The following is a 60,948-nucleotide window of genomic DNA, read 5'->3' on the forward strand; positions in this document are numbered from 1 at the left end:
AAAAATGCAACTTAATAAACAAAAAGCAAAAAAATATTTTCTCCAAAGCTTATATAAAAATAGCACATTTGTGCTTTAACGGATTAAATTCATGCTTAGATCGTAAATATGATAATATAAAAAAAATCAATGAAAGAACCAATACAAGTAAAGTTGTTTATACAAAAACTAATTTTTGTATCGACATTGTCGCTGATAGTTTCTATATACAAAGCCATAGCCATATATGGAATTTACCTGAATAATAATAATAATAATAATAATAACAATAATAATAATAATAATAATAAATAATAGGTATAGTACCCCCCAAAAAAATTTTTTTACCTTATTGAGACCCATTTGTTACGCTATTTATCTCCAATTCAGTGGCAATCAATTACTTTTAAGCTGAAAATGTATTATACATACATCATTCGCGTACAAAGTCAGTCACTATTATACACTAAACAGCCTTTCCTCACCAAGCTCACAAATCTTACACTCGAAAAGAATTTAGATGTGCTAATAGTTGCTAATTATAAGCTTTAAGCTTTTACATGCTCTATAATATCATAATAACTACACATTATTTCACTGATAGCTTCTAAAATTACATAAAAGCTTAGTGCAAGACTTTTCTAAAGTGAATAGCCGTTCACAACTAAATGAAAATACTACCAGTAAGTTCTTCGTCATATCAACCACAGAATCAAAATTAGTAATATTAAATTAGTAAAATATAAGTGTATTTTAAAAATGTAATACTGTACTGCAGAAAAGCAATCTAAACTATTGGATATTTATGTGATAAATAAGTCAAATCGTTGTTAGATTTTTGCTTTTTGGATGATGAGTTTGTGGATCAATTGACAAGCATGATTATAAATATTTAAAATTATTTCATTAAAACGTCCAAGGTATTTTAACCTTGTCAACATTCAAAACTTCGTCATCATTAAACGTTATTCATAATTAATAAAAAATATGCTCATTGTAAATAGTAATCAACTATCTATTCGTTCGTATTCTTTCACTTTATAAATAGAATTATTCACACTGGCTTATGTTATAAATTCCTGAAGATGATACAGTAATCCCTCGATTAGTGCGTCATTTTTTTCGATACCCAAATTCGATTAGTGCCCCTCTAAAATTCGATTAGTGCACCTAGATACATCTTAAAAATAAATGTTACAGATTTTAAAAATTTTCTATCTATACATTTTTATGGCTAACTATTTTAAAAAAATCACTCACCAGAATAAAATAATTTAGTTACCGATTTAAAACATTTTTTAAAGTTATTTTTAATGGCATACTATACTATTTACATGTACACTATGTATACTATGTTCCAAATTTTTACCGCCCAAAATTTATGTCGTCTGCTATAGTATGCCCACAGATTCGAGACCTTTCGACACTTCTGCGCATGTCAGAAAAAGGAGAATCGAAATAATATGGTAATCAATCCGTCTTCTGGGATGAGTTGTTTATTATTACACGTCGGAAAATTAACTTCTCTTTTATGGTCATTGTAGTTTTTAAAGTGGTAACTATTTTGCTTATATAACAGTTGGGAAATTTTATCTATAAAACACGTGATTTCACGTGTTGGCGACCAAATCGTACATCCTTCATTTCTTTCTCCCCCTCAATGATAACGTCCAAGAGTTAATTAAATCTCATTCTGAAGAATTGAGCGATTCCGATCTGCTAAATTTAGATGCACAGCGGAAAGATCCCGAAGAATATGAAGAAAATTTAACCATTGATAGTCAGCCAAAAGAGATTTCACAGAAACAATTTGAAAATATTTTTCGTACAATCGAAGTTTTTAAGCAGCAATGCTTGGAGGCTGACCCTGATGAAGAGAGAAGCAGTAAAATTTGCAGAAGAGTAGAAGAGGCAATAGGACCACACCGTCGGTTGTATGAAAAAAAGAAACAAAATGCCCGCCAAACTATGTTAGCTCAATTCTTTGTTAAGAATCAGAATAATCAATTTATATTCTGAATATGTTTTGTTGTCTTTCAGCTTCACGGTTTTCCTTTAACATACATACCGTAATTCTTTTATAAAAAAATTAAGGGTCAAAAAAGAAGTTTTAGGAACGAATTATACTTTTTCCCATAGGTTATTCTATTCGATTAGTGCATTTTCGATTAGTGCACCTGTTTTAAAGAACGCATTAGGCGCACTAATCGAGGGATTGCTGTATATAATACATAGCAAAATAAAAATAAAATAAAATAAAATATGAGCTATCGTGCTGTAATTAGAAGTAACATAAGTGTTCGAAAGCGATACAACTGCTGTTTCTAATATACATATTATCATCCACTTAATCTCCTACACCAAAAATTCATCAAAATCCACAAATCAATCTAAAACAGAAAAATACGCGACACTGTTTTGTACACTGCGCTTTGACATGGTGTTATAAGGCAGTTCTGTTGCTATTGGTTTCACCAGTAAACATCGTTTATCGTAAGCTTTGTTTGATTTCTACAGTTCAGATATGCTCATTCTTATAACTCATCTATGGCTTTTGAATTTAATGAATGTGATGGTCTTTCATAGGAAATCGAACAATGTGAACTCTCTCTCTCTCTCTCTCATTTATATGGGTGCATCATTCATAATGCAGTATGTTGTAAACTGTCGAATCTGTTTTTGCACTTTCTTGGTTTCTTATTGGAAGCAAAAAAAAAGTCAATTTTCGCAAGTTAGTTTTGAAAAGAATTGTTGACATTACTCTTGCATCTAATTTGGCAAAAATGCATAGCTATGTTCAGATTAGTCATACAACAGACGCTATTCAAAAATATGAAGCAATGTTTCGTTTCTGCAATACTGTTATTGAAAACAAAAAAAAAAAAAACGAATTTTAATGAAATCATTTATTTGCTCAATAAATTTCAAGATAAATTTATACTGAAGTAAGTTACGATGCATTTTATTTTTATATTTTAAATCAAAAATAACAATTTATAAAATATTACATATTCGAAGTTATTATTATTATTATTATTATTATTATTATTATTTATTTATTTATTTATTTATTTATTTATTTGTTTATTTATTTATTTAGAGAGCCTCCGTAACTCAGTCAGTATAGGCGAAGCTCTTTGGTCGGAAAGACGTGGGTTCGATTCGCGTCCAAGACGTGAGGAACCTTTGTCTGGTCTTTCGACTAAAGGTGAGTTAGCCGATCTCATACGGGGTTGGGGGGTTCGTACCCCAGAACAGAAAACACACTTCTACAGTCATTAAAATTGTTTTCCCTCCCCAATGCCAGACTGAGACAAGCCGGTTGGGATTTCTCGCAGTCCGCATAATCATAGCGGATCCTGCACTAAGTTGGATAAAAAGAGGAAGATTTATTTATTTTTGTTGTTATTATCCGCCTGATATCAAGAGACTAAAGCCTACATAGGGTGGCAACTACTGCGTTACTACTACCATACATGTTTTAAGTTGGATTTATGTTTGCGATAGGAAAATTATAGAATCTGGAGAAAAACCTACTTCTCAATTCGAGACTGACTAACTTTTACCAAACTCTTTGTTAACTGATTGTTACCAAACTTGATTCTTGATCCAGTTGACTCCAGATTTATTACGAAACTTACTTCTAGGAATAATTTTAGTTATTACATTATACAAAACATCCTTCAGTTATCCATTTTGCATTAGTGTTGGTTTTATTCGGTGATGTTAAGATAATACTCCTTAACTCTCTTATCAGGTCTGGAGAGTTAGCGTTCTTGAAATTCTATTCGTTAATCTAGGGTCAATACTATAATTACCGTTATGCACTTCGATACCAAGAATGTCCTGATTAAGCCACGACTCAGAAATCTTCACAATATGTTACTTAATTTCTCCAGGTTAATAATTTATGCTACATTAGTTTATCCTTCATGCTTTGTTCGTTAGTATATAGGAACGTAATGATATTCAAAGTACACTTTTTTCTACCATTAATACGAACTCCATTATTACTCGAAATAAAACGAACTTCAATTATTACTTGAAATACCTTTCACCACCTACTTCTAGTCGTTCGTCATAATTTCCATTTAAATCTTTGACAAACATTATAAATTTTATACCCTTTTAAAACACACATTTGACGTCGAACTTTTAAGGTGAAAACCTCCTTTTTAAAATACATGACTTCTAAAGAATTTTGGAGATGTATTTCCATTATAATCCTGTGTTGATTATAATGAGATGCGATTCTTAGAGATCATCCTTAAGTAATGTCACAGTTGTGGGGAATTAGGAAGTGTTACAAAGGAGCAGAGTGTCTAGAATAATATTACATTACAAATTCGAAGGATTTTCGCAGAAAATTTGACATTTTACAGATTAGAAACAAATCAGATCATTAAAAACCTAAAAAAATTGCTGAATAATTCATAAATATCACTTTTACAAATGAGAAAAAATCGCTAAATTAGGGCTGAAACTCGCATTGAAATTGTAGTGCCTTACAGACTTAAATTAATGCTATATGGGCATCCTTAAAATTGTTTCTTCTTCCTTTTCTTTCATAGCAGCTTTCACATCTGTCCATTACAAGGTTTCAGAATATCAGATCCCCTTCCACATGTCACATCACAAATTAAAAAATGTAAAAAAGTTGCCTTTAAAATTTTCAGATAAATTTCCTTATATTTTTGAAAGTCAGTAATTAAGTAATTGCCGTGATTATCGACGTTTAAGAAACTAGATTTTGTTTCAGTAGTTTCTTTTAGGTTCTTAATTATTTCTGAGCTTTTTAAAATCTGTTATGTTTCTATTCTGTAAAATTTCAAATTTTCAGCGAAAATCCTTTGAATTCGTAATGTAATATTATTCTAGACACTCTGTTCCTTTGTAACACTTCCTAATTCCCCACGAGTATAACATTACTTAAGAATGATCTGTAAGAATCGCAACTCGATAATCAACACAGGATTATAATGGAAATACATCTCCAAAATTCTTTAGAAGTCGTTTAGTTTAAAAAGGAGTTTCTCACCTTAAAAGTTCAATTCAAAATGTAATCAGCTAAGTAATTTTCGATATTTTTTATTTCACCTGAGTTACAGTTTTGAAACGTTTGCTAATATAATTATAAATTATTATTTTTTATAAATGTGTATCCTAAAACTTTACTAATTAGTAACTATTATCGAACTCCAAAAGCTTTTTTTTTTCATCGTGATTACCACTATTGACGATTACTGACCAGCAGTATTCATCAGTTATTACATTTGAATAACTTCTACACACACACACACACACACACACACACACTGAATTAGAAACTTAGAAACTCTTATACATACAAACGTAAGTTTGTATAAGAGTTTCTAAGTTTCTAAGTACACTTACGCAATGCATTAGCAAAATACTTGGTCATATGCGTCACCACGTGTGCTAGACAACTATTTAAGAATGCTGCTGGTCAGTAATCGTCATAGTGGTGATCACAATAAAAAAAAAAAAGATCCTTCGGAGTTCGATAAAGAGCTTATTGTGGGTGCCTGTCCGACTGGAGCCATGATTTCGAAAACAGCAGAGTTGACTGATTTGTCAAAATGTGCGATATCCCCCCTAGTGTTTAATCAGTGGAAAAATAACCCACATTGCTTGTCTAAAAGGCGTGATCCTAAGACAGTCTGTGAGGAACGAGAAGGCTTGTAAGCGCAAACAGAACTTATTGTGTTCAGCAACTGACTGAAGCATTTAATAAAGACTGTTCCCTACCTATAGCTCACCGAATTATGCGCAGGGAATTGAAGAAAATCGCTGCCTATACGGAAACCACTGATTTCTGGAAGTTTCAATAGAATCATTAAGAATTAAGATCTGAAATATTATATTACTTATAATAAAATTTTAGATCTATTTTGCGAAGTTAAGTAGTTTAAATCAACAGTCGAATAATGCGAGTGACTGAGCAGAAACAGAAGCAATATATGCAGACGTCATCTGTTTTTTACGTTTCACATGGATAATTGTAATCAGCAAGTGTATTTGAGGCGTGAAGTAAATTAAAACTACTTTCGCATACAGAACTGAATGGTTTTCTTTCTTAAAAATTGGATTTTTCTATCGGAAAAAAAATCAAATTCAAACTTAGATGAGAGTTCATTTCAACCTTCATGTCGAAAACCATTGAAAATGCCATTCCTTCCTTGAGCAGCCATCCTTAAATTAGAAATTTAAGCATCTTCATCGATCTCTGAAAACAAACTTCTACTTGTGGCGACTTGTACTTATAATTTCTAATTTAATTTAGAAATTATTTTTTTTTAATTTAGAAATTAATTCTTCCATAGTTAATGGCATTTGCTAATACGAGTTCAAAAAAGGACTTCACGCTGTCTACAGAAAACACATGCTAGAGTTAAATGGAAAAATTAGATATAAATTATCATCCTTTAAGTTGTAATAAACATCTGTCATTGAAGTCTGTTTTTTGTATTGTATAAAACTGTCGGCAAGACAGTGAGTGATAAATTGAGTGAATATTGCAAGCGTTAGCGAGTAAATGTTTCCGATGTCGACTTAAATAGAACGCATCTGTTCATTTCAGGACAAAAGACCCGTACATGTGCGCAAAAAAAAAACAAAGCGTTTGGTAGAACTCTGATACACGCAATGGATAATTGGTTAGATCGAGGTTGTTTAGTCACGATACACAATGGAAGTGCGCTTGAAATGAGTTTTGAAGTTACCTTATTAACACTAACCTGTATTCAATAAACAGTGTCAAAAAAATTTAAATACACCGTCGGAAACACCTATTTTTTTTGCAATTTTTGTTATTTTTCTCTTATTCACTGCTTTATGGTGTATGACAGTTACCTAGTACTTATTAATATTCTGCCTGTGCTTCTCGAGATAAGGAGATTTGCTGAAGTAATGCTAGCGAGTAGAGTTTTTACCAAAACATGCTTCGTGATATTAATGGCAAACACAGGGCTGTAGTTCTGTAGTAGCTTGTACTTTACGACAGGTAATGTCGTACTACAGCCCTTGTAGTAATCAGCTAGAGCCTCCGTGGCTCAGTCGATATAGACGAAACCCTTTCATCGAAAAGACCTGGGTTCGATTCCCCTCTATGACATGAGGAACTTTATCTGGTCTCTTTCGACTAAAGGTGAGTTAGCCGGGCTCATGCGGAGGTAGAGAGGGGGGGGTTGCTTTCACCCGGAAACTCGGGTTTTTCATCTCTTCGAACAAGCAAACCGGCCTATGAACCCACACGGATCTACTCATAAATACATACTTAATCGCCCATTAGGAGAACTCAACCAGTCCTGAGGAACGGAGGAATCCCCATACGAATAAATAAAAGTAATCAACTAAGAAATTTTCGATATTTTTATTTCACCTTAGTTTCATTGAAGCGTTTGCTAATATAATTATAAATTAATTTGTTTTTATAAATGTGTATCATAAAACTTTACTAATTTGCAACTATTATTATTATGATGATTTTACAGAAATTCCATACAGTTTTCTGAAACTGCCTTCAGAGAAATGCTTCAAAACAGATCTTACGATAAGTTGGAAAGGCCTGCTATTTCTACAGGTATGTACATATTTTGTGTGTGTGTGTGTGTGTGTGTGTGTGTGTGTGTGTGTGTGTGTGTGTGTGTGTGTGTGTGTGTGTGTGTGTGTGTGTGTGTGTGTGTGTGTGTGTGTGTGTGTGTGTGTGTGTGTGTGTGTGTGTGTGTGTGTGTGTGTGTGTGTGTGTGTGTTGCGTTTTCCTCCCAATAGTAACCCTACCAGGAGGTAATTTATTCCTACATGCTCTATTGCATTACAATACTTATATTACATGTAGCTTACAAGTACTGATTAACATTTCTATTTATATTTTTGTATCAATTTTCATATTTACATTTAGAATTTTATATATACATATATGAACACTATACAGTATAATTCACATAATAACGGTATTTATGTTAAATCACAGGAACTGGAAATTGATTTTATTAGCAAATTTAGTTAATTCTATGTAATAGTTTTCGACAAGTCTCTGTCTTGACACTAGCCACTTGTCTCCGGAAGTGATGACGTGTTGTATTAGGGGCATCCGGATGGAGTCCAATAGCTGACAGTCATAAAGTATTTGGTCAACAGTCTGTTGAAGGTGTGGACTGCAAATACACGATGGTGATTCCAGGATATGGAATCTGTGAAGGTAGTGTCTTAGTTTTCCGTGTCCCGTTAGTAGCGTGGTTAAACCTGGAGAAATTGCGTGTCTTTTCAGCCGGAGTCTGTTTCTGACTAGGAAAGAATTCTTTTGTTGTTGATCCGTTTTTTCATGTTTTCCATTCTTCTTCATGTCTAGGCGTTTCTCTTCTGCAAGTGTTTTTATTGCAGATTTCGAGAATTTCTCGTAACTTGTTTCTAGCTGCTTCTTTAGCCAACCGATCCGCTCTTTCGTTTCCTGCTATTCCAGTATGCGCTTTCACCCATATATTCATATATAAGAGATAATTCTTGTATTTTCAGGCAGATCGGTGTTAGAGCTGCAATAACGCAAGCTGCCTCGAAAGATATTGTCCTGTATCCTTTGATTATGCGTATGGCTATAAGGCGTTGAACTCTGTTTAGTTTTTGTCGGTTTATCTTTGATTTTAGTGTATGTTTCCAGGCAAGTGCAGAATAAGATATCAGTGGTAGTATAGTCTGATATATATATATATATATATATAGTTTTCAGCGCTCGTTGGCCTAATCCTCACTTAATCCTTGCCGACTTAGGTTTACTATTTGTAAGCTTTTTTCGGCAACATATGAGATGTGCTTATTCAAGGTGAATTTTTCGTCTATTGTTACTCCTAGGTATTTTAGCTCACTGGCTACCTCGAGAACTTCTCTGTTTAGGAAGACTGTTACAGGTTGTTTTGATTTTTTTCGTGAGATGTGGAGCACTTTAGACTAGGTGCTATGGTCACTTTCTTCTCGCATGCCCACTCTGTAATTTTAAAGAGTTCTTCGTTGGCCGTTACTTCTAACTGTAAACTGTCGCGTCCCCGAATCATTATCATCGCATCATCGGCGAAGGCTATGAATTTTGTTTCAGTGGTGACAGGGAGTCTTAAAAGCTAGTCGTACTGGATGTTCCAGAAACCTGGCCCACAGCAGGAACCTTGCGGACATCCTCGTTTGACTTTTTTCGTTACAGTTGTGTTTTTTTAGTGTCATGATTGCTCTTCTGTCTGAAAAATAATTTTTTGTAAGGTTGAGTAAGTTTTTAGGGCATTTAAAATATATTAATTGATTGATTATGGCTGGCCACCAAGCAGCATCGAAGGCTCCTTGAACATTGAGTGAGATCAGTAATACGTCTTTTTTTTTTTTGCTGTAGACTGTGTTCTGGGAACTCTTTCTCTTCCATAATTGCGTCTACTGTTCTGGACTGAGGTTTGAATGCGTATTGATTGCTGCTTAATAAGTTTCTTGAGTAGACGTGGGGCATTATTCGGTTTAATAGGAGTTTTTCTAGTACCTTACAGGCAACGTTTATGAGGCTGATTGGTCTGTATTTGTTAACCCCTTAACATACAAAGACGTCTGTGACATGTCTTTTGTTTATTGCACCGAAATTGTTTTTGAATTTTGGTTTCATATATAAATACAACCGAATATAGACGCTAGACAATCTTGTTCCTATTTCCTTTCAGCCGAGAAAAGTTGCCAACGGCGTGTATCGGCTATTTCGTTTGCGTTTGCAAAATTCATCATTATTTTTCAAATAATGATGATTTGATCCAGCAAATCACCCTCGCCCAACAAATTGTCAGAAAAACGACCGCTTTCTGATTTTTAATTGGTACGTTAAGGGGTTAATTTCGTCGGATGTTTCTTTTCCTGGTTTGATTATATGTATAATTTTTGAGTGTTTCCATATTGAAGGAAATCGTCCTCTTTTTTGGCATTTGTTGTAAACTGTTGTTATGAATTCAGGGAATTCGAGAAACGCTGTTAAGAGTATGTCGCTGCTTATTCCGTCTTCTCCAGAAGTTTTTCTTGGATCCATTGATCTTGATATTGACTCGATTTCATTAGTTGCAAATGAGACGTCGTCAAGAATGTCTATATCTATTTCCATGCTTTGTCTGCACGTTTTGTGGGTTTCTTCATCTATTGATTCATTGTCATCGGGAATAAACTTCTCTATCATAATAGCTGCAGTTTCTGCTAAGTTTTTAGTGTAGGTGCCGTCTGTTTTCTTGATAGTTGATAGTATAGGTGTTGCTTGTTCTTGCTTGCTGCTAATTTATATATGCAATCCCAAGGATTCGATACGGTTGAAACTGTACAAAATTTTTTCCATGATTCTGTTTTCACGTGTGTGTGTGTGTGTGTGTGTGTGTGTGTGTGTGTGTGTGTGTGTGTGTGTGTGTGTGTGTGTGTGTGTGTGTGTGTGTGTGTGTGTGTGTGTGTGTGTGTGTGTGTGTGTGTGTGTGTGTGTGTGTGTGTGTGTGTGTGTGTGTGTGTGTGTGTGTGTGTGTTGACGATCAATGGCTGTGATAGTACAGAAATACCAACATGTTTGACTGAAATGCCACGAGTGAAATGACTCTGGCTTTATATAAACCTAACTAACGTTGTGATTAAGACAGTTGTTTCTGTCTGCATTTGTCTACTATGTTTGTCAATGGCATGCAGTTTGAACTTTTTTAAAGGTTCTTTGCATCCTGAATCTAGAGCCTGTTGGTTGGAGAACGGATATCCTAGGTATTCAGCCAATCTTCAAGCTGTGGGTTCGAATTCACCATGGACTTGTTTGTGAATGTTAAGGTGGTAGGTGAATTTCATAGTCCGGTGTGAGCCCACCACCCTGCTAAAAATAGTTCTATATTTGGTCTCTAGAGTAATGTTTCTGGAATACCTAACCATTAGCTCATTTGTGGTATTAATACAAATGTACTGTACTTAAAGAACAAAGGTTGGAGGATAACAATAGTATCTCACTATAGGACTGAAACATTGGATTAAGGAAGCCCGACCTTGTAGTATTGAGAGGAGATGAGTTAGTCGTTATCGAAGTAGACGATATGAGCGCCGGGAGAACCCTCAGTACCCACTATCGTGAAAAGCTGCCTACTGTGTTGAAAACAAACCGTGCGGCTACTCGAAGAAGACCACATCCTATCAAACTTTACCTCTGCAAATGTATATTTTAAAGATATACGAGTATAGTGGCAGGAAAGTAATACAGAACTGTTTTGGACTCTCTCTCTCTCTCTCTCTCTCTCTCTCTCTCGGGCTGATTTCAATATACTCTGTTTGCGTGACTTGCAGGACATGCTCGCGGCATGAAGGACTTACCAGAGAATGACTTCTCGAACCCACAGGTCTGGAGTTGGACAGCTCTGGATACTGCTGAAGCTTAGACCTTTTCTGGTCCTCCATATGGGACCATAGGATGCAGCACTATTTTCAGTGCGAAGTTAGGAAAATAAAATATACAGTGTTTCGTGGATGGTATTGACATAACAACGTGGCAGCTTTTACCAACTTGGGCTACCTAATTTTAATGTACGATTTATTTTATTTATTCTTTATACAAAAAAGTGAACCGCTTTGGTGGCAAATTAGAGCGTGAGGGAGTGAATGAGAGTGAAAGTTTAAAAGAGTATCCGGTTAAACACTGGATACGCTTTTAAACTTTTTTTCTACAGTCCATTCTAAGAAACGAAAGTGCTTATTTTCGTATGGTCGCAATTAGTTTAAAGTCGGTATTATTCCTACCCTAGTCTGGAAATCTAAATTTGTTATCCGTGCGAATAGACGTTTTATATTTCAGTTATTAGTGGAATCAGATATGCCTGACGCTTATCTTGAACTGTTGTGCATAATAATCTATTAATGAACAACATTTTAGCCTTTTACATAATTCTGTTATCTAATGTAGCAAGTACTGTGTTTTCCTCTTATGATAATAAAATTTGTCTTTGTAATATAATAATAGAGATTTTCCTGTTTTGCGATGTTTGCAACATCACTTTTAAGTGCTATTCTTCCGCGATACTGAATCTCCGTAGTAGCTAAGTCGGTTAATGATGCTCTTTGTTTGGAAAAAGAAAGGTTTGAATCCCTCAAAATAGGAGAACTGGCTAGAAGAAAACATGCAAGTAACAGACATAATAAAACAGCCTTAACTACTTTGGCGGTAATTCCAAACCGCCCATATGGATACTCTAAAATAACATTAGCTTGGTTAATAATAAGTATTTCCAATTCTATAGTTGTGAATGTTTCGTGTTATGAAGACTTATTCTAGTCTTACATATGCAAAGTGTATACTAGATCCAACATTATTTCAAAGCCGAATGCTTGTATAAACTATGAAAGTTTCATAAGAATACTATATAAGAAATAATAAGTTCATATAAGAAAGAGCCAAAATGAAGCCTTTTGGCTCTTTCTTTAGTAATTACTTTTACGTACGGACCGAGAGTTCATTTACGAAAAAGACATTTCTCTGACATTTCGATTTCCTTAGTATTGAAAGAGAATTTTGGCTTTCTTAAGGTTTCTGCCTTGTCTCTGAAGAGAACCAACCAGTTCGAAACAGCTGTCAGGCTAGTGAAATCATTATCAAATGCACTAATAAAAGACGCTTGGGATGGTAGCACTTCTTTTCTGTAATCTCTCCCATGAAAGTTTTGACTCACTGATAGATTGAAGCTCACCATCAGTGATGACTAAAGGAGTTCTGTCCACTCACTTTGGGAATAAAAATTATTATAGAGGAGTTATTATTATTTATTTATTTAGGATCAATTTACACACTACTTAATCATTACAATGCTTATATATTGAGTCATTGAAGAGTTGCCGCATATTCTTATGTAACTCTAATCAGCAAGAATCCTTTCACTTATTGCCAGCGTCAATTAAAACTATTTCGAGGTAGTTGTAATTCGTTGAGTAACTCGAACTGTTCCACATTTTTGTACTTTGAAAATATCTCTTCTGAAAAACATGACAAACTGCTAAAATCCGATTTTTACAAAAAAAAAAAAGTTTCGTAAGTATTGCTTCCTACATATGCATACTAACAACCATAAAAAGTTAGACTTTTTTTTATTCATTTTTTTATAAAATATATTATACTCACAAGAAATTATAATATTATTGTTCAAATCCTTACCTAGGTATAAACAAAGTTTGCACCCTTCCTATGATGCACAACATACACGTGAGTAAGGAAGTGTACTTTGCATTGTGAGATCTAAGGCAATTGATCTGAAGGTCAAGATTTGTTTTTAATGTCAGCAGCATGTGGGAGAATGGGAGAATTTCCGATAATAAAAGACTACATCGGTAACAAGTTTCGGTTTCTGTAGCCAGTGGGTCAGCTCATATTACAGTTTCTTTTTCTGAATAGCTGTGAAAGACCGATTATGAATGTCTTTAGGTTGAAGAGAATTTTCATCTCCTGGTTTAAGTGCTAGATTTACAATCTTTGGTTCATTTGATTGTTATAAGAGTATTTTGAAAAAGAAAAAAAATCATTTGCTAACACATTATTATTGAATATTTTCAAAAATTAAAGATATCTTAAGGCTGATACCCCCTGCTTTGAATTGCAGATATGGAATTTATCAATCCAATTCAGACCTCCATCAAGCAAAGTGATAATATTAAACTGAATTGCTTTCCGTCAAATTACTATATGTATTATTACTGCATGAGTTTGCTATAGCAGAAAACCAGTTTTCGGTTTATTTACTCTTCCTCCAGCTGTATTCTAATCACATCACCATCAGAAAGATTCTGATGGTGATGTGATTAGGAGGTTGTTTTTTTTAGATTAAAAGGCATTAGTATTTATATATGTAACCAAGAATGAAATGTATTCTGAATGAAAACATTAGAGATGAAAAAATAGGCTGTTTTCTGTCATTTTTCAAGAATCAGCAAACGTTCCAGGCGGTGATTTCAAATTTATTTCCATACAATGGATTACACTCCTTAATTTTTGGTAAACAACATTTGTTTTAAAGATTGAACAAGATTAGCGACTAATCCATGTAGTTTATGCTCGGACAGGATAATACATGCTATTAAAAGCCTTACAGTCTTATATAGCAGCTTTTTTCGGAATTTCTGCAGAGTAAAGATCTCTTTCTTTTGCATTTATTTCCTGCAATGGAGATGTATTGTTTTCTTGCCTCTTAATTGGTTTTCTCATTTTACCTATTTTAATGAACTTTCTCTTATTAAAGAAGAAAAAAGCACGAAGAGACGATATGATAGGTCGGAAGCACTTTTTTTTTCTCTTACTGAAACCACTTTGAATCCCATTACAGTAGCAATGAAGTTTTGCTGTCATTTGAAAACTGAACATTACCGAATAGCGATCTTGTTTTCCTCTAGTTATCCGCAATCAGCTTTCCTTTCTCGCCCAAGAAACAAGAAACCATGAATAATTGTTGGACTGTTTTGAATTTACAGCCAAAGTAGATAAGGCTGCGTAGGACTATTTTGAGTGATGAAAAACCCGAGTTTCTAGGGGGAACACGCTAAATGAAAACATTTGGGAATCGACAAAGAATTTGCTGCTAGCTTAAAATTACTTGCTTAGGCAATGCATTTTATTTCTCCCTCAAAGCAGACATTCAAGTCAAAGAACAAATGCAGTTTCTATCATGTGCAAGTAGCTTGTATCTCTAGTTTACCTGTTTTACTTCCTGATGAATAACAGTCTTTAGAAGCACAGAAAGTTTGTTTTTATGTTTTACGTAATGAACCCTCTTCGGGTTTGTGATTTCATAATAATGTACCATCATTCCTGTGCTTTAAAACATTCGACGTCGCGTCATACTTTCTCATTCTATACGAAACTTCTGCTAATGATGTTTATCGCTCAGTTGATGTTTTTTTTAGTTGTTGTTCAAAATATACCAAATTTAGAACTAGAAAGTTAATGAGCACTATTTGAATAACAAACCAACGCTTTATTTTAGGAGGGTTGTTTGTTCATTGGTGTTTCCATGCGTGAATTACATGGCCATTAAAATTTAACTAGTGAATATTTCATTGTATTTAAAATTTACTCCAAAACGAAATTGTTACACATTTCGGAAGTAAAACGAACTGGGAATTTAAAGAAGTAAATTAGTATTTTATACATTTTTAAAGCTCATGTATATTTTGAGGAACAGACAGTTTCGAGTGGAAAAAGGGGTGAAACAGGTTTATATATAGTGTCGCTCTATCTTTTTAATATTTATAGTGAGTATCTTATGGTAGAATGGCCAACATAAAAAAAAAAACGACTCAGCTGGAATTAAGATTGGTAGCAGAAAAATAAATACTGTAATTTAAGATATGCAGATGATATAACCCTCACAGCAGAAACTAAGGAAGTTCTGGAGCAGTTGGTTCTATTGGTTAATAGGGAAAACAACAAAGCCGAGCTTAATTTAAACAAACAAAAGCGATGGCTTATGGCAATTGGGATGAATTTATGATATAGGGAGATAAAATAGAGACGTTGAAAGTTATGATTTACTGGAGTCCAGAATAAGAAATAGTTGTAAATGTGAAGAGGAAATTTAAGGATAGCCATGAGGGAAAAAAAAAAAAAGCTGTTAAATCTGACAAAAGTTATGAAACATAGAAGTGTAACGCCACGAAAGTTAGAACTGTCAAAGCAATGGCATTTCCATTAATGATCTACGGATGTGAAAGCTGGATTATGAAGAAGAAAGACAGAAAGCGATTTGATTCATTTGAATTATGGGTGTGGAGGAGACTATTAAGAATCTCATGGATTGCATGGATATCTATTAAGAAAGTTTTAGAGAGTAGACAGAATGCTCCATGGAGGCAATGATCGCTAAACAGGAGTTAACGTATTTTGGGCATATAATGCGAGCAGATGAATCATTGGAAAAAGCAATTATGGTGAAGAAGATTGAGGGCATGAGAAGGTGATGAAGACCACAAAAGAGTTGAATGGACAACATAAGGGAATTTCCGATTGCTGAAAGAAAAGACGAGGCCGAGTTGGATGGAGAGCCTTTGTTCACAAGATCACCAAGAGCAAAAACGATTGAATAGCACATAACAACAACAACAACGACGACATATTTTAGGGTTTTAAATCCTCCCGTTCTTCCTGGTTATATTTTTTATTTGTCAACTTTCGAGAGTATCGATCGAGAGAACATACTACTCAGATGTAAGGGTAATTACATAGTTGTAGTAGAAAAAATAATGAAGAAAAACAAAATGAAAAATAAGTTCCAGGAGAATACAGGGAAAAGGCTCCATGTAGTTAGTGGATTGACAGAGATTTCATGGACAAGTTGGGGCGCACAAAGTCATCACCACATGTGTTAATGTTCATTAGTGATACAATGGTGCTATGGCCGTACACCTGGACTTCAAGGAGTTCAAAAGCATTCTCAGAAGCTAGAAATCTTAGTGTTCATTTGTTTCATCTGTTAAAACATAATGGATTTTGAAAGGCGAATGTTTCCAACAAAACTACATTGTCCAAACTGAGAAATATGGTAGTCGGAGGGCACCACTATACTCTTCCATCGTTTCGATAATCTTACAACACAGTATATAACCAATCAATTCCATCTATCCATTTCTCATCCATCCGAGACGGGTTGAGTCTCCAGATTAAAGAATTTTAGGCAATTTAATGAAGCCGACTTGCCATTCCTCTTCTGCATCCATCTAGAAAGAAGTATGTTATGTCTGTAGAACTGTATGTTCACTGGGATAGTTTGACTGTTCTGAAGGAAGAAAAACCAGAATTTTCAGGAGCAACCTCCGTGTGAGACCGTACGAGTTCCTCATGTCGTGGACGGGATTCGAACCCGGATCTTTTCAACCAAAGGACTCACTATAGTAACTGAGCTACTGAGGCTCATAATCAAGCAATTAAACCCCATATATACCGGAGCACCTCCCTCAGCGTTGTCTCAAACCTGTCAGCTGTAAGCGTCACCTGTGACCATTCCGAAAATTATAGGATTGCACCGTGTATGGGACATTAAATAATGTTTAGCCAAAACCACGTTACTATTATCAAATTCCATCGCTGTCTATAAGAAACTCGGAATACTTATTACATAACCAACTTTTGCATTAGTTGAATGAGTTTATTTTATTGCTGAGGTAGTCGTGCCACTCACCACAAACATGAAAACTTTCTTTTCATTTATTTTCTTGTAAATAGCGTTCTTTCTTCGTAGGAACATTCTCATTTTTCTTGAAAGACTACTTACAGCCAGTCAAGATGCTGCATAGACGTCGTCGACAGCATATCCGTCAAGATAGAAACGAAACCTTTTAAAGATATAAATGGCTTTCCTTACGGGACTTTTCTGTCTCTCTTTTTTTAATGATAAGAACCGCCTGTTACTGATTATTTTGCGTAACTTCTTAATATCGATTTTTCCAGTTGACTGCGCTGCTCTCATGTTAAAACTTGCACGTTGCCAATTTTCTTAGAAGACGTAGAGTTGAAAGAGCTTAAATTGGGTTCAACGATATCTTTATTTCCTTTTGTTAGAATACACGATAGTTTATGAGGCTTCTCGATGGGTGAGTACCCTCCAATTTCTTACTTTACAGTAAAAGTGGAACACAGTTATTTGCGTTAAACTACCTCGAATATCGGGGGCTGTGATTCCCAAGTAAGCAATTATATTAAGCGCTTAAAGTTTGATAAAAGTTTTGCATTTATTTTTATTTTTATATTGTTGACTGTCGCTTGATTCATCATTAATTGAAGTAAGATAATTTTTAATTCAACAAAAATTACTTATTTAAATATAACTTCAATTCACTTCATGTGTTGAAGCAAAATAAATTATTTATTTATTTACTATCTATCTATCTATTTATTTATATCTTCATTTATTCTTTGAATTATTAAAGAATGTATCAAATGCCCATGGATTGAAGTCAGCAAAAGCTTTGCGAACCAAACCGACGATACCTTCTCTGTTACTAACCGCCAGATTTCTTCCTTTTCTTCTTCCCTTTTTCTATCATCTTTCTCACGCCTCAATACTAGGATCCGACAACTAAACGTTCTCATCTTGCATTAAGAAAGACAACAGCCACTAATGAGTGTGACTAACTTTCAAATAAAATTTTGTATTCTCTCAGACTACTTGCTACTAATATAGTTAATAATCATATTATTATATTACTACATGTAGGTATTCTCATGATACTTCCGAATTATAAACCTTTTACCATGATCAGGAATTTAGAAGGAATTATTAATATTAATAATCATATGAATACAAAATGCAAACAGGCTGCTGTTAAGATGTTGATAGAGTCTTTAGCAGAGAAGCTGAAACAGACTTCATGATGCACAATTTAAGTTTTACTCAGAATCCCGAGATGAGTAAAACTCAATGCGTTTCTAAGAATAATAGGTGTTGGATGATTGTGCAACACGTTTCTAAGGCTCGAAACTTCCAAAGACCTCTCTTGACCACATATTTTTATGAGAAAAGTCAACAAGAGGGCCCCCTTATTTCTCAAAACAAACGCATACCGATAGTTGCAGAAGAATATTATTATTATTACAGGCAACTCCAGGGAGTCATTAGACTCATCACCAAGAGGACCGAAACATAGCGGAGAAAAAGCTCTAAGGACATTCATAGGATATTGGATTGGCAGGAATTTCATGGACACTCTGTTTCATGGACACACCTACAAACGCATGATCACAGACGTTAATATGCAGTAAACGATTGTTGTGGAGCAGAATCTGGACTCTGAAGGGATCCATAAGCATTTCCTAGAGCGACGAATCTCACTATGCGCTTTCTTTTTTCCCTCAATAAAAGCTCTGAATCTGATTAAAGCTCTCAACAGAACTGCATTTTCAACTGTGAAACATGTTGGTTTAAGTGTATTAATGTTGAGCTGTCTACAAAACCTAGAGGCGTTTCATGTTATAATTGGAACGCTAGTTTTTGTAAGCAGCTCAATGATGAGGAGGAGATCATACAGAGGCATTCTAGATGACGCAACACTACCTGTGAATGTGTGAGGATTCAGTTTAAAGATTTGTGAGATGAAATGGAGAAGCGAGAAGCCTGTGAAAAATTATCCTCCGAAGGCATCTTTGTTAAATTCATTTTAAAAATATTGGATGCTGAATATTGAGTATTTTGCTAAATTATGTGACAAATTGGGAAATCAGTCCAAGCATACTCTGCTGCATTACTGCCTAATAAAGGATCGACGATATGTTAAAATTATATTAAAAGTAAAATTAAAAAACTTAAAGTTAAAAATTATATAAAAGTAAAAAAATTAATGAAAGTTAAAAGAAAAAAATTATATTATGTTAAAGTTAAAGTAAAATTATGGAGGCAGGGAGTGGCTTAAAAACGTCCCAGGTTTGGTCTCTTGAGTAGAGTTTCCGAAACAGGTAAAAACCCAAAATAAAATATAAAAAATAAAATTCCCTTTAAAAATATAAAAATCCCTAGCCCGCCGGCTATGTGAATGTATTATAAACTATAATTGTACATATATATATATATATATATATATATATATATATATATATATATATATATATATAAACCTTTCATAGTCAAACCTTTCGTAGGTGGAAGCCTTTCTCTCTCTCTCTCTAAAAAAAAAAAGAAAAAAAGAAAAAAGAAATATATATATATATATATATTTTTAAAGATAATAGTGTGTCACTAAAAAAAACAGAAATTCGAAAAATTACAAATTCACCCGCACTTATGGTTATTAGTTAAATTTTATTCGCTGTCACTTTCTGACAGTAGCCGCATTCTTTTGCATGAGACTCGTATTAAATCACATCCATCACTTGAAACACTTTGGCCCTCCTGTTCATAGTGCAATGGTGAAACATTTTCTTCAGTAAAAGTAACTAAATTAGCACTAATTTCCAATAAATCTGAAGGTTGATTTTTTTATCAAAACTCTGTAATTAATCGTTGAAATCCTGTTTTGACTAGATCTTTGTATAATTCTTCATATTGCACCATGCATGACTTCAATTCACGTTTAAACTGTTCAGCTCGTTCTGTATTTGTATCAGTAAAAAAATGTATCAGTAAAAAAATTTGTATCAGTAAAAAAATGACTTTGCAATTTTACCAGCCATTTGAAGCCCTTCTTTAATTAATCCTGTAAGTGAGTAGAATATCTTCATCATCATCACTTTTTTTCATCGAGATTCTCAAGGACAGCTTCTGTTATTTCGTCATTACTAACAACTTTGTCAACCATCAATTCTTCAACATCTGCAGACGAAAAAATCATCAAATCCTTCTCTGCCAACTGTACGTGCTAATCCGATTATATTGGGATATTCAGTTGCATGCAAGGGTACATGGTTTTTCTTTTTTACACATTCTGGCCAAGTAGCTTTCCAGCATGCATTTAAATTTGATGATTTTAATTCTGATAACGCCAACTTAGCAAGTTTGATGCAATCCAAAATAGAAAATTTCTTCCTCACATCAATAAATGTCAGTAAATTATCCTTATCCAGTTTATCCAAAATGTATTGAAATTTCTTCTTATTATGTAGTACGTTTTGAAGGTAGCGATCACACCCTGCTCTAGTGGTTATATTAAGGATGTTGTATTAAGTGGAGGGCAACAATATTCCACATTCGGATGTTCTAAAAAAGGAGGGACAGGCACATTGTCTATAATCTAAAATTTTATAGATTTTTTTCCATCAAATAGCGTTTAATTTTTGGAACAAAACATTGATGGAACCATTCATTAAAATTTTCTTTTGTAATCCAAATTTTTTTATTTGCCTTCCAGTACACTGGTAACGTGTTAAAATCCACACCTTTCATTGTCTATTGTTTTGGGCTCGATTAATGAGTAATGGTTTTAATATACGATCTCCTGAAGCATTGCTGCAAAATAACAGTCACACGATCCTTAGCTGCTTGAAAGCCACCAACAATTTTTTTTTGTGATTTCGCTATATAAGTTCCTTGTCATTTGTCTGCATTCTGTAGCGTAGGTTAATCCCTGGTATTTAAAACATGGACGGGGTTAAAAAAATTCAAATTTACCGTACTAGGAAATACCCTTTTTAACAGAACTGAATTCAAACAGAAATTTTAAAAATGAGCGCCATTTGAACCGTGTTTAAATCAAAATATAAAGTGTAAAAAGAGAATTAACTATATATACAGCAGGCATTAACTATATTTACTGCTTAAAAAGAAGACAACGGACACCAGATACCACAGGATGAGAAACAAACAGGCATGGCACCCACCTTGACAAGATATAGGACCTCCTTTCACTGCGATAACTGCAGCAATCCTACGGGGCGTTCTTTCCACTAGCGTACGATAGCGATCAATGGGAATTTTGGATTATTCTTCCTGTATACATGTAATGAGGGCCTGGACTGTTGTAGGGTTCTGGTGAAGTCAGCACGTCCCTTGACTGGCTGACTTCACCAGAAGCTCCAGTTCATTCCCACACATTCATGTTCAATAAGTTGAGATCAGGGCTCTGTGGAGGTCAGTCAAGTGTGCTGTCGTTCATGTCCACAAATAACGCAGTTACAGGGAAGACTTATGACGCCGTGCATTGTCATGCTGAAAGAGACAATAGTCAGTTCCGTACAAACGTCACAAAGTAGAAAGCATTGCATTACTTTGTCCGGAATGTTCAGATACCTCTCGGAGTTTAATGTTGGTGGCATCACAAACAGAGGTCCGAGTCCAAACCAGAAAAAACAGGACCATACCATCGCACCACTATTTCCGAATTTCACAGTTGGGGTTACGCACTCTAGTAAGAGACGGTCATTCGGTATTCCCAGTGACCGTCTCTTATATTCCCAGTGACTTACAACCGTCTATCTGCTCGGTAGAGGATATAACGTGATTCTCTGCTCCATAACCCAGACCTACAACGGTAGGTCTGGGTTATGGAGCGGCGAATAAAGCCTCTACAAGGCCCTGATAAGACCTCACTTACTATTGTTCGCAGGTCTGGTCTCTTGGTTTCCGTTGTGATTCTGATATATTGGAGAGAGTACAAAGAAGAGTGTTAAAAATTATATCAGGATTATGGAATACTGAGTATGAAGACATTGAGAATTTGTAGACTTCAGACACTAGCAGGCAGGAGAAAGAAGGGAGATATGATTGAGACTTACATAGTTTTGAAAGGGTCATAAAGGATTTCAATTAATGAAATTTTTCAATTTATGGAGGGTGGGGAAAGAACGAGCGGGCATCCTTGGAAGCTGAGAATGAAGGCCGATAAGAAGGGGACTAGATTTTTCTCTCATAGGGTGGTCCGTGATTGGAATGGATTGCTATTGGATGTTGTGTGAGTGCAAGCAGTGTGAATGAATTCAAGAAATAAGTATGATAGCGTGTGTGTGTGTCTCCCTGGAGGTCTCTCTCTTAATAATAATAATATTATAATTAATAATAATAACACAGCTTTTACTGTTTACACGACTAAAGACGACGCTATATGTTGGATTGGAATATGCATATTGCGGTCCTGCTATGGAAATCCATGTTGTGAGCCTCAGATCGGAATGATTTTGTGCAGATTCGTTTTCCATTTGATGTCCGGGACTAAAATCAACGCGTCGACCGACGAATGGTGGTATTTACATATCTTTCATAGCTCACCCTACGGTCATGTTCGGTTAGTGCAATGGGTCGTCCACTACGGAAAGCACTTGCAGTTGACTTTTTGCCCTCCCATCTCAGTATGATACTGATTGTTGACCTGGAAATTAGTCCATATTCAGTCCATTCTTTTTATTTAATTCCAGTCCAATTTCATGCAATTCAGTTCTTTCTAAAGTAATGGCGAACATTCATTAACACTCAACTTTTACACCACTTTGAATCCTCTCAACTAATAAACAGTCGTCAATATGGATGCACTCTCTCTCCCTCTCCCTCTCTCTCTCTCTCTCTCTTTCTCTCTCTCTCTCTCTCTTGCTCAACATATCAACAATCAACCAATGTTAACAAATTGCTTTGCTTTGCTTTGCTTTTTCACCTTTCTGCCATGTCCACTCTACTAATGTATATACGTTGAATAATCTCGTGCACGGGATTACCATAAAAAATAAATAAGTAAAGGTCGTAATTCATAACTTGAAAAGGAATATTTTTTGTTTTCTTACTTTCTTTATAATTGTGGTTTCTTATGTCCTCACTACAAACAGAGAGCGGTCTCTCTCTCTCTCTCTCTCTCTCTCTCTCTCTCTCTCTCTCTCTCTCTCTCTCTCTCTCTCTGTGTGTGTGTGTTCCAGTTCTTACCTCTCACTCTCGGATCGCCCTTCTATAGATATCTGTTCTTAATTTGTAAAGCTACCGGTCACGGTCAAGCCACTCTGAAAATCCTGGAATGTATTCAGTATAAAGAAACCGTGAGGTAATACTCTCCCCCCCTTCCTTATTTTATTTCACTCCATATTGCACAGATGGTTGGTTTCTGATGCATCGTGTTCCCGAATAGAAATTACTATGGAACTTGTTTGTTTCGCATTGACAACTATAGTATCATCATCTTCTTAATGCTATTCTTCATTCAACCCTCCTATCCATCTCTCCTACAGAATACTCTTGTTCCATCAGCATTTCTCAGAAATTACCACCAGTAGGTATTTCAGCTAAATATCGACAAAGTTCTTCGTATTCATTCTCATCTCGTCTTCCTTTTACCCTGCGGTGTCGAGGGTGTTTTTATTAATCATCGGACCTCAAACCGTTTACAGGATAAGGTAGTCAGCCCTACGCCCGGTGTATCCTATGTACGTTGCGTTGAGTTCTCAAGGCTGATTTGCCTGCTTTGCGGGATGAAAAACCCCAGGATAAACTGGGGAAAAAAACCTACTGTCCATGCCTAAAACCGGCTAACTGGGCTATGGCTGAGGAAAATCCTTCAGCTCCTTACGTCTCCGACGGAAATCGAACCTAGGACACTCCTTCCCCGGGCATATGGTTGCGAAGCGCACAGCCACTAGGTTAACCGCGCGGACGTATTCATCTTTAGCCAGTAAATTATGTACTGTTAGTTTATAACTATATCCTATTTCAGCTCTTTCAGTAACTATTTGAATTATATTCGGTATATTAACTGTCTCATTGGATATACTGCTACTAATACTGTATTGTGAATATTGTAAATATTCAATATGAATAGCGATCTGCCCTGCGACTATTGTTATGATGTGTGGGGGGAGGGGGGAACTATAGATTTTTTAATCAATTCTAGCTGGAAAAGTCAAATGCTGAAATCATATAGTTCAGTGCTTCCATCAAATATGATGCTCATTTTCATTATTTTCATTTATTTACATGTTATTTTCGGTTAAACGATATAATCTAAATTATATCATTTATAAATATATTTCTCTATTAATGGGTTTATTATTATTATTATTATTATTACTTATAATTTGCTTACGGTCTATAATTTTTGTTGTTTTTAGTTGCATTTCTTTTCCTCGGAGTAACGCGTAATTAGCTGCAAAAACGAACGCATTAGTATATGCAGGAAAGGAGCTTCGAATATTGCTCTATTCGAAGGATATTTCTAAAAATTCTATATCAGTGAAAATGGCTATGCACATATTAAACTGAGAAAGTTGAAAATGCATTTCACTGTAATGAATATACTTAGCTTAAGTAATCCGTTTAATCTGTTTAACAGATTATTCAGTTTATACATTATAAATTCGATACGACTAAAAATATCTGTTTTGCTAGTAATGAATAAACAAAGAAATGCAATTATTTTGAATTGGTGCAGTTCTTGATCACTGTATTATTTCGAACAAAGATCTGTACGACATCATAGAAATAAAATCGTATTGCATGTATATAACAATATGCAGGGGCGGCTTGTGCGCGGAACTGCAGCAATATGATACTGTAGTAAACACAGTGCTCTTTAGCGTCTCCAATTTTTCTCGATATATAAATATATTTATTAATTTATTTATATTTGCTTGTAATATTTAATTTTATCATATTGCTGCAGTTCCGCGCACAAGCCGCCCCTGCATATTGTTATATACCTATATCCTACAAACCTATACAATTCTCTTATTTTGTATAAAAAAATAATAAAAATCCATCTTATAGCACTTAAGAAGGCAAAAGGACGCTAGCAGCACTGTGTTTACCACAGTGTCATATTGCTACGCGCGCAAGAATATGCACATCATAGTGAGATACAAGCGATTAGCGTAATGCGGCACTGTCCGTCGCGTAGTTCCACTGTTGTTTATATGTAGTTTGCGCCAGTAGTAGAGTGTTCGTAGCTTATCGTGTTTACTCCGTCTCTTTAAATGTTTGCACATTACAATTAAAGACATAACATTTGTTATACTGTTTATTTTAGAACATTATTGGGATTATGATAATGGATTTTATTTTTAAGTAATTTTGAATTAGACTAAACTGTATAATTTCATCGATAATAAACAATATTGTTTCATGTTTATTTTTTTTTAATTTTTACCATAATTTGGATATAATATCAAAATTGCAGCACCACCCAATATTTCAAGCCACGAGCCGCCACTGACAATATGTTTAATTGCGTCTGTTATCGACAAATTAGCTTTAAGATGCTTACTGCTGACAGTACCGTTATGTTTAAAAATTCGTCTGCGAACCATGTAGAAGTTTGTTTTGACTGCTTAGTTTGGATTAGCATCCAGAAAGTCTGGACGGTTTCAGTTTGCTTTGCTGTTTCCTTTCATGTTTAGTGTCTGGAATAATTAGAAACATTTTATATGCAAAGCATATAATCATTTATTCGGAAAATTTACAAAATTAAATATTTTAATTAATAAATTGAATAAAGTTATTAATAATTCAGTCTAGGATTAACCACGTGCAATATTATTTTTATACTATTCATTTTAAATAGTATACAATTTAAAAACAGTGTAATAATTCATTTATTATAATTATAAAACACTTTAAATGTATAAGAGATATTAAAATAACCAAAATTAAATGGATATTTAATACCACATTATTTCTTAGCCGAATAAGAAATTCAAAGATAGGAAATCTAAGCTAAGAGTTTCATGCCGAATATAGAAAACTATATCAAGTTCGGCGAGACCAAGCGTAAGCCAACACCTAGTAGTGCAATGCTGGGTAACTCGTAGTAAAGGTGGAGTAAGCTCCAATCTTTAGTATTTTTCCCATAATGTAAAACACAGCTCCTAGGAGATGTATTATTGTTCTACATTATGAGAGAAGGTCACTACCCAGACCGACATATTCGGCATGAAACTCTTAGCTTAGATTTCCTATCTTTGAGTTTCTTATTCGGTTAAGAAATAATGTGGTATTCAATATTCACCTAATTTTGAATATTTTACTTCGCCGAAGTGAAGCATGTCGGCTCTTATTTCAGTATTAAAATAACTTTTATTGAATACAGCCTAAAGTGATGTTACTATATTTGTATTGTCTCAGCTTAGTTAAAGTCCTGTTTCTTTATATAACTGAAGGTCTATAATTGTTGGAATCTCTCATGGGATGTGGATGTTTGTAAAAGAATGCTATGCACAAGCTTACATAAAATTCAATGCACAAGCATTGAATTTTAAATTCAATGTTTGAATTTAAAAGACTTATTAAAAAAATAGTGCTTATAAGGTCATAAATTTAAATTCGGCACCTGAAAATTAGCTGGAATAACTTACATTATATATTATATTGGATCCAATAATCGTCTATGTTGTATCCAGGTTTTACTTTGAATGTAAAAATTTGTAAACGTAAAGTGATAGTGTTTAGTAATAGCGTATTAAGCAGGCGTTTTAAAGGTTGTTCACTGAAGTCTAGACATTAAAATTCTATTTTTGTATAACTAAAATCGATTAATCAATTTCTTGAGCAAAATAAAACCAAAAACGTATTTAAGTCTACTTATATTTACAGTAGATACTATCACGAAATACTGAACAGAGTATTTTATATCCAATATCCACGCCAATAGCATTAATAATATAAAAGCATAAAAATTCTAAATGTATGTTTTTCCACATTTTTGCACTAGACATGTCTACTGTAAATCTAACTTAGTTTACAGCGAAATTACATTAATGTTAGCCAGTCTTCTTTATCATAGCATGATACATTTACAGCGGAGTAAGCTATCCTATAAATCCTGAACCTATAAGCGTGCTTGTTAGAGCTACATTTTTAAGGTAGCATACCTTATAGTTATTTTCATTTTAGAAATAGGTTAGTCGCACACTAACTATTCTCTGCTTACCTTTCATTCATCCAAAATAAAACCTTGCAAGGATTTTCAACTTTTTAATAATCAGAAAAAATTCTCACCAACGAAAAGAGTCACAAATAGACTAAGTGGTGAATGCTTTTTTTTCTTTGATTTCCAGTGCTAGTGTTAAGAAAATTCTGGATTGTCATTAAGATCATATCCTTTTGGAGAATTGATATAGGTGCAAAAAGAAACAATAGTTATATTGTTTCTTTTCGTAGCGAACAATACTGAAAAAGAGACTTGGAAAATTAAATTGCATTACAAAGGATAACTCAATACAATCCATTATAAAAGTATGGTTTCGAAATGCAAAAATAAGAAAAATGTGTTCTACGTGGGTAGAGTCCATGCCTAAGCGAATTAATTAACTTATTATGAACAGAGGAGCAAATAAATTATTAGGTAAATTTGGAGTTTAATTTTTGTACCTATTTTCTTGCGAAATTAAAATTTTTCCTTAAAATGTGACTGTTCTGATTAATTTGTTCGCTTCTATATATATATATATATCCTCCTCCTCCGTTCACGTATATTAGGCCTCGTGGCTGAATGAACAGCATGGGTTTACTATGGGAAAAGTCACGTTTGAGCAACTTGCTCACATTCTATAATAATATTACCATTGAGTTAGATAAGGAGAATGGATACACCATGATACCGTTGAATTTTGCTAAGGCTTTTGACCGAATACAACTTGGAAAACCTGTTACACAAATTGGAGAACATGGGATTGGATTATAAAATATTGGTGTGCATAAGAGGATGGATGACTGACCGATAGCAAAAAGGTATACGAGAGTATGAGTCTGTAAGATTTAAGGTAACCAGTGGTGTACCACAAATATTACCAATTGGTGGATTGTTATTAAATCTCTACATTTATGATATTGTGAATAATTTAACAGGAGACATACAGCTATTTATTGATGATGCAAAAATTGGCAGGATAATCAGGAATGTGTCTGATATGCAGCACTCGAAAAATCATATGAATAGGCTGGAATTCTGGACATGTGAAATGGTTGTCACTTCAATGTTAGTAAATGTAAAATCACGCACTTTGGTTTGATGAGTTATTCAATCTCATATTATATTGGTGGTGATTATTCTAGAAGAAACTGTTCGGGCTAGGGATCTTTGTGTTTTAGATGATAGGAAGTTGAATTTCAAGAACCATGCAACAAAGACTGTGAAGGATAATTGCAATGATGAAACTAACTTTGCCATATAAAGATAATTAAGTCATTTTGCCTCTTTACAACGCCATAATAAGACCTTATTTGAACTACTATGTGCAGGTCTAGTCTCCTGGTTCCATGGTAATTCTGATACATTGCAGAGAGTGCAGAGGAGATTTTTAAAATGACGTCAGGATTGTGTAATCCTGATTATGAAGAAAGATTGAGAATTTGTGGATTGCAGACTCCAGCAAACAGAAGAAAGATAGGCGATGTGATTGAGACTTCAAATATCTGAAAGAGTCATACAGGATTTCAGTAGATGGAATTTTTTATTTTATATAGGGTGGGGGGAAAATGAGAGGGCATCTTTGTAAATTAAGAATGAATACCTAGTCATACATGAATTCATACTAGGTACGGCAGTTAGTGTAGGTAGTATGTGGCCTCTCATCTCTCGATGATTCCCTGTTTCCCTGAAGGTCTGTCTTTTTTTTTTTTTTTTTTTTTGATCTGTTAAAATATTTACACGTACAATAAACATCTTGAGTGACATTGCAACTTATAGTTTTACAGAATTCAGCATAGAGTGCTACATTTTCTACATTGGATTTCAATTAAAATTTTTAAAGATACTTTTTGCCTCTGTATTATGTATTTACAATACATGTTCTTCTAATATTTACAATAAAGATTATACAGAATTTTTGAATATAGAATATACATAATAATAATAATAATAATTTATTTATTTATTTTATTTATTTATTGTTTTTTTGTGTCAGATAAATTGCATACATAGATGCTGTAATAATTATATATATATAATATTTATAACACATTATAATTGTGAATAACAGATACTTGCAAGTTAATAATTTTCTTCCTCGAAGCTTAGCAGAGCTTATCTAAGGAAGATAATAGATGATAGATGGTGGTGGTTTCTTGGTTATGTTCCTATACTGGTCACAAGCCAGGTGTTGTTTTTACTGTTTGTTGGTACGTGCTTGGAAGACTTCAACTGCTATTACAGCTTAAACTTTTTTTGTGCAGATAGGGTTGGATTTAGACATGGCATGTTTGTTTCTTTGTGTTCTTGTAGTGATGGTTTTTTGAGAGGGCTTTGTCATAGGTTTGTGTGTGTGTGTGTGTGTGCGTGGGGGGGGGGGGGGAGAGAGAAAGAGGAATTGCTCTAATTTTCATTCTCGCTATAATATTTATATAGCGCCTCTTTCAGCTCTCTGTATGTTCCTAGGTTTCTGTTGTCGAACGGCAGTTTGTTTATCATGTCAGGTACATAGAAGTTTCGGGTGGCTTTGCCGTAGTTATTGTTGTACTTATATGTTATGTAGTTTGTTGACTGTGGTCTTGTTATTTGATATGTTGTTCTGGTTACTCTATATGTTCGGCTGTAGTAATGTTTTAACATGACTGTGTAGTGGCATAAGTGTTTCACCTTAAATATTTTGTGTTTTGTCCGTGCTTCCTGCATAAGAGTGGGTTGTTCCCAGAATATCAGTTTTACCATTTTATCTTGCAACCATTGTAGCCTGTTGAGTCTGTAGTCTGCGCAGAATGCGTATGATGTGATTGCATATCTTAAAATGTTTTCACATAATGCTTTATAGATTAGTATTTTTATGTGAGTTGGGGCAATGTCTTTTAATCTGTATAGTTTGCTTGCTATTATCCTAAGCTTGGTTATGTAGGTAATTTGTATGGCTATTCCAACTTTGATCAGCATCGAAGTGAAGTCCGAGATAGGTGTTGTTTTCACCTGTCTGTTGGTTGTGATTTTAGGTTCTGCGCTATGCGTATAGGAGGATGAATGGCGGATAGTGAGATATTTAGTTTCCATGGGCAGGGTTTGTGGGTTTTTGAATACCATTAGCTTTGTTTTTCCAGGGTTTATATATATTCCCGTTTTCGGTTAACCAGTTAGTGATTTGATTGATGTCGTGTTGCATATTTGTGTAAGCGATATTTGCATTGTTGTGAATGGATACTATGTCCGTGTCATCTGCGTACTGGAAGATTTTACTTTTTAGGGAGAGTTGGCTTATGTCGTGTGTGTATGTGTTAAATAGAATGGGAGATAGGACAGCTCCTTGTGGTACTTCACAGGTTACATGTACCTCTTTGCTGTATGCTGATCCTATACGTGTGATGTACTTTCTGTTTTTCGTGTATGCTTTAAACCACTGGAGTAGACGACCTCCAGTTCCGATATGGGTTAGTTTCGTTAACAAGGTTTTGTGTGTTAGTGTGTCAAATGCTTTTGTTAGGTTAATGAATACCAATAATGTTATTCTGTTTTTATCCAATGCAGCATTTATTAGATCTGTGAAATCTTCCAGGAGTGTTGCTGCTCCTTTATTTTTTTGAAAGCCATACTGTGTTTTGGGTATGATTTGAAGTTTTTCAACGTATGTGGAGAGTTTCTGATGTACAATGCGCTCCATGATTTGGTTGATTAGAGACAGCGTGGCGATGGGTCTGTAATTACTTATAATGTTTCTTTTTCCCTGTTTGTGTATGGGTGTAATTAATGCAGTCTTCAGTGTTTCAGGTATGTGTCCCGTTTCGAAGATTTTATTTAACAGTTTTTGTATAACTGGAAGTAGGTTGGTTGAGTATTTCTTGATGTCTTTTGGTCTGATTCCGTCTATCCCCGGGCCTTTGTTAGGGTTAATTTGTTGAATTGCCAGTGTTAGTTCTTCTTTTGTTAGTGTGGGAAACCACATCGACTGGGTTGCTCGTAGACCTAGTGGAGAATGTTCGTTTGTGTGAGGAAAGGTTGTTTCTTGTAGCTTTTGGACAGAGTTCACGAAATGCTGATTAAAGTTGTTTGCCAACTGTTTGAGGGATTTGGGGTCGTAGGCAAAGCTGTGTTTTATTGTTTCTGAGGCAGTGGTTCTGTGTATATTGTCCAGAATTTCATTAATCAGGTGCCAGGTTTGCTTTATGTCATTCTGAGCTGTTGTTAATTTGTTGCTGTAATAGTTTCTTTTTTGCCATTCTAATCTATGTTGTTAGGAGATGAGATTCTTTTGTATTCAGCTTTTAAAGCGATATTGTTCGGCGATTTCTTAAGTTGTTTCCATAGGGCATCTTTTCTTTGTATGTCTGTTAGTATGTTGTCTGTTATCCATGGATTTTGTTTCGTTTGGGGGCATATTTTTATTTTTGTTAATGCTTTGTTATATATTTTGTTAAATGCAAGTTGAAGATTATTATATACAGCTTCATCAGGTCTAAAGATGCTATCTGCATCCAGTCTGTTTTTCTGATTTCATCGTTTAATATTGTTTCGTTTAGAATGCTATAATACTGTTTTGTAGTCTCAGTGATTTTTATGGGTTCTGGTTCAGTGTGTAACTGTAATGCTGTGAAATAATGGTCTGCCAGTTTGCATGTTATGACGGCTGCTGTGTAGCTGTTTGGAGGGGCCCTTATATTTATATGATCAATGCAGGATGAGGTTGTTGTGTTTCCGACTATCTCTTCTCGTGTATACGACTGTATGGATGGGGTTATGTTATATGCCGATAATAGGTCTAGGTATTGTTCTGTGTTGTTATTTATGTTCCTAATGTTTATATTAATGTCTTCTATTATTATCAAGTTTTCTGAGGTACCTACTTCCGTGGCTCAAAGCCATCTGTTTAGTTCTTCTAGGAATTTTGTGGTGCTTAAGTTGGGTGGTCTGTATATTGCGTTTAATATCAGGGAGTTTTCTTTTTTGATGTTTTTAATTTCGATGCATATGTTTTCTGCGTATTCTAATTTATAGTTTATTTCTGTTACTTCTAGTTTATGTTTGGTAAATATTATTATACCACCGCCTCGTTTTGTTTGTCTGCAGTGTTTGTGTTGTTGGAAGTTTGGCATTTGGTAGGTGGATGCCTCTTCGTTTGTAGTAGATACTTCAGTCAGTATTAAAATGTCTATTTCGTTTATATCTTCCTTCAGATAAGCTTGCATGGTCAGCCAGTATTTTTGAATGCTTCTGATGTTGATGTGGAGAATAGATAGTCCTTTTTTGGGAATTATTGATTCCCACATTCCGTTATTGATTTCAGTATGTGGCAATTATCATGTTCCGGGGTGATTACGTCTGTTTGATGATCTGTATTCTTAATAATAATAATAATAATTTCCACCGTCAGCAGTAGTCTGAGACCTAACGGGACCTGAAGAATTGAGAAGCCCGATATATTAGAACAGTAGTATGTATATGATGTTTTAGTTTGCTTTAAATTTTAAAAATGAAAAAAAAAAAAACTGCCTTCGTTGCCATATCAAGAGAAAACCAAGTTACACAACAGAATTACAGTGGATTACATTATATTTTTCCTCGTATTTTTTTGTTTTATGATTTTATTATTATTATTATTATATTACACTGCCAGGGAGTCCAAAGACTCATCGAGGGAGGGCAACTCTACAACTCTCCACCAACTACAACCAACTGCAACTACACCAGCGCCATCTATCGCGCACAACTACTATTATTTCCACAGACAATCACAATTCATTTTCAAATTCAAATAGTATGATTTATTTATGATTTATGTTTGCTTTAGTTAGTCGTATTTATTAGTAAATATTCAAAACTGTAATAGTTTTCTTTTTTGTAAAGTTTTATACTTAAATATCAGAGGGTTGTAATTATATTCTAAAAAATCTACTTAACATTTTTTGAGATGTATACACATTCTTTAAGGGAGGAAAAAAGAGATACTTTGATCTGAATTTACGTGTCATTCTTGTAATGACGTTCGTTTGCATGAAATGCTAAAGAAAAGATCCTGCTGAAAATGAAAGTTTTAGAAGAGTAGAACTTTCCCAAGAAACAGTTTTTTATATTATTGTTGCTACAGTTCCTCAATATAATCTGTTATTTATTTCTCTAGTTATTTTTGGCAATTTATACATTAAAAACTTGACAAATTGCCAAAAATAACTACGGAAATAAATAATAGATTATAATGAGGAATTGTGGCAATAATAACATACAAAAACTGTTTCTTGGGAAAGTTCTACTCTTCTAGCGATATCTGAGATCAGAAACTAACAACTGTCATGAAATAATTTCCTCGATGTTGCCTATTCACAAATGATCTAAAAGAATTTTTTTGAAAAAATTATTTTATTATGGAAAGCTCAAACTGTAGAAGATTTAAACTAAAATATTTGTTTGTCTTTTGCAACGCCAGGTAGTGAAGCATCAGAATTTAAAAAAAAATTATTGTGGATCTTTGCTTATCTTTTAGAGCAGTACAGGTATTTTTCATAGAATATAATTCGAGAAAGCGTACATGAGTCACATTATTATGTTATAGCATGCATAAAGACAACTATATATACAGTATATATATATATATATATATATATATATATATATATATATATATATATATATATATATATATATATATATATATATATATATATATATATATCCTTCTCTGTTTTCAGATATAAGCATGTGATTATCTTACACACCGACCTACTCCTCATCTTCCGTGGTGCATGTGTTGATTGAGTGCCTAATTTATACTTTTTTCTAGATTATAAATTATTTACATAGCTGTATAATGTGTAAGATTGGAGCAGCAAGGCATGGATGATATAAATTAACAGGACTTTTTTTTATGTTACTCTCACCCACGAAAGGTTAGCACACCTGTAGCACATTTCGTGCCGTGGATTTTTTTTTTCTATTTTTATCAATTTTGTATTTTTTTTTTTGTATTTTTAATTTATTTTAACACAGTCCGGAAACCCTGCTCTAGAGACCAAACATGGAACTTTTTCAACCACTTCAGACCTCCAGTAAGCGGGGAAGTCAAGCCTTGTGATTTTGTTCATCAAGCGATATCAAATTGGCATCTGTATAAAAATTATTATATTTGATGGTTTCGAATAGAAGCAGTGGATAAAATACTTTTAATTGGATAAAAGTGGATAAAATTTATCAATTGAATAACCAAAATAAAATAAAATTTAACAACTCCTCTTAAAAAATTCACTAATGTTTCTTAATTTTTTTTTAAATAATGAGAGAATAACTTTTTCAAAGTGTAATGAATTCGATAAATATTTAATCAATTCTAATTTGGATTTTAGGCATACCCCTCCCAATGTCTCTTCAAGTGGAAGTAGGGTATATGGGAGATATCGACTCTAAGGAAATGGTTAGTGAATAATACTTTGAACATTTCATAGTTTACATCTTCTTACTTTTGAGTCTGATATTTCGCTTTCATATAAAAGGCAATAAATATTTATCAATCAAATCTTTCTTTAACTTAATTTGAACTTTATTTATACTTTTCAAGAAAATAACAAACGAATTGCAGAGAAATATTTTTATAACTGTTTCCATGTGTGTGTGTGTGTGTGTGTGTGTGCGTGTGCGCGCGCTCTCCAGTTAATTTTTTTTTCACATTCGAATTATCTGTCATTCTAATTTAGTGTTAATTTCTTTTCTCCTAAGACATTTGAAATCCACTCAACTTTGCGTCATTGGTGGAGTGACGAACGTCTAGTCTTCAATGAAAGTTGGGGAGAAAAAGTTGTTGGTCTCAAAAGTCTTCAAGACAGTATTTGGACACCAACACTATTTTTTATTAACGAGAAGGAGAGCGAGTTGGTTGTTAGCACTAAAGATAATATCTACGTTCAGATAATGCCCAGCGGACACGTCTATCTAGCTCTCAGGTAAGTCCATTCCAGAGTATTTTAAGCCATCGATTATGTAATAATTGTAGTTGATATATATTCTGAATGTCCTGAATATTCCAGTGAGATAGGATTGGTCGTATAAATTCGACACTATTACATTTGGAGAAAAAATGTGAATATTATTTTAGCGATGATCCTTCCTGCAGAGTGAATCGTAGCCCGAGTTTGCCAATATCGTGCATTATTACGAGGGTGTAAATACAGGCTAAGAGGCCTTGCGTAGCCTCTTAGTAATTTCCATTACATTAGATCTGTAGAAGAAAGAATGTTATAAGTTCGAGTCTAGTCGCCGAACAGAACTTTTGATCCTTGTTTCATCTTCAGCTCAGGTAACTAGAATTTTTTCTTAAGGAAGCAACTTAGTTTTTAACTTGCAACTTAACTTGCAACTTAACAGAAATGACCATACAGTACATGCGAATACACAGAAAGAAATAACGTGTAGTAAACATCACGTAACAAAATTGAATTGCGGGGGGGGCTAATTTTCAGCGATAGTGATAAGTGAAGACCGACCACGCCATTTTCCAAAGATGAGACTAGAAGAGCACCTAGCGTCAATACAGGCTTATAGAGAAACGTGTGATCTTCACTCGAACGACACATAACATTACACTTCCAGAGGGACTTGGTACAGCTGGAGATAAATTACGCAAAACTGCAAGTGAGACATCGAGAAAAGTTCAAGACTTTTAAATGAAGAGTGACAAGTTCACGCACAGCTCACTATTAATAATAAGAAGACTCATTCTATCCAAAGACGAAGATTCAGGACCATAACTTACGATATCTGGCGATCAGTATCTACTAATCGGAAAAGAACACTATGTAGCCGATTTCAATAGTTTATGTCGTTGATAAATGCTGCATAAACAGTATTAAGAGAATTACCGTCGCAAAGTTATGTCTTCTCTAGTTGGAGGAAATACAAACTGCAAATGGTAGTCGATGTTCATTGCCCTGTTAAACACTACCAGCATGTTTATTAGACATCTGAAGTAGCTTTTGTTTTCTTCCATGTTTAGTCATCAGAGCGAGAGCTCTAATTTTATCTTTATCCCTCCCTTCTCACATGTCGTGCGGGTAACACTTCAAACACAGTATGTCAACTATACTGTAGGCGGGGGTGGGGAGGCGTGTGAAATCGCTTTACCGATTCCACACGCCGCATCTACCGCTAGTAGCACGAATAAATGGGAAAAACTTAATAGTAACGAAACAGGAAGCTACTGAACGAGCTAATAAATAATCCTGCTGCTACTTTCTCTTCCAGATAATGCTCATAGGTATGCCATACTATGCCCCAGTATACAGTGATAAGTGAAAAGAGAACTGCAGGGGCCACATATAAACAGGAGACGCAAACATACGTCCCATGCAAGCGATGCGTCGAGCTTTTTTAACCTAAATTGCATGCCACTACTCTTTATTTAACTCTTCGTTTGTACTAACAATGGAAGATAGCAGCGAATCGCAATAAACAACAAAACTCCAGCCAAAAAATAATAAAAAGCAACCAAAAAGAACAAAAAAAATCGATACTTCCAGAAAAATATTTCCACATCCATTTCACCAAGACTTCACAAAACGATGCACTAGCCAATTTCGGTCATCCAAGTCCAACAGCAGCTGTTTCTAACGAAACCTCAATTGGAGACCTCAATGACTAGGTTTACCTCTATTGTCCAAAATTACACTTGACACAATTATTTCTGTCACACATGTGCGATACGTGCGAATTTATTACCTCAGACATCCCATGTCAGAGAATGCCAACTGTTGAATTTCCTCATCGTTTGATACTCTAGCTCAAAATTTCCTAGCCATACTTACTGAAGTAAGTATGACAAGGAAATACTTGCCATACTTACTAGCTTGCTGTCTTAATCGCTCTTCAAATTATGATACTCACTCTAACCTCTTTGACAACCTATCTCCAAAGCTTAATTTTCTAGAGTCGAGTTACCAAACAGTGAAATTTCTCTCTTGGGGACATGAATGTCCACAACTCAAATTCGCTTCTCATTTAGATCAAGGCGGTAAGATGCCAAGGTAATTGTTGTTAGTAATGATCTGCTGTGAATTGCTGTTAATCCTCCTGCTAACACTCCTCACCTTTTCTTTACCAACTCTCCTTCCAAATTCAATTCTTAGCAATTAAGAGCAAAACTTCATCTTAGTTTCATTTACCATAGAATACCCTTCACTCAACCATTCTTTGTCTTTTACCAATGCTTTGGCATTATAAGGAACTTCAAATGGAATGTCCTCTGTGACTTATCCTCCTGCTTTGCATGATCTGATTGTCGTTTCCCCTTCTTTGAATCCAAATACCTGTTCTGTGACCAAATAAGAGTAAAAATTCTAACTGGAAATAAAGTCCCTACCTGAAATCCACGATTACTATCGAAACCATGGTTCTCTAAATAAAAAAAAAATCAGATTTGAACTCGAGACGAAAATTCCAGTTTTCACACAATCTGCAATCATCATCTTTTGTTATTGTAGCCTAAAAGGTTGACCTCAAGAAATATTTTTCAACAGTTCTTAGTTACAGCGGTAATAAACAGGAATTATTAACACGTTCATTTATGTAATCAGAATAGATGCTATATGATGAGAAAATATTTCGTCTTTTCTAACCCTACATACGTGTACTTACATATGATAGATATTTCGCGTTTTTAAGTTTTACTTTTGTGAATATTCGTGACTGCTGTGACTTGCATCGCCGTCTTGGACAGCAATTATGCTTTGTTGCTGTGCTGTGGGTAGGAATCCCACTCTGTCCTTGATCTTTCTGAAAGTCTTTAAGTGAAGGGACTGATCGTCTGTTGGCTCAAGGCCATCGCTTTACTTACTGCAATCAGGAAACGTGTTAAAGTTTAAAAGAGAGAGAGAGAGAGAGAGAGAGAGAGAGAGAGAGACGCCATCATTTGGGTCTTTTCATTCTACGTTGTTCGCTATAGGAGGGTTTTCGCTTATTTCTGGCTTTATCAACTGTCCTTAAATTATGAGTTTTCAACCATTCATTATATGACTGTCATTGTCAACATCCTTTGGTGACAACATCCTTGTCACCAAAGTCCCAGTACTGCATCGGAGAGCCTTTCATGACAACTTATCCACCTATAGAAGAATGAAGTTTAGTAAATACGTTTTGGAATACATTAGATGTTAAAGTATAACTGGTTACACTTCATAGTTCTATAAAAAAAAATACGTATGAAAATCATTGTTAATTCGCCTGTCTTAATCGTCCCATTTTCAAGTATTAAAATATAGCATTACTTCCAAACAATGCCTGTTATCCAGCATCTCAGGCTTGCTTCATTATAAATAGAAAGGGTTCTTCTGAGTAATAATGGCAAGTAACGATGGATGTATCGGGTTGTTCATAACCGATGTGCATAAAACAATTCTGTCGCCTTCTGTTCGACAATACTACTTTTAATTCTGTTCAAGAACTACTTGAAAGCACTAGTTTATCTTCAGCTGTGGACGGCTGCACTTCTGATATAGTATGCAGTTCACATCATATTAGAATTAAAGACCCTTAAATGGACGGCTTTTATCGATTTACAATTTGCTACAGCTGCTGCTTTCTAGATTTCCGCTTCTCAAGAAATGATCTGCTCACAGCTGAAAGTTATTCCTTATATCATCTTCTAGCTGTATTTTAATCTTGTAATTTTGCCTGAAAATCTTCTGTTGTCTACTGTTGTTGTTGTTATTATTGTTATAGTTTAGAGGCACACTGAACAAAGTAAGGCGTAAGGTCCTGTTTGTTAACTGCCAGTAAATTTTATGAGCGAGATTCCCATTGAGAGCGATAACTCAGTTTTAAAAAAATCCTATTTGAAACCCGATTCAAACCAATCCTTTCCATTTAAAACGAATATGCCACTATCCCACTACTGCATTACCAAACCGTTGTAGTAACCAAATTCATAGCGTTCTTGCAATGGCGTTCCTTTCACAAGATCATTGTGTAAAGGAGCAAGCTGAAGTAAATTCATGCGTAAACCATATCAGTCAATTACAAACTGCGGAACTCGGCTGACTTGCAATTTAAACTTGGACAAAGAGAGTTTGAATACCAATGTTCCATCAGAGCATTTCTTACAAGTGATGCAAATGCGAGTTATGATCAGTTTACTTACGAAGTTTTAGTGCAATGTATTTTTAACTATATACAGTATTAAAGATCAATGTTATACAAGTATTGTAAGAATTTGTGGATAGAAAATATCCCCTTTGAAAAAAGTGCTGTCCTATTCCTATGTGGTAGGGTATATTTATCCATAGACTAGTTAGAGGAATTAGTTAATAATAAACTTCCTCTGCAAATTGTAAGTATATTTATTGTATTGGGGGGGGAAAAATACGCTTATGCCCACTGAAACAAAAAAAGTCGTAATTAACTATTTTAAAAAGTGACTGAAAATTCGTTTTTATTTTTTATTAAAAAAAGAACAAGCACACTTTTAAGCAGATCATTTAAATTGAAAAAATGATGTTACCCCTAATCACTGTTTCTTTCTCTCCCTTTGCGATTTAGACTTCGTTTGACGCTATCATGTCCAATGAATCTCAAACATTATCCTTTCGATCGTCAGTCCTGCAGGATAAAACTCATGAGTTGTAAGTATCTGTTATATGAATTGTACGTCTCTTTTTCTTAACTGTTTTAGCCATTTTTTAAATTATTATTATTATTTTATTATTACGTGACCTCCAGGGAGTCCAAAGACTCATCGAGGAAGGGCACCACTCAATCCACCATCTACAGCGAACTTCATCATCTACACCAATGCCATCTACTGCTTACCACCACCACCACTAGTATTTTCACAGACAATCACAAACATCCATGCACACGGCGGGATTCGAACCCGCAGCCTTTTTGGCTAGAGTGCAGATACTCCATCCACTTGGCCAACAAGGCCGGCAAATACAGCTAGTTTTTTTAGTAACAATTCATAAATGTTTCAACTAGATTCACTGATAAAGGCAATCAGAGATATTCCAAAACTATATTCACAAAAATTCACGCGATGATAATTTATAAATATAAATTAATTTAATATCAATTAATTTAAATTTCAGAAATCATTTTTTTTCTCTCTAAAAGATAATTTTTGAAAACAATTAATTGTATCATTGCCTTTGCGTAATTTAATTCATAACAAAAAAGAATCAAGAGATTGGGCTTATTTTTCGATTTTATATTTCAGCGATATTTATTTATTCCAATAATATTTTCCATTAAAAAATTTTATCATTAAATTAAAATGCTTTGTTTCGCTGTTAAGTAATAAATTCATATTTATCAAGTGTACTCAAATTATGTTGCAAAGTTGGTTTGCGGTCTCGCTTCCTTTAAGCAAGTCCCTGTAGTAGTTTTCTTTGCAATCAGGATGTGGATAGCAGAATGCCACTTAAGAATCCCTAGTTTAAAGAATATGTTTGAAAAAGAAAAAGAAAAAAAAAACATTTAATCCATTTTATTTTACAGTAAAGGCCTCTTAGAAACTTTTCCAACTCTGGAAATATATTGCATTACACCCACCTCACAAATATGGGGGATATCGTGTTTGATAACCATTTTTCGATACTTCCAGTCTGTAAACTTGTGATTTCGTTGATCACGATGAAGCTAGGTCTGTTTTCGATCAAGAATTTTTTGGTCTTCAGAACTTAGAGAATACAATAAAGATTTTGGAGCGCATCTCAAAATAAGAAAGTATAATGATTATCCAATCTAAATATTGTGTAAAATTGGGCTTCCTTAAAAAGAACTAGGAGAATGATTTGGAATAGAATAGAATGTGTCTCCAGCAAACGGGAAGATACTTCTGAAAGAATTTCGAAGTGAGTTTGAAGACATTAAACATGAGGCCGTGCTTTACTCTGCTTTATTGATGTTAATTATCAATGCGTGCCTCTTCTCCAAATCACATATAATGACAGCATCCCCTCCCCCGATTATATGAATCACTTATATGGAAAAATTGCAGTCTTTCGTTAATAAAGAGAAGCATTTTAAAAAGTGATATGCATCTGATATACTTTGGAAACAAGTAACGCAAGATAAGCTAGCCAAGTCCAGAAGATATCGAACTAATAATGTTGATATTCAGAATAACATTTCTTTGCATGCGTGTTGTGAATATCAATACAGCTCAGAATACTAGCTAGTAGTTACAAGTAATACAGAAACTTTAAGAATTAAAACAATTATTTCCGAGATCTTTCGTACTTAACTCATGTATTTCAAGTCAAATTTCAAACATATTCCACTTATGACTAAATACATGAGGCTGGATATACAGGAGAAAGAACTTATAAAAGATTTTTAAAACTCTTCCTCGTAGAGGAACTTTTTGTATGTTTTTTTATTTCCAGTCGATTCCTGAGTTGGTTCATATTTCCTATAGGCCAGTGCATCTCACTGGCCTATACGAAACACATCTGCAATAAGGAACTGAGCCGTCATGATGGTAAATCTTTAGACTAGAACGTCTATCAGTTGCTGAAACTTTAAATTAGTTCTCTTCATTCCCTTTGTGGAATGAAGAATGTGTTGCAATCTATTTAATTTATTTTATTTTATTTTATTAAACATATACCAATAATGGCATCATTATAAAAAATAGCTTTTCGACGTATAATTTATTACAGATCGTCAGAAACCATGAGAGGACTAATTTCTGTATTAATAAAGTAAATTCAGCAGGAAAAAAACATCCATAAATATATTAACGTAAATATATGATGACTATATCAAAAGAAATGACAAAGGACAAGAATATGGATATGCCTACTGAGAATAGAGTGAAACTAGAAATTCAGCAGGAAAAAAACATCCATAAATATATTAACGTAAATATATGATGACTATATCAAAAGAAATGACAAAGGACAAGAATATGGATATGCCTACTGAGAATAGAGTGAAACTAGAAATTATAATTCCTGCTGTGGTTATTTTTACGTAGAAAAATACAAATAAAATGAAATGAAAGAAAAATTAAATCGATTTATTCATTTCTGCAAAATTTCATATACTTTTAGTTGTTTTTGAGATGCTTCGTAAAGTTTTAAAGGTCGATTGAAAAGCTGATTTACGCTCATTATCGTTCACGAAAAGTAGCCTAAATATGATGCGTCTGTAAATGTCCATAAAATACTAAGAAATTTCAATAGAAAGTCGAATAGTGTTATGTATAAATGAGAGGGAAGAATTCAGTTTTGTACCAATACATTTCAGAGAGAAAACCTCAGAGCCTTCGTAGCTCAATCGGTAGCAACGATGCTCTTTTGTAAGAAACATTTGCGATTCTGTTAAGAGCTAAGAATCTTTATAAAGGCCTACTGAACTGAAGCTGAGTCATCCGGTATCATGCGGAAATAGTAGAGTTTTTCGTACCGGAAACTCAGATTTCTTCAGGGTCTGCCTTAAACCAATTCGGCCAGATCGGGCCTGCGTAATGTGATGAAGCAAGAAATTTAAAATTTGATAAACTTTTGAAAGATTTTTGCTGAACAAAAAGCAAGGATTTTTCTTTATAGTTTATTTTTTGTAAAGTATAATCAATAAGCATATTGTTTAAATTTTAATATTGTTTACCAACATATATTCCCGATATCGAATTATCTTTAATTAGTTGTCCCCACCAAACTAATACCAATTGTACCCGGTATTTGACTTTTTCCTCCTCAAAAGCAGGCAAACAGACCAAAGAAACACGCGCAGTTAACTGCCATAATACACTGGCATCATCGTGTTAGTTGTTCGACTGTAACTTCCAACAAACCAAAAGCAACTTAGAACCTTGAATTCTTTGATATTGTCTAGGGTTCTCCATGAATCCGTAAAATCGCATCGAAAATTTCATGAATGTTAAGAAATAACTTGTAATTTTTGTAAAGTTAAATGAAAATTCTATTTCAAACCAAGACAATAATTGTTAATATTTCCTCGGTAATAATAATATTCGTATGGAGTTCCCCCCCTTTCTACCTAGTCCATTTCAGGGGGGGGGGGGGGGGGTTGAGCCTTCCTAATGACAGATTAAGTATATATATATATATATATATACTTAATTATATATATATATATACTTAATTATATATATATATATATATATATATATATATATATATGTTAAAGATACCAAGCAATTTTAAACCTGGTTTTACTCCATTTCCCAAGTAAGCAAACAGACTAAAAGTCAAGTTTGCGCCTGCAATTGATGCAAGTCTAACTGATCCCACAGGTAGTGCAGGACCAGGTCAACTCGTGGCAAAGGTGGAACAAGCTCCGATCACTAATCTTAATATTTACCCTTAATGCCAAAACACATCTCCAAGAAGGGGATGTAAGATGTTTTGTATTAAAGGCAAGGGGCCACTACCCAGACCGGTTTCGACCTTTATTGAGGTCTCGTCAGTGGGAGCTAGGCTAGAAATACCAAGATTTAGCAATACAGAGCTTGTAAGTATTTCGCCAAAACAAGTTACCATAAGGTGTTTTAACCTTATTAAATAAAAATCTCTGTTTTGGCGAAATACTTACAAGCTCTGTATTGCTAAATCTTGGTATTTCTAGCCTAGCTCCCACTGACGAGACCTCAATAAAGGTCGAAACCGGTCTGGGTAGTGGCCCCTTGCCTTTAATACAAAACATCTTACATCCCCTTCTTGGAGATGTGTTTTGGCATTAAGGGTAAATATTAAGATTAGTGATCGGAGCTTGTTCCACCTTTGCCACGAGTTGCCCTGGTCCTGCACTACCTGTGGGATCAGTTAGACTTGCATCAATTGCAGGCGCAAACTTGACTTTTAGTCTGTTTGCTTACTTGGGAAATGGAGTAAAACCAGGTTTAAAATTGCTTGGTATCTTTAACATATTTATACCCAAGGTAAAAATACTTTCTACATATATATATATATATATATATATATATATAATGTGTGTGTGTGTGTGTGTGTGTGTGTGTGTGTGTGTGTGTGTGTGTGTGTGTGTGTGTGTGTGTGTGTTTATTTATGACTGTAGATCCATGTGTGTTCAGAGGGGCCGGTTTGCTTGTTCTGAGGGACGAAACACCCGAGTTTCTGTGTGGAAAAAACCATCTGCCTTCGTATGAAACCGGTTAACTCACCTTTAGTGGAAAGTGATCAAATAAAGGTTCCTCACGCCATAGACGGGAATCAAACTCAGGTCTTTCCGACTGAGCTACGGAGGCTCAGTTATCATTGAAGAACAATAATGAAAATAATGAAAATAATCATGTTAACAAAATATAATCATAGAAATTAAATTATAGAATATCATAGTTAATAGAAAATAATCATGTTAATAGACTCGTTATTTTATAATTTATTATTTTTTTGCTTCCTTAATGCATCGACAAGACAATAGACATATTACTCTGACTCGAAAGGTCTAGGATTGAATCCCATGTTCAATAAGTCTATGTCAAAAGGATGGAAGGCAGATTTCATCTACTCTGGAAACTCAGATTTTTCATTCTGCAGAATAATTAAATCGCCCAGAGAAAACATTCAGTCTTTCAGTATCGATGCTATTTTTAGTTTGTGCTTGAATCTTTAAAATCCATAGCAGATGAGTATGATATAACTGTAGAAAATAGTCATCGATTGATTTTTGGTTATACCTACGCAAATTATTTCTTACCAGTGCATTATGTCCGTTAATTGTGCATATTCTTCTCTGTCACTGAAATAAAAAACGTATCTCCAAAACGTGAAACCTGTTACCTTATTATGGAACACAAACGTCTCTTCAGTAGAGCAACCTTATGAATCCCATTTGGATCTAATATCTGTCAGCAGAAGCCCATGACTGCATTTAGGCAACTTTTTTTATCGGTTATTTATTGTAAGTTCGGAATTTCGGCCCGAAAGAGATAAGGCCAGTGTACCACGTCTGTAAATTAACCGTTTGCAGAATAGAAAAATCCTAGAAGATAATCCTTTCAACCACCGAATGAGACGTACTAACTTACTTTCAGTTGAAAAAAAAAAACTTTCAAAGCTTATTCGGGTCATAGACTTTTGCATCAGTAAATCAATGAAAAGAGATCGTAGATCGCGTATTACTAGTTTTACTGTTTTTCACATATTATCAAAAAGTATAAGAATGAACTTTTCTTTTCTGTAGGGTCGTACGATAAAAACGCCCTCGTTCTGCAGTGGAGAGATGACTGCGTAACATTCCTTGAAAGTGTGGAGCTTCCAGAGCACTACTTGGACAAGGACAATGTAATGTGTGAAACCTTCGACAAAGATTATATAACAGCAGGTGATAATTTTCAATGTTCGATTTTTTTGTTCACAGTTTATTCATTGAAATATGAAATTTATTATATGATCCATCTATGTTGGCCCGGATTCAAAAGATACATTTTAGGTTCTCTCCATAATATAGGCATAAAAAAGTACTCTTGAATGTTAGCATTATTGGCATCTGCCAGTATTACTAACAAGCGATATAATCCTTTCATTATATTTGCCTACTGTCATAGTCAATCTTATGGAAAGTACATATTCCCTTTCAGGGATGATTTTCTGTCAGGACAGTCTCACTTCGTTCTTTGTTCTTTTTCTGTTTCACCGACATGAGTAAAGAATTACGTACTCTAATGACATACTGAACAATTTTCATTATATATTATTCATCAATAGGCCAGTTGCGCGATCCTAGTATGGAGGTTGTTCTCGTGGACATCACTGTGTCTTCTCATCCCTACTAAACACACCTTAAACGCTGATTTTTAGCTGAGATTATTCGCGCCAGATATTGTCCTGCCTTGTGAGAATGTGGCCCAATAGATTTCGGCTCTTCAAGCAAGACGAACGCTCCATATCACGAGGCTCGCATTGTGCATGGTTCATTGTCCGCCTAGTTCTCTGGATTTGAATCGGTCGAACATTTGTGGAATCATGTGAAACGCGGGATCCGCAAGTCGAACGCTAGTGCCTCGCTCGGTTGCTGTCCTCCGAGACGTTATTCTGTCTAGATGACCAGAATACCTCATTATACCTTGTTTTGTAGTCTAGTGGGGGTAAATGCCAAGACGGGTGCAAGGGATTATCTCCGCCAGAGGAGGCTCAAATGCTACTAGGTAGGTGGTTATATTATTGTGGCTTATAAGTCTATCAGAATTACAGCTATTACAATCGAACCTCGAAATGACCGTTCTAAAAATTAATGCCTGTAAATAGAGTTTATGTGAAGTCTACCTTTCTTCAGAGTACCTTAAGCTCTGGTTGATGAGCTTTATGAGAACAACAAATACTTGTTTTGTATCTTGACCTTTCAGGCTTTGAAATTCAAAGAAATAGAAGTGAAATTACATTAAGATAGCCACACATTATTGTTCGAATTTGAACTGGTTTTCGAAGACTTCATTTGTGCACTATTTTCTTTCCTTTGGCATCGTTATCATCATTAACAGTATTAACTGGATGAATTCCTCTCCATGTTTCTTCTACTTTAGCTGATCCTGTGCATCTCTACTCTCTAAATATACGTAATATCTTTTTATCGTTATTCTATCCTACTGCTGGCTTACGTGGTCTTCGAAGTCCAATTTTCCGTTTCCATTCTGTTGCTTTCTTTGTGAAATATTTGCGATATCCATTAAATTAAATTTGTTTCCTTATCCACTTTTTTTTTATCTAGCTTTGTTATTCCTAGAATTGATCTTTCTGTATTCCGTGTGTGTGTGTGTGTGTGTGTGTGTGTGTGTGTGTGTGTGTGTGTGTGTGTGTGTGTGTGTGTGTGTGTGTGTGTGTTTTAAATCTCTCTAACTGTTAGTAAAGTTCGAAGTTCCACTATAAGTCATTACTAGTAGTGTACAATGATTGTGAATCTTTCTTTTTGAAAACGTTTAGTAAAATACTGTAACTGATTAATGCTGATATTTCATTATCAATTTTATGGCCACTTAGAATTTTTTTCCTAGATATTTTTATGAATCCACTTTTTCAATCTTTTTTTATTTCTATTTTTTCTTTCTAGAATAGTATTTCCTCTATATATTATCTTTGTTTTATCCATATTTACTTCTAGGCCACTTATATCTAGACTTGTTTCATTTATTTCTATAATCATGGATTCTTATTCTTTTGACGGTATTGCTCTCAGTACAGGGTGTTCCATAAGTCATGGAACATTCTGTAGAAATGATGTTCTGAAACCTGCTTGTTCTTTCAGTTTATGGAAATTTAATACAGTGTATTATTTACTGAATTTGAAACTTTTTGTATACAATTCTTCCAGCTTCATATGCAAGAGATTCCCTCTGTTTTTCAGCATTTTATTAGCATTTCATCTGGTGCAGGTGCCTTTCCATTTTTTGTTAATATTTTTCTAATCGCAATTTAATTTCATCTTCCATTTTCTTACCTTTATTTGTGTAATTCCTAAAGAAGCTTGGTTATTAGCTCTGACATTTTTTTTATTCTGCAGTGCATCTTCATCTTTTTTTAACTATTATATAAAGATTTCCTGTATTATCAAGAAACTCTGTTGTTTGGTTTATACTGTTATTCGTTCCTTTTGTAATTCTAATCTTTTTTTGTATTAAAATTCCATTCATCCTCCATTATCTTTTTTTTTTCGTATTGTTTTACAAATTTCAGTATATGCTTCGTTTATCATACCATGTGCATCTTATTTCATATTTTTAATTTCTGCCATTCCTTTTTTTTTTAATTTGTTGATTGTTATGTCCTTTAGAATTTTCTCTTGCCATTCTTATAATAGGCTCATAAGAGTACTGCATTTATCTAATTGCTTTTCAGTTATAATTTAAATTGAATGGATGAAATTTAAACAGTATGGTACGTAAGTTACGTACCATACTGTTACTGTAAGTTACGTACGTATATGGTACGTAACAGTAAGTTTATGGATAAATAATTTTAAATAAATTAGAATCGTTTTTAATCTGCTTATAATCTTCTGCTTTTATTCGACTTCTTTTATCTTGAATTCAAACTCACGAATTGTTAGAAGTGCCAGTGAATGAAGCTATCAATAATGATGAAAAATAAAATTGAGCATCGCTTTTGCAACAAAGAAAGGCCGTTTTAGTAAAATGCTAAACATGCCAAAAATGTTAAATGAAGGAGGAGTTCCAGACAAAGTTTGCCACGCAACGCTATTGGGTGTAAGAGAAGAGGGCTCGACACAGTGACTTTATTATTCATTTTAAATCACTGCTAACTGAATTGTTAACATAATTAAATGTTAGGTAGTGGATGAAGATCATCAGTTTGTGTGAAAGCACCCGCCCCATGCTTATTCGGAGATGAGGAAGCTGGAAATAGCGTAAAATAGTCCATATTTGGTCTCTTGAGTACGAGTAAGTAAACTTTAGCCCACCCCATACTTGCATTCGATAGGATTATCAGTCCTATCATATTTAGAGTCCTAACATGAAACTCTTTAGGTGGAAGGGTTTCGGGTCTCCCGTAAGCGGGACAGTGGTCTCACACCGAGTAATGTCACCTAAAGACATTCCCATCATCATTGCTCATGACGCAACTCGAACTCGCAGAGTGTTGGTTAGAGAGCAAATACATTAATCACTTACCCAACCTGACACCGGCAAAATGTAAGTTTTAAGACCTTTAAATTTTAAGGAGGTCAGGGTGACTATTCTCGCGTGTTGTGGATTTTTCTTTCATTTGCAACTTAAACTTTACGTTTCTTCTTTTATATACTTATTACAAATAATAAGATGAAGACCACAGTTCAAAATGAACTGAAATAGTACAAAATAAAATACAGTTGTCGATAAACTGGTTAAAATTCGCTGTCGCATTCGTTATACTTATTTTTTCTTAAGTGATAATTTCTGGATCAATACTCTCTGGGTGTGTACACTCATTGTAGTATCTGGGAGGTACTACAATGGGTGTGTGTGTCACAAAATGAATACTGCTAGAATATTGCACCTCCTTTTGTCCGTAGGGACGACATCCTTCTGTTGTAGTACGACACGAACATTTACGCCTTTCGATTGCCATGCTTTGCGGAACCTAAAAATTCAAACCATCTATTAGATGGCTTGAATTTTTAAAAAAACTCGGGATTAATATTTTTTACTAATAATTAATTAGTATATTATGCATGTGAATATGTATTGATGATTTCGTGATGGAGAAATGTCGTAAACCAGAATATATTTACTGAATTTATTATGAGAAATCTAATAATTCTATAACAATTTCGGTTCAGAGAAATTATTCGTTGCCGTGATAAGAGTTTGAATTTTATTTAAAAAAAACTATCTAGAAATCTAGAAACACGCCATCTACAAAACTGACAAGATTTAGTTACAATGAGCATGAATCATATTCATATCCAAAGGCATCGCTAAACATGTGAAGTAAAGGAGAAAAAATTAATTATAAAACAAACAAGAGACCCCCTCTACTTATTGCCACACCGACAAAAATAAATAATGTTTATTAGTTACCAAAGTAAAAATTTGTCAAATGAAAGATTTTTACAACTTAGGCCTTAATTTCTTTCTCAGGTAGCTTTAGTGGACTGCAAGCTAGCCTCAGCTTTCGTAGAGAAATTCCATACTATTTAATGGAAGTTTATTTACCCATCAGCCTCCTGGTGGTCGTTTCCTGGTTGTCATTTTGGCTGGATGTATATGCTGTTCCCGCTCGCACTGCCCTTGGCATCACCACAATTCTCACTATTATTACAAATTCCAGAGGTATAAAGGAATCAATCCCCAGGGTAAGTAATTACGTTAATGCGATTATTAATAGAAATGTTGCATTTATTTAAAAGGGAATAATTTTTCATTATAATTGCTTTCTCGCATAGCGAACTTTGTAAAGGTTAAGGACATATCGTACATTATGCTTAATGAACTTATCAGATCGTTTACATGAATTTGTTTCCACCACAAGCATCGTTTTACTAACTGTTGCGAACTCTCTCTAGGACCTGCACTTTGAATAGATCTAGCTCTTGGACTATCCATCTTCATTTATCGATCATTCTTAATGAAATGTCAACACGGCGATGAAACTGTTGATCTCCAGTATAGCTCGTATTTCCTCGGATATTTAGCTTAAACTTTGCTCTTTCCCATTAATGATCGATTCTAGTCAGCTACTATAAAAATATTTTTTATCTTGGAAACAAAATTCCGTATTGCTATTGCTCTTTTGATGTATGAACATTTTTTAGGTTTGTACCTGATTTGCTGTAACTGTCAGATAGGTATACGTGTTATTTTCTTTCGATTATCGTGAGAATGTGTGTGTGTGTGTGTGTGAGAATGTGTGTGTGTGTGTGTGTGTGTGTGTGTGTGTGTGTGTGTGTGTGTGTGTGTGTGTGTGTGTGTGTGTGTGTGTGTGTGTGTGTGTGTGTGTGTGTGTGTGTGTGTGTGTGTGTGTGTGTGACTGTATGGTCACGTGGACAACATGCCTCTCTGAGAAAGCATTGATATTACCAACAGTATCCTGTTGGTGGTATCAATCACATGCAGCACGAATGATCAAACAAGAATGAAGAGACTTGCTCAGTAAGCAATATTCAGGAACACAGCACCTAGTCTTCGCTTTACTAGTATTAAGAGGCTAACGAGTACCAGAAAAAAAGTCATATGTTGGTACTGTTCATTATATTCGTGTAATTCTGTTCTCATGAAATAAGAGGTTTTGTAATTCATCGCTTCATGCAACTCTTTGCCAATCCTCAGCCAGCAACCTCAATTATCAACCTAAAGGCTGATGGGGGGGGGGTCTATAAATAAAAGAAAAAAAAAGTGATATTCTCAACCATTGTTTACTGTTTATAGTTTATAGCTCCCTTGTAATTCCTGGTTATAGCTCACAGCTATTTGACCAACTGTGCATGCTTATTAGACATTACGTGGTCATTCATGCGCTTCTTGCATCGATCAGCTGTTTCAGGCCACACGCTGTTGCGCATGACAACGATTCCCGAGCTATTCATACCTGTCTGTTAGCGCTCTACACTTTCTCCCACCCCACGAAGTGACTGAGGTCACAACCTTTATCATCATTGCACACACACACACACATACTTGAACGTAGAGATTCTCCTGAAAACACGTACCCTATTTTTAGTGTGTTACATGTTACTTGCATGATTCTATTTAGAATGAATAGAAATGGCTAATATTTTGGGTACTGAAGTTCTTCCTTCCTCTCACAAATTCATGCAATTAATTTATACAGGATTGGTGAATTTACAAACTACCTAGATGTTCTTCTAATTAAAGAGAACACTTAAGCATCCATTTACACCTAACCCAAAGAGCTTTACGTCGGATCACTTCATAAATAGGTCCATATAGCTCGTTACTTGAAAATAGAATAATTATTTCATTTATATTCATCTCATTTGAAGATACCACAAACAACGTGCTCAGCCACGTGTCACTTGTAATGCATGCTACTATAATTATCCCGGTCTAACTGTAAAATCCCTTCATTTCTTCTCTTAGTATTAGTAAAAGGTACTAATAATTCTCTCTCTCTCTTCTCTCGCTGGATTACAGTCACCTACAAAAAGGAACTTTTTTTTTTTAACTTCCAGAATTAGTTGATCTTTAGCACAGATAAGTAGGGGTTGTTTTTTTCTCCCCCTCTAGAATGGAACGTGGAGTTTTTAATTCAACAGCTTAGCAAAATCAACCACAGAACACAAAAGGACATGCTAGTTGGGACTAGGAAACCTTCCCTTATCTAGCGCGCCTTAAATTGCACCATCTTCATTGCACTCGGCAATGAAGATGGTAAGAGATGAAGATTTTTAAAACATTAGAGCTAGAAGAATATCGTATACTCCGTTTTGAGAATGGAAAGGCTTTAAATCATTTTATATATTAAAAAACAATAAATGCTTGAAAAAAAAGTAAATATTTTTCGATCTCCTTCCCCGTTCATTTAATCTACCTCCCAAAAACTGAAAACTAGATCTAGTCATCTGAACTGCCTGTCCACCACTTTCCTTATCATAGCTTTTTTTTTTTTTGCCTTAACCTACCTTCTTGTTTAGGGATCACGAGATGTACGGCATACAACTGATGCCATCTCATGGTTCCTAACTCTAATACTATATATTATTGTCTAAAATAATGTGAGCTCTAAGGTCGATTTCTTGATTTGCGTGGATAAAAATTCAATTTTTTCCATGAGAAAAAAGCTACTTGCACATACCAAATTTTGATCACTTGCCGGAATTGGCTGATAAAAGACACAGAAAAATTTCCTCTAGTCGATGACTAGAATTAAACTTCATAAGTATTTTTTCTTTGTGAATGCCAATAATTAAATGATAGGTGATTTTCATCGCTCAGTGTATAACCACTTATCTGCTTTTTTTTTTTTGATGTCCTGAAATGGTCGAAAAAATATCGTTGCTGGAATATGTTAACCTCTACCTAACAATTTAATAAAAATGAAACGCGATTCATACGTGATTATGAATATTTCAATTATGAATATATATACTGTATTATTATTAGAGTTTGAATAATTTCTAAAAAATAATTTTTCAAGAAAAATTAAAAGAAACATGCTATGAATGAAAGAGTGCACCTTATCCTCATTAAGACTAAACTTATTCTATTTTTATCCCCGATATATGCTGATAAATTGTTTTGTCATTTTGTTGCAATTTAGTGTTTCTACATGTGTGATTAAAGGACGAAGTAAATTCACTTTTATTGTGATAAAAAAAATCGTAATTATTACCTTCGTGAGGTTTCAAAATAGCCACCTGATGATGGTTCAATCATATCAAAAGTTTTTGCCATGCAACCTCCGTTATTGCGATCAACTAAACGTGACAGCTGTGTACTCTTTCATTGGCGAGGTGTGGGATGGCACTTATTAGATTTTATTAATTATTGAAAATAACGTTTCTTGTATATTAAGCAGAGGAAAATCAACTTCCAAGGACTGAAACGTGCTTCGTAGAAAACGCTGATAATAAGAAATTACTAATAGGATATTTTCTCTTAAAAGGCTTCAGTCATGTAACTTCAACTGGAACTTCGTTGCAATCGCCATTTCTACGGCTTTAATTAGATTTTTCAATATCTATTTAATAAACTAATCGCTCTCGTTTTACTTTTAGGATTCCGAAGCAGTGCTTTGGACAACTATGATTATAAATGTTGGAAATTATCGATTTTCCACTTCCACTGTCTGTTATCTATGAAATAATTTCCCTATATATCTTTAATAGGCTTCTCTCACTAACATATTTCTCAGTCATATCAGTCAGTTTCCTCCTAATCTGCTGAGCACATTCTCTTGATCTTTCCCTGTACTTATCATTTCGCAGTCCTGAATTTCCCTAACGTTTCATCGTCACACATATAACCATTTGACTAGATCTGCGTACAGAAATCCAGATGAGATCTAATCAGGTGTAGGATACATTGACACCATGACCTCCTTATCTCTACCTGAGTGTCCTTCGCATTACGGCAGAAGTTTCTGATAAATGTGTCCCGTAAACTTCAACTCGTCGTTCATCAACATTCCCAGATCCTCCTCCATCTCCTGAAGTAGAACTCCACCAATATACCTCATCCCTTCTGGCCACAGTTCATGATTTTGTACTTAGCAGCGGTAAACTGACATCCCCATCGTCTATCTAAAACGTCAACCAATTCAAATCCTCTTGTAGCAAAAGTACATCAGAGGTCTGCGCTACTGCTCTTCCCAGTTGAGCATAATCTGAAAACAATTGCGTATCTTCTCTCAAACCTTGAACTGTATAATTTAATGTATATTTTTACCCAGAACAGACCTTGTTCTGTTCTGGAGAAAAAAATACTGTAGATAAAATTACTGTATAAGCATCTTTTCTCCTCTTAACAAAGCCATGCTACTCTCAGAGAAGATTTCTATTCTCATCGAACCAAATTTGTATTCTGTAAAACTGAACATCGTAGTTCGATTTTGTAAAGTAAACTAATGTATATATAATATTTCAGGACGTATCAAAGCTTCCACCTATACATCTCACTCACGCGGACGTTGATTATCTCTAAATAAGTAATCGGCTGTCAGATTCATTCCCTTCCCCCCATCCCCTCCGTGAGAAAATTTGTTTTTATAATTCCGCTATGCGAATTACAAAAATATGCACAGTCATATCAATTTTCCTTTCAATCACGCCATTTTCAGAGGCAGTAAATAACTCGATTATGGATTGTTATAATTATTCCTCTCTGGCTCGGTGGAAGTAGGAAAATGAGAACTGGGATTTAGGATGTAATCGACAATAAGTCCACGTGGTTCAACTTTGGCTTCAGTGAAGTTTCTATTAAAATTTGTCGGTCACTGAACCATTTTAATAACAAAACAAAGTTATGTCTACAATATGTAAGAATATAATCGTGAGCAATTATGAATGGTGTATTTCGTAATCGTATTCTTGTGTAACACCACATCATTACAACATTTGCACTTTGTTCTGCCTAATTTTCCTATTCAAAATGGTCCTACCAAAACCAAAATTAAAATAACTCGATACATTTTTAATAGTAATCTTAAATTAAATTGCATTCTGCAACAGAGAATTACTATTATGTTTTCCAGTCGTTTTGTCAATAAAAACGATGCGATTCAAGAGAGAAAAACTATCGATGAAGGAAGGATTGCCGACAACTGATGAAACATTACGCTGAGCTCTCGCTTACATACAAAGCACAGTACAAGTATAGGTTTGATATCACTCACAGATGGATTTTTAGTTGTCGATATTTTTGTCGTTTTCGCCAGATGTCTGTGTTACGGTATTCAAAGATAACGTAACTTTGATCGAATGTTGGTACTTTTGTAAAAATCTCAGGCATGTGTCAAAAGTTAGGGCACGGTTTTACGAAACAAAAACGTAGAAGTTTTTCTACGTTTTTGTTTCGTTTGGTCCGACTGTGACGAAACGTCAGGTGGCTTAACAAAATTTTATAAGCTTTTCAGATGCGAAACTAATAAAATCCACCCAGCCAACGTCCAGGGATAACTTAAGCCACGTATTTTGCCTCACCTAAATATGGATCCAAGTTTCATAAATTGCCCTCAAACTTTTTCCAAACTCGTTTTCAGAAGTACTGTCATTCGACAATCCTCTTTGAGTAACCACGATTTGTTACATGCTTGTTAATTCTCGCGATATCGGTATCACAGTATCAAACGGTATTGTGTTGTGTATTAAACAATTATAAGCGTAACATGTATTTGGCCATATGTGTGCCATGCCAATATACTGAATTTGTATTGGGTTCAAGATTCCGTAATGAACTTTTTTATAAGACGGGTTAATGAACGATAAGTTCTGGTGTTTCATAGCAACAGGCTTTATTTTAAACCGAATTGAATTCATTATAATAATTACATTCTCGCTGGATAGAATTCAATGAAATTTTGTATTAAGGATAGGCTGACCATACGTACCGTTTTGAACGGGACAGTGCCATTTTTTTCATATTTCCCTGCCGTCCCGTCGTTTTAATAAAAATATCAGTTTTGTCCAGTTTTTAATAAAAACTATAGATATACTTTAATATTGGTCAATCATAAATTATTATTCATAACCTATAATCGTTTGTGGATCAGTTGACTCTCATAAAATCTCTAATTGTGAGGCAGTTGGATACATGGAATAAAGAAAACATTCCTGTTCTGTTAGATGGGGAGAGATTTTTTTTTTTTTTAATGAGCGGAAAACACCTAGACTTTCAAGACTTTTGTAATACCGTAGAGTTTATTCTTTCTTCCAGGAAGTATAGCACCTGTTGAGAGAATATTTCTGCTATGAACAGTATGTTATGTTGTCAAAGGAGAAATCATAGATTAAGTTGAGACAATAAGGGGCTATGTTAGTTGTCAGACAAAATTGTGTGATGGAGTGTGAGTAGTCTTATGATAAGGTGTTGAGAGACCGAAATTTGCTGCGTAAGATCACTTGATCGAAGAAGTATTCATGGTACGATCGTGGTGAAATACAGTCCCCCCTTTGTGTTGTGTGTTATGATCCATCCAGTCGTTTCTGACTCCTGGCAACTCCACGAACATATACTCTCCATTCCGATGTGTCCCTGACTATGTCTTTCAGAACCTCCAAGCGCACTTCAGTTGCTTCTTTAACTTCATCTACTCATCTAATTCTTGGTCTTCCTCTTCTCCTGCTTCCATCAACTTTAGCAATCATCATCTTCTCAAGACTGGCATAATATGTCCGAAGTATGACAAATTTTTCTTGTTGATCATAGCTTCAAGGGAGAAATCTGGCTTTATTCTGTCTATCACTGATTTATTTGCAGTTCATGGTATTCTTAGTAAGCGTCTCCAAACCCATTTGAATAGATTCAAATGCATCTATCTTCCTTCTTTCACTCTTTCTCAGGGTCCAACTTTTACATCCATACAGCACCACAGGGAATACCATTGCTTTCACGATTCTGATTTTTGTTGTGAGGCTAATATCTTTATCTTTAAAGATCTTCCTTAAATTTGTCATTGATTTTTTTCCGAGTAATAATCTTCTTCTAACTTCTTCGGTACAATAACCGTCTTCATCAATTCGGGATCCTAGGAACACAAAATCGTTAACTGCTTCCATTTCCCCCATCTACTTCAAAATTATTAAGTTCACATGTTGCCATAACTTTTGTCTTTTTGAGGTTAAGTTTAAGACCATATTTAGCACTTTCTTCTTTAACTTTCATAATAAGTTCCTTCAAATCTTCTTCGCATTCTGCTAGCAAGGTGGTATCATCTGCATACCTCAAATTACTAATATTTTTTCCACCAATTTTAATTCCAACTGGAGACTCCTCCAGCCCTGCCATTCTTAAAATGTATTCGCTGTACAAGTTAAACAGGTACGGAGATAAAATACATCCTTGTCGCACCCCTTTACCTATTGTGAAATACTCAGTTTCTCCAAGATCTGTTCGGACAGTAGCTTCTTGTTCATAATAAAGATTCCTCAGAAGGATAATGAAATGCTCTGGGACTTCCATTGTTCTCAACACATTCCACAGTTTCACATGATCTACAGAGTCAAAATCCTTGCTATAGTCAAGAAAACAAAGGTAGACATTCTTGTGATATTCTTGTGCTCTTTCTATTATCCATCTCACATTGGCGATTTGATTTCTTGTTCCTCTGCCTTTTAGAAATCCTGCCTGTTCATCTAGCATTTCTCTCTTCATGAATGGTTCCAGTCTTTTCTGAATGATCTTAAGTAAGATTTTACTTGCAAGAGAAATCGGTGGTATATTTCTGTAATTTTCGCACTCTCTTGCATCGCCTTTCTTCAATAAAGGTATACAAACTGATTTTTTCGATTCTGTAGGCATGTAGTTGTGATCCAAATTCGCTGACATAGAGCTGTTAAAATTTTTACTGTCTCTTCTCCCAAGGCTTTGAGCAGCTCAATGGGTATTCCATCTCCTCCTGGTGCTTTCTTACTGGATATCTGATGCAGTGCCGACCTCACTTCACTCTCCAGTGGTACTGGCTCCTGTGTATAATCCTGCTCTTCAAATTTCTCAGTAATTTTGGAGTCCTTTCTGTAAAGGGCTTCTGTATACTCTTTCCATCTCTCTTTGATGTCTGCAGCTTCTGTAAGATATCCTTTGTGTTTTCTTTTCAATATTATTACCTTGGCACTAAACTTCCCTGTTAGTTCTGTGATCTTTTTGAAAATATCTCTTGTTTTTCCTTTCTTGTTTTGGTCTTCTATTTGTTGGCATTCCTGGTTAAAGTATTTTCCCTTGTCTCTTCTGGCTTGTCGTTGAAACTCTGCATTCAAATGCCGTACTTCCTGTAAATTGCCTATGGCCTTCATTTTCCTCCTTTCCTGAGCATTTTGATTGCATCTTCTGAATGCCATTTGGGCTTCTTCTTACAAACTGTTGAAATATTCTTCTTTGCTTCTGTTTTAATTATATCTTTAATCTCTTCCCATAGTTCATCTGGTTCCCTTTCACACAAATTGAGCGTGTTGAATCTGTTCTGTATGCTAATATTGTATTCAGCTGGTATGTTTCCAAGATCATATCTGACAGACATTTGTGTTGTTTTCAGTTTCCGTAGTTTCACATGTATCGTAGCCACTAATAACTCATGGTCTGTTCCACAGTCTGCACTTGGAAAAGTCTTGACAGACTGAATTGCACTTCTCCATCTTCTTTATCCAAGTATATGTTTATGTAATAACTTTTTTTTACCGCCTTGCTTTTTCATTAATACAGAATATTACATAACCCCCATCCCGTTTTTGCAACCCAATGTTTGTCTCAAGGAAATATGGTCAGCCTAATTAAGGAGCTCGATTAAATATCATCGAGCGATATTAATTTTGGCACTTCATCATTTTAATGGCAAAAAAACACCAAAATTAATTGTCAAGTACACTGTTGCGATAATGATTCTTTACGATCATTTCCTTACCTGTTTACCAAACTTTTTTGTTTTTGTTGTTGTTCTTCTATGCATAAAGCCAATCAATTAAATAAAAAAAGAACACCAATTAATTAAAATATATTATTTCACAACTAGGTATCTTACGTAAAGGCCGTAGACGTCTGGATCGAGATGTGTACATGGCTGGTCTTCTGTGCCTTTTTGGAGTTTCCTTTCGTTAATTTTATTGCTAGAAAAGCCAAAGAATCACTCAACAGCTGTTCGCATGTTGGTACACAAACAGGAAATTCCTCCTCTAATCGGCTTTTTCAAGTACGTATGTTAAAAAAAACAAATGTATTTAGTATACCTTTTAATTTTTATTTTTACTTGAAATAAAAAGACTTGAGTAATGGCTGGGAAAAAAAAATTACCTTAACTCATATAATTTAAAAATTTTTTCTCTGCAGATTGTTCGCCAGCCAACAGCAACTAACAAAGTATCGGCATCTTTGACGAACCAGCCCTCAATCCGACAGTTTGAAATCAAACATAACAGTAGTGATAGTGAAGAAAGTGGTAAAGGATGTAAGCACTGTTTGCCGAAATATAGTGAAAAACTGGCACGTACCATCGACTGGGTGTGTCGCTTTCTCTTTCCTATAGTATTTGTGCTGTTTAACCTGGCCTATTGGTTCACTTGGGTTCCTTGACCGTGCGTCGTCTTAGATGACGTTAGTTTCGCCTACATTAACGAATCCCAGGGAGTTATTCATATATACAAGCACTACAAGGACTATGAAATGTGTATATATACTACAGCAAAAAAACTATGGTCACCCTCCATTCATAATAATAATGAGGTATAGGTGCCGGACATAAAAATGGAAAACACAGTTCTAAGTTGCCTAAATTTTCGATGTCCACGAAGTGCTCACTGAAGCGTTTGTCCCATCTGAACACTTTGTGGATTCACTGCCATGTCGAATCCGTGCCGTCCTATATGTCAGTGGTGGCCAAAACCATTTACAGGTTCAGGTTAGGTGTTTCCATTTTATGTCCAACTTCTGTATTTCACAATGATGTGTAAAATATCATAATTTGATGTTTTTGAATTTTTTCTTCTGTAAACACTAATAAACAAAAAAAAAATTTTCCTTAAGAAAAAAATATACTTAAGAAAGATTCGAAATTTGATTAAAGAAAAGTCATTTAAGTCATCAGTGCGTGTGTATTTAATATAAACATTTCACAGTTACATTCGGGCGTTTTGTTTATTCAAGAACAAAAACAGTTTGATCAACGAATCAAATTGTTTGTTCATAATGCTTTAGTCTGAAACACAAAGAAACAACTTTTTCAGATTTCGAATTTATGTAAGATTTGATATCAATTATAGTAGCTGACTTTCAGTTTCTGAATTAGAAATCGTTGTCATTTTTTTTCTTATACTTTCAGCCTGTGTAGCTCAGTGGATGTGGCGTTTGCCAACCACGGCGCTTGGCCGCACGAAGGAAGACTTGGTTTCGAGTCTAGTCGACGACTAGAGGAAATTTTTCTAAGCCTTTTTTCGACCGGTTCCCGAGTTAGTCGATCTCTGGCACGGGCAAGTGGGTTTTTCCTCCCGGAAACTCGGGTTTTTCGTCCCGTAAACTCAAGAAAATCGACCGTAGAACCCACATTATTTCAGACATTAAATATATTGTGTTAGGGACCACGAGATGGCGGCACATTTGAGCCGTCTCTCTTCACTGTGTACCGCTTAATTAGTGATAGCCTTGGGCCATCTATCTCTGATTGGTACCAGTGGAGATTGAACTGCCCACTCAGTCTCCAAACGTTAGATAGGGCTAAATAGCCTCGCCTACTCCCGTATTCGGGAATAAAAAGGCGTTAGCTGATTTTTTTTTTTTTTTTTTACTTTCATCGCGTATATGCAAAACACCAGTGCATACAGTATATAGCAATTATATAAAAAATAAAGTTGGGAGTTTATCAATTTTGAAAAGAGAAAGAATTTCTTCGATACTTACTGAAGAATAGCTTCACCAAATATTTCAGCTCTAGCAAAGTATATTATTACGGATTATGTCTCTTGCGATTGCCAGAACTTTTTTTGTGTGTGGGATCTTAATACTCTCACCTACTCTTGGGTCATCCCTTTAAGATGACATTTGTGTTCTCCATGCTGTTTCTTGTCAAACGTCTTTTCTTCTTCTACTTCTAC

The 60,948-nt window shown here is 34.7% G+C and overlaps 1 protein-coding gene across 1 annotated transcript; it reads left to right on the forward strand.

Moving 5' to 3' along the window:
• The first annotated feature begins 32,470 nt into the window (after positions 1-32,470).
• Positions 32,471-59,561, forward strand: LOC150109368 (glutamate-gated chloride channel-like). The gene is made up of 8 exons (XM_090407735.1): positions 32,471-32,737; positions 34,641-34,708; positions 35,011-35,234; positions 39,820-39,902; positions 45,448-45,588; positions 49,838-50,052; positions 58,878-59,054; positions 59,192-59,561. The coding sequence occupies exons 2-8, from the start codon at positions 34,655-34,657 to the stop codon at positions 59,432-59,434; spliced, it is 1,137 nt and encodes a 378-aa protein (XP_090263861.1). The 5' UTR covers positions 32,471-32,737; positions 34,641-34,654; the 3' UTR covers positions 59,435-59,561.
• Positions 59,562-60,948: the final 1,387 nt, after the last annotated feature.

Source organism: Typopeltis vanoorti, chromosome 2, assembly GCF_054136105.1.
Source record: "Typopeltis vanoorti isolate ZY-2024b chromosome 2, IOZ_Tvanoo_1.0, whole genome shotgun sequence".
Lineage (NCBI taxonomy): Eukaryota > Metazoa > Arthropoda > Arachnida > Uropygi > Thelyphonidae > Typopeltis > Typopeltis vanoorti.

Bases quoted from the DNA above. Each gene is read 5' to 3' on its own strand.
- LOC150109368 (XM_090407735.1), top strand. From the start codon at position 34,655: ATGTCTCTTCAAGTGGAAGTAGGGTATATGGGAGATATCGACTCTAAG. The intron at 39,903-45,447 runs GTAAGTATCTGT...TCTTTTCTGTAG, and splicing joins CAGGATAAAACTCATGAGTT to GGTCGTACGATAAAAACGCC. The intron at 50,053-58,877 runs GTAAGTAATTAC...TTTCACAACTAG, and splicing joins TAAAGGAATCAATCCCCAGG to GTATCTTACGTAAAGGCCGT.